The following is a 72,089-nucleotide window of genomic DNA, read 5'->3' as shown; positions in this document are numbered from 1 at the left end:
TGTTTAGACTTTTTCCAGTCAGGTTCAAAATGATTGAATTAGACTCAAACTTAACATAAGATGAAATGAACCTTAACAGAATTACTGGACTGGACTGAAATAGAGAAAACTTGAGTTAATTGAAACAAACTCTTGAACTAAATACAAAGCTGACTGAAACTGTATGTTGTATCTATAAAACTGGGTAAAACAAACTAAGATTATAAGATATAATATGCCCTTCATTTTTTGTGTTCATCAGTGAGTGAGTTTTTATTTTTAATAAGAACTAAACCAAGCATTATTTATAATAATAGCAACTACCAAAAATATTGATCTCATTTTTAAATGTAATAAGGACTTACTTTATAAAATATGATAAAAAAGAATAATAAGAATTTGGAAAAACAGAGGCTTTAAACCTCTGCAGGAACAGCACTGACACTGTCAAAGGTAGATCCTAATACAGGAATCTGGAAGCTCACTCTAGGGTGGACAGTCAAAGTCCATCCAAGGACACATTTAGATGAGGCAGAGGGACAAATACAGGGCTTAGCTGAGAGCAAAGAGAGCAACATGCATCCTGCCCTAGCTGCTGTCCCACCTGAACTGTGGTCCCAATCATCAACTGATGTAGGACTTATAAAGGGGTTCCCACCATACAAGGTTAAACTAATATCTGAAAAAAGGCCATTAGTCTGCCAATACCCCTTCAAGCCAGAAGCTGAAGAAGGTATTAAGTCAGTAATACAAGATATGTTGAAGTCAGGGATATTAAGAGAAGCACCTGACGCTACATGCAAGGCATATCACACTGACATCGCTATTATTATCACAGCCAAACACAACTCTAAAAAGATGTGCCCTTTAAATCCAAGTACTCTAATACCTACTGCAGAAGATGGAAAACCACATTCTTATAAAGCAAAAGTTGAAGAAGACACCAAACCCAGACAAGACATTTCTCAAACCCTTATACCAGATTCATGTGTTGTGTTTGTAGATGGCTCAGCATCTAAAGATGAATATGGAAAGAATAGAGTTGGTTATGCAGTAACAACCATCGATAGGATAATAGAAGCTAAATCTCTACCCAATACATGCTCAGCCCAAACAGCAGAATTATATGCTGTCGTAAGAGCATGCGAATTACATGAGGGACAAATACTTACTATATACACGGACAGCCAATACGTTTTCGGATCAGTACATCACCATGCTAAGATTTGGCAAAATAGAGGTTTTAAAACATCATCAGGGACAGAACTAACTCATTTCAACCTATTAAAGAGAAAATGTCAGATCTGCTATTTATAGACACAGATGTGCTGAAAGACGCCCAACAGTCAGCACCCGAGACAGAAATAAAGGCCTGGCTAAAGAGAGGAGCACAGAGAAAAGATGACATCTATCAGATAGAAGATAAACCAATCCACCCAAAAAATTTATACAACACAGCAGCTACAGTGACACATTGGGAAGACCCACGTGTCAAGGGGGGAATATGTCACATCTGGTAAAGCATTAATGCTACACTATAAATTTTTCTGACTATGCAAAGAATTTTTGCAGATCATGCATAATTTGTTGCAAACACGGGGGAAGAAATATTGCCTAGTTGTTATAGATGAACCTAGTGACACATTTCTTCCCCACATATGGTATCCCACAGATTATAAGGTCAGATAATGGAACTCATTTTGTAAATAAATTAATAGAACTAAGTTCTAATGCATTAGGGTTTCAGTTAAAGATAAAGGAAAACAATGGAAGAAACAGGGAGGCCATGACCCGAATGCCTATCCCTGGTTAAATTATGGATGAGAATAACTCCAAATCAAACTGGTTTTACTCCATTTGCCACCTACTGTACATCATTGTATAACTCCACCCACTATATTCTGAGCCTGAGATCACGTGGCACCAAGTTGCTGATGTGAATTTGTATTCTCAAAGAAATAGTACATGGCAGACCGTTTTCTCTGCCCTCTGACATGAATGAAATAGAGAAAGCACAACAGGAAACTTCATTAGCTGAGTGGATGAATAAAATGTTGCAGACAAAAGAAGAACAAATGTCTAGTGGTCTGCCGATAATCTCTGCTCCTATCCCACAGAATGACCTGAGGCCTGGAGACCTGGTCCTGATTAAGACACTCCACCGGAAGGATTGGAGCACTCCTCGGTGGAAAGGGCCGTTTCAAGTACTCCTGACAACGCCCACAGCTCTGAAAATAGCAGAGAGGCCTTCCTGGATCCATAAAAGCCACTGTAAGCCAGTTTTGCCGTTACAGGAGCCAAACCAACCGACGGGGTAAGCAGAAGGAAGTCCGGGTTCAAAGGAGTTGGAGGACCCCTATGGCCCAGCGTCTCAAACCGGTGAAGAAAACAGCTGATTTGCGCCCAATTATAAAATGGCTCTCTGTAACATGTGGACAGGACTGATAAGCCTGAGCTTAATTCTGGTAGCAGGACTCTTTCTCTATCTAAAGCAGGATCCACAGGAGGTGATACCGAACCAGAAGAGATGGACATCAGACGGGACCCATCTCAGAACACTGACGGAAGAACATGACGCACATCCATTCCTACAGAATTTCTGGTATTGTTCATGGTGGCATATGCAACACTGAACTAGGTAGAAATGCACAAAAATGAAGGAGACGATTATGATGACATGTTGTAAATAAATCACATCAAAAGCCTGAGTGTACTCATACATTGTATTTCATAAAATGACCTTACAGCAGAAAATCGGAAGAAGTTGTTGCTTAAGTGAAATGAGAAAAAGTACAATGATGACATAAACAGGGCAGATTTTTTAATTCTTTTATTTTTATGATTTCAAGTATTATTCTTTTATTTTTATGATTTCAAGTATTATTCTTTTATTTTTATGATTTCAAGTATCATTCTTTTATTTTTATGATTTCAAGTATCATTCTTTTATTTTTATGATTTCAAGTATTAATCAACATTTAACTTTTAATGGTCGCCGAGGGCGGCGGGGCCGTATGAGTATTTCCCACAAAATATAATCTGTTTACCGTCCGTGGGTTTTCGCTCATACAAAGTATTTTTCTTACTCGTTTTTATATTAAATGTTTTTACTTGTGATAAAAGGAGGGACTGTTGGATGGGTGCAAAAACTTGTTATCACTCATGTAAAAACTTTGTGTTGCAAGGCACCTGCACTATGCCTTCCTCCCTGTGTGTGTGAGATCATTGTTATCTTTGTGAGAACCAGCCTCCTTTCCGTCTCACACACACACACACCCTGTCTGAACTGTCTGTTGAACTGTGCATATAAATAAAGAGATAGGGTGTCAAAAACTTTGTAGTTTCACTGCAAAGTGGGCTACCCTTGCTGCAAGTAACTCTGACTGTATCGTTCTTACCTCTGAGTTGACTAAATAATACCTAACAGATAATATGTATGCCACACTGTTAAGATTACATCTAGGACAACAGGTCTCATGAGAGTCACCTTGAAAACTGTTGTAGCTTATAGGATAACTTTTACTTTGTCTGGTTAGAATGATTTGGCAGCACTACTGAGCACATCTCCAATGCTGGAAAATCCTTCTCTCTTGCAAGATTAAAATAAAACTGATTCTGAGTGACAATCATCAGTCTCTGGATGCGAATTTTTCTACAACACACCTGACTGAAGAGGAACACTGATCATAGCCAAGAATAAGGAACCACAAATAAGAACTAAAACCTAACACTCAACAATAATGAGGGGGGCGTGCTGCGGGCAGGATCGCACGCCTGGCACAGTTATGCGCCATGCGTTTTTCCTTTGCAACACACTTCATGTTTGATGTAACATTTTAAGTCTTTTCAAGTCAAATTGGTCAAGTTAAAGTGAAAGTCACTAGTAATTGGTGTGAAAATCTGAGTCAAGTCGAAAGTCTTTTAGGATTTTGTCAAGTTGAGTCTCATGTCATTAAATTTGTGACTTGAGTCCACACCTCTGCAAAGTGGGTACAAAACATCCCGAGGATGGGTACAAATTCACCCCTGAAGCATGACAAATGTAAGGTTCTGTGGCGATTGCTGCTTTTTTACCTTACAAAAAAGAGAGGCACCAGATTTTTAAATGTGGAAAAAGTTGAAGGGCCGGGGAATATATAAAACCCCTGGCTGGCATCTATTCATCCTCCTCAAAGGCCAACCCAAAAATAGAATAGATTCACTACCTTGAAGTTTGTGGTGAACATTTGCCCTGCTTTATACAGAGAATGACTTTTTTGTTTTAATAACATGTCTTTTGCTTATCCTCTATCAGTACTCCTTCAGTAATATCACATGTTAGCGCCATCCAATTCAGCACATTCCCTGGAGTGAAATTCAGATTATCCACATAGCGCTGGATCTCACAGGGAGAAAGGACGTAGTCCCACAACAACTCCCCTAACACAGATGTTCTGAGGAGTGAGGTAACCTAAAGGTCATACACTTTGGAACACTTAATAAAATAATTTCCATTACAACTCCTTTCTTCTAATACTGAAAGCAAACAGTTTTTTTCCTCAAAGAAAACAAATTATAAACACAACTTAAAAAAACAAACACTCTCCTGAGTGGCTTCAAGCTGCCCTGTTACCAGTCTGGTACAGGTGGGCGGTCGTAGGAAGCTCCTCCAGAAATATATTTAGAAACAGGAACTCTAACCTGCTGGAAGTTAGGCTTCCATAGTCCAACTAAACAACAGTGGAAATGAACACATTCAAATTTGTAATAATACCATAATGATAGATATCAAGCAATAACCATGAAAGTTAGATAATAAGCATCATGGCGCCTGTTTGACTGTCTCTCTGTTGCAGACGTCGCCAGTCCATCATCCAGAGAAAGGTTATGTGCAAATGTGTAGAGGTCTTCCCTGTATGTTTCCTATGTGTCTCTCACTGTGGTGTGTGTGCAGTGAGGCAAATGACCTTATGATTTCTAACTTTCAGGCAATGCGATGGCCTTAAGTAGATTCTGAAATAACGTTGCACTGCCCAAGGGATTATTGTGTCCTTGTAAGAACAATGTTCTTCAACCACCTCTTCAATCACTCGCCAGTGATCAGCTTACTGTTCTTTGTCTTGTGGTGGTCCGCTGTCATCACACCTTTCAGGCCGTGAATGATCCAGTTGGAAGATGACTTGTGTCCTGGAAGCCAGATAAAGCTGGAACTTTCCTGCAGCTTTCCTGAGTGACTAGTAGGATCTGATATGGGCCTTTCCAGTGCCTGGACTTCCAGTGTTTTCTCCTAGATTCTCTGGGCAGAATCCAGTCCCCAGGAATAAAGGACTGGAGGGTGGAACTGGCTGTTTCTGGTAATGCAGCCTTCACCGTCTGTGAAACTTGAGAAAACACAGTGGACAGGTTTTGACAGTAAAACAACATCCTATCTTCACATAAAGATGTGAAAAATATATATATATATCTTGGAAATATCCCCACGTTACTTTATTCTGACATTCCCCCCTTCTGACGCAGGGTCCAACCCATGCGACAATTCAGCAAAAGGTTTAAACAAAAATGTTCTAGTAACCAAGATCACATTACATAGAACCAAAGAAATGAATTCTGACATAACTATGTGTCACTATGAATTTAACGAAAGCAACATAAAGAAAATCCAGATGTTTTTAACTGTAACTCAGTTCCATTAACAACAAAACACAAACTTTAGTTATTCAGTTCATCAATGTCTCACTTAGAAATTAGTCACATATCATCCTGATTTGTCTTGTATGAAGATGAGTATTAGATTAATAGACATCTAATGTAATTCAGATGCATAATCCCTACAAATTCGAATCTAATAAATAATTCCCACCAAGTATAAAGTCATGACTCAGATTCTTTATCAAAAATATATTCCTTACTTTTGCATATCTTGAACTGTCAGCTAGCTTAATGGCACCAGGGAAACTATTTCACTAACCTTTTAATAGTAAAACACATAAATCTAAAAGTCATGCTACATCCAAAAAAAAAATAGTCAGGCAGAACTAACCTTTGATGGACAGCCTATGGGCGGACCCACAGTTTCTTCATTCCAACCCATATTAGTGAACCTTAAACTACAAAACTGTTAACATGCACCTACCTCAGAAACAAGCTGCTTCTTAACTCTCCTGAAAACTCAAAGTTTAATCAATCTTGGATTTAGAAACATTATTCTAAACATGGATTATTGTTTCATGCAACATATAAACAAACTTTCATTCTAACAAACACAAAGACAAAACATCAAAGACAGACAAATGGCCAAATTTGAAGCTTCAAGAATTCAAATATATTTTTAACAATCTCTTTTCAGAATATGTTTTCTCAACCATATCTTTTAATGCTGTAATTCATCAATTTTGTTATGACAATCTTCAGGATCCTTTTTTTTAAAAATGAGTGCACATAGTCCAAAAAGATCTCAAACTATTTAGAAGCACAGCAACAGTTTTCTCTAAAATGAATCCAAATTCACTGATGCTGAAACCTTTTGCTAATTCTTTGTACTGTAACTCTATAATAATAACTACAATCCTGAGAGTTATTGTTATAGTTCTCTTTTTGTTTGGCTCAATTTGATCGCAGCTATATTGCAGAATTTCAGGTTAAATGCAAAGAAGTATTTTAATTCAATTAAATTCAAATTCAAAGATACTTTATTGATCCCCGAGGGGAAATTAGAAAAGTCGGCATTGACATTTTTATGGTATACACAAACTAAACAAAAACTGCAGTGTTTGACTTAATCAGAAATTAAGATAAGAAGTTTGTCTCCAAACTGGACTTTTTCCCACATAGTGTTTCAAAAAGAACAAACATCATTTTCTTTAATTTGGCCTATTTAAATTTTTAGAGTTGGGGAGAAACATTAGAAAAATTACTAGAACCCCTCTTTAATAATCCAAATGCTGATAAATGTTCCAATATTTTATCTCTTAGTAATCTGAAATCAGCTTGTGTACCTTTCTACTACTATGTATTTTTTTAATCTTTAAACCCTAAGAAATCAAACAAGGAGACTGGAGTTTGAGCCGATCATCCTCTTTAGTGTTGAGAGAGCCTTTATTTCTTTTCTTTTCCTAAAATGAAGGATTTTACTTGTCTTGATTCCGTTATAAAAATCCTAACCTTGGTTCCAAAACAAAACTCTTCAACCCCAATCTGTGTCCCCAGAGTAGAAATTTTGAGTATTATTGCATTTCAAAGCCACCAAATGACTGGAACTCATCATTGGCTTAGAGCTATTTTAATAGGTAATCGGTCTACCTTTAATTAAATATTATAATTTTATGGACCCAAAATCTATGGCTCACGGACTTCAGGAGTCCAGGAACCACAAGTTGAGTACTACTGCATTGAACAATGGTGTTAACTTTCTGCAGAGATTGAAAAGAGGATTGGCTAAATATATTATTTCTGCTTGAACAATAATCAGATTTAAAATTATTAGTTCACAGCTCCTAATTTACCTCAGATCATATTTGCTCCTAACCCAGTTCATAAGAAGCGTCAGACAAACATTATGCTAAAAAGCCAAAACCAAAACAAAAACACATATCTGTTTTAAAAAGAAAAAGCATGCTTAAAAAACTTGGTACTGTGGTGGAAAATAACTCCATGGTTCTGAAGGCTTTTCTATGCAGAGTCTTTTAGGAAACATGAGATTAGTTTAATTTTTGTGTGGTACCACTGTCCAATCAGATTCTTTCTTACCTTCAAAAATAACCCAATTTTCCCCATTCTCATTTTAAAGGTTTGTTTTACCAAGGAAAATGTGTTTAACAAAACCAATTACTCTCCAAAGTTTTAAACGTTTTAGCTGGTTATATCTTAGAAAACAACAAGTGTTTTAATATTCCTATGCAACACAGAACTGATCAGGTTTCCTTTCCTTCCCCAAAGGGAGAAAAAAGAAACTGCAGAACCAAGGCTTTCATAGTTTTTGTCAGGATCTGATATAAGGTACAGTGTAAATCAACACGCTGCATGAATCAGAAGAGGGAAGAAAAACCTAATATAACCTCTTCCCAGCAGCTGCTGTGAAAAACAATGAATTTGTACCTTCCATAAGCGTCAGTTAACACTTGCGGACAAAAACTGCACCAAACTGTAAGTACTGTGTCAGAGACTGTATGAAGACCATCTGCAGTAGAACTAAGCCTGTTTTAATGAGGTCTCTACCCATTAGATTTATGGAATACAAAATCTGACAACAGAAAATAATGCCTGAAGGAGAAACCCATCAGGTTTTACGCATGCGCTGGGTTTTAAAAATGCTCCTTCATGAGATCTGTCCTGAGAATAACATAGAAACACTTGGTTACTGCTGAGTTTTGGAGATGTTGTAACTTCCTCTGCTTTTAATAACTTTTAATAACTAGAATAATTCACCCTAAATATTCCACGACAAAAGAGAACTTGCTTCTCTGAAAGAATTAACCGGAAAGTATCAAATGAGCTAAGTTATCACCTTTTTAAAGATACTTTTCTAACCCTAAAATAATATTTTAACCCGCTATATCTGTCAACGTCAAGCAAGCGTCACATGAGCAGCGGTTAATAAGCGTTCTTCGTTGCAGAAAATAGGAAAAGATTTATGCAAATGTGTGTGTGTTTGTACGTTACCCCCATCAGTTTCTAAATCGCTCCAGAGTCAGACTGTCATGGCACACAGTTCTCTATCAGTCCAAAAAACAACCAGACCCTTCCCAGGTCTTTTGGTGAGACATTCAATCATTCTTTGTCCACTTTAACTTCTTTCAGGAGGGAGAAAGAAGAAACCTTGCTCCGGCCTATTTCTCTTCTGCCCGCATAAGATGCTTTCAATATAAATCCAGTGCATGCACTCTTCTGGCTCTTGCAAACAGCATGGATCGTTGTCCATCTCAGTGGGTCCAGACTACTTGTGAGTTTCGTTCTGGAAACTCACACTGCGATTTGCAACAAGCAGGCAGACAGAAAGGCAAATCTCTCTCTTTCAGGCCGTGCTGGAGAAGCGTCTCTGTCGGAGTAGCCATGGAGAAGGGCAGGTTTCTAAAATCCAGACTCAAAAACGCAGATGTTGAACTCAAATCCCATATATGTGTGTATTTGTGTGTGAGAGAGGCAGAAGAAAAGTTTAGTATAGGTTCAGATTTTGCACAAAGAAATATTATCAGTCAGTCATTCAGTTGTCCACCAGCCTGTCACTTCCTTCCACAACATGCATTATACTCCTTTCTAAAACAACTTTCTTTTCGACTCTCTAATGTCCCTTTTCACTTTTTACCTTCTTTTCCGACTGATCGCAATATTTAAGACAAACGAAACTTCCTTCAGGAAAGTTTTAACTTCTTTTTTGTTTTTTTCTACTTATTTACACTGAAACTTCCACACTGTAAAAAACCAATGTTATCTTCCAAATTAAAGCACATTTAACACAATCATTCCCACTTTTTCCTTTCATTATTTTATAAATCAGAGTCTGAAGAAGGAGACACCCCTGATGCCTCAAGGTTCCGGAACCATTTTTTTTACCCGTTCAGTGGCACGTCTGCCGTCTGGATTTTCTCCTTTATGAGGTGTAGAAAATTGCTAAAAACCACCCGCAAAACCCTGTGTTCTGCTTTATCCCATTGTTACCAATGAGAACCTCCCTGCAATTCCTTTACAGGGTGACCGGGCCCTCAGCTGATGTCCTCCCTCTCGCAACTCTGGAACCTAATTAATTAATTAGGAGATGATGGTTAATGTGTAATAAAAATAATAATATACATTATATCATACAGAGCAACTTCTCACCCAGATATATTTGAAGACAAATAGTTTGGATCCAATCGGCCAGAAGCCGCAGGCGGGCACCCAGACTCCCCTCCCGTAACATGGAAGTGGACTGAGAACAACTCTCAGGCTGGCCAGGCGTCCGTGTCCCATCCTGCGGTCTCCTCTGGCACGTTAGATCCTGTTCGTGATGCTAAAATTGTTGTGGAATTTTCTTATCAAAGTGGGTAGAAGTTGACTCATAACAAGAGAAAATCCGGACTTTGTCTTTATAAGTTTTATTCAAAGGCATTCAGCGTTTGAATGACTCTGTCACTGAGGTTAGTCAGTTAAGCAGAGCCCCGATCAACATTTACACACAGTATTTATACCAAAACATGACAGTGTTATCTCAACTTCAAAGAGTCTGTGTTTTATGAACCCAGACCCTTCTCGGGTTCAGAGGTGACAAAGTTATCTAGGAACTCATCTGTCCTTCCCAACACATCATCCTAACTGTGGGTTTTAACCATTAAACTTCTGATAATGGCTTTTACAGCTTCCTCCTCTAACACAGATGTTCTGAGGAGTGAGGTAACCTAAAGGTCATACACTATGGAATGCTTAATAAAATAATTTCCATTACAAAGGGCAACGTGTAATCTGGGTGTGCCAAATGTGCAGCTTGCGAGAGGCTGGTTTTTAAGTTAATGAACGCTTCTTCTGCTTCTCTGGTCCATTCAAGCGGGGCAGTGAGGTTTCTCATGCCCTGTTTTTTGTGTTACCTGAGGGCGAGTAAAAAAGGTTGGGGGTTGCCAAAGGCTGCCAATCCTGTAGGTTCAGAGAGCGTTTTAACACACCTCCAAGTTCATGTGCTTCCTGACCTGGGTGCAGAGCCAAAGAGGCATGAGGCACGCCATCAGACCACATCCTAAACCACACTTCCTGCTCTTCAGCCAACTGAACCTCGGCCACCACTCCTTCTGGTGCTACATAAATGTCTGTGGTGACAATGTCCCAGTGCGTATCCTCTAACTCGTCAGCAAAGCTTTCCTGGTAGCATTCACTATTGTTTCTATCATAAAACAAGGTGACATGCGGGGGGTCAGGAGGAGGAGGTACATAGGGCGCCAGAGTGGAGACCCAGGATTTACTCCGATGGAAAGCCGAGAGAATGCCTCTGTGCGCGGTGGTTTCAGGTTGCAGCAAAACCCAGTATATGTCAGCCATAGAGTCCTGCAGTGGCTGGAGGAGGTATTGTCCATGTGAAAAAGAGGTGTTATTGCCCCAAAATAACTGGGTGCCATTGGGCAGGTGAACCTGCAGTCCATCACTCCCGCATAAAATGGTTGCTCCCATTTTCATCAACATGTCTCTACCTAGTAAAGTTACCGGTGTGTCAGTGGAGACTAGATAACTGTGATTCTGCTATGAATCAGAAAAAGGCGGACCCAAGATTCAGCCAGACACAGTACTGAAAGTTTAAAAGGTTTATTCAGCCACAGGAAAACGTCACACAGGTAACACTCCTCACAGCTTCCAGGAATCACTGAGGCAGAAAGAGGGATTATTGACTTGTAGTCTCTCCAGATTTTGCAGGTATCAGAAAAGCCACTAACCTGCTTTTGTCTTGAGTGGAACTTGAAACCCAGAGGGGAAACCTCAGTGGGCGGCAGGCGGTGATCTCCACAGCACAGGTAAGAAGTGACTCCAGGCTGAATAATCCGAGGGCTAGGCTGGCTCAATAATCCAAGGACAGAAACAGGGTCACCGATCGGAACAAGAGGCGTCAGGCAAGGGGCAGGCAGAGGCATAAACCAGATGCAGGAAACAAGGTCGACAACCAAAATCCAAATAGTCTGACAGGGAGCAGGCAGAGGCATAAATCCAAAAGGCAAGGCAAGGTCAAGAGCAATGATCAGACAGGAAGGAACGCTGGATATCTATTCACACGAATGGCTTTCAAAAATCTGGCACCGTCTGCTTGTCAGAGTCAGTATATATCAGGGAAGACACAGGTGCTTGGCATGCCACAGATTGCACTGCACTGCAGCAGTCACCAGGTGCATCTCATCTGCTGATTGCAGCCAGGGAGACAGGGTAGAGCAGATGTGCCAATCATAACAGATTCAGTGTCTGTCCACCAATTTCAGTCTTTAAGGGCTTGGTATATGGCAGGACCTGTTTTGCCCCCGAGAACCCCATGACAGTTGTAGTCCTGGTGGAGAGTGTGTTTGGAGGAGCCTGTTTGATGGTTGAACATGTGGCCCCAGTGTCCACCAGAAAAGGAAGGCTATTTCTGGACACAGTCACAGACAGCAGGGGGTCCGCAGTCCCGCTGTCTTCTGGGGTCGGCGGGGACCTTCAGTGGTGCTCAGGCCAGAGACTAGTCTCGTCCCAGGCCGATAATTGGAGTTGTGGTCCGTGTGCGCCATGTGCGGGGCCACCTCTGCCTCTGTATGGACGGGCCGGAGGAGCCATGGCGGGACCATAACACCCATACCCTCCGGGTGGACCATTCTTATGGGGGCAATCTCGGGCACAATGTCCAGGGTCATTGCAGTAGTAACACACATCAGCACCACCCAGTCTCCTCTGTGGTCCTCTCTGGAATCCCCTTCCCCTCGGCCCTCTCCGTCCCCCAAAACGACCAGCATGTCCCTGACATGGGACCGGGGCCTGATGCCACTGTCCTGCTGTTTCTCGATTTCCGGGAAATGGAGGAGCCTGAGGGGGCTGAGACACTGCACCTTCATACATAATTTTAGTTGTTTTGCCCTCCTTTTTCTTTTCCCCCACCTTCTGTTTAGCTTCTGCTAATTGCATTTTCAGGAGCTGAATTTGTAACGTTTTTAATTCACTCTCCTCATTTTGTTTTGCCTCCTTGACTTTAGATAAATGATGCATCAGATGGCGCTCTCATACTCCAGTCTCTGTCCCAGGTAGGTCGGGATTATCTTCCATATTAGTTTTAACCTGCAACGATAACCCTCTTAAGACAGCATCCCGGAACCAGTCCCTTTGGGGACCAGCTCTGTCTGGATTAGTTCCTGTCTGTGTTTGCCACATGGATTTGCACTGATCTAAGTATTCTCTAGGATTTGTGTTTGTGTTCCACTCAAATTTTGGAATGGTACGTCCTCTGGTTACTGGATACATTTGTCTAAGAGCTATGCCTATGAGAGTGGAATAGAAGGTAAATGGGTCCCCATCTGGTGCTGTTGTTATACCCGCAACAAGCTCTATGTCCCTTCATGCATCGTCCATGCATCGTCCAACAATGGCCCTGTAATCACCTAGAGCTAAAGTGGTGCCTGCTGTCAGGGAGTCCAGTGTCTGTAGCCATATAGAGGCACCTTCTGTGATAGGGGGAAGTTTCTCACACAAAGTGGTGAGATCTCCCAGTGTGAATGGTTTGTATCTGTTTCCTCCAAATTGTTGTTGGAACAGTGGACCCATATAAGAAGGTTTGGGCTGGGTTCGGGTTCTCATGTTATAGCCATGTCCAGCAGGGGGAGGAGTAGCCTCAGGTACTGGTGGCGATGGGTTTGAGGGAGATGACATAGCTTCCTCATTTTCAATTGGTAACTGATTCTGTACTGTAATAGGTGGTGCCTGCATAGCAGCGTCATAATAAGTTACCGCAGTCAGTGGTTCTTCTTTTACCTATTTCCCTGACACTGACATAATAACTGAGCCCTCAGTTACATCTGGTTTCAGAGGTGTGACCAACTCCATATCACTAGGTGAATGGGAAGTATACGGGGTGGAACATCTTATTGGGCCAGAGGCTGCCTGCAATTTGTCCCGTAGTACCCAGTCAGCAAATGGGTCAGTTAGTGGAACCTGTGAAATGAATGAACCTCCAGAGGACAGTTCAGACCCAGCAGTGGAATGTGAGCTGAGAGAGGCGGGGGCTGAGGGGGAGGGAGCAGGCGGTGATAGGCCAGGAGGAGACTGGCTATTTATTGGCAGCAGATCACACATGCTCACGTGTCCCCCAGTAATTTGCAACGTGGGGTATAAGCCTGCGGGGGGAGGAGTGGGGGGAGTGGTGTGTGCGCGAAGTGTATAAGGTGGCAGCATTTCAACTGTACTGCTATCTTTAATCTGTCTGCTTTTCCTGTCTCTTTTCTCAGTCATAGCATGGTCACTACTTTGCCACAGCAAACCCATCTGTGACCAAAATGTTTCATCCTTTTCTGCCTTGTCTTTAAGTTCCTTCCACTTTCCTCTTCCCAACCACCTGCTATCTCTACACTGTTTGTCAACTCTTTCTCCTGTTTTGACTTTTTCATCTTCAACCAGAACCACTTGCCAACATTCTCTCTATCTGTCTTGCTTTTTCCATCTTTTGACAATTCTTCATTTATTTTATCATCCATCCATTTAACCAACTTCTGCTCCTCTTTATGTTCATGTGATTTTTTAATAGCAGCTTTCATTATTAGCAGCTTGTTCTCTATGCTCTTCCATGGACCATTCTGTCCCCATCCACTATTATCTATTTCTCTATAAAATTCACCTTCCATCTTATGACATCTACTATCCTTTTTTCTAAAAGATATATTTAATGCGTTATCTCCGTCACTCACTCATTCAGTTCTGCCCGACCGGGACGTAATGCACGCTATGTCCTGAGTTCCCGGTCCAATTGAAGGTTCTCTAATCGACCCTCAAGACACCAGAACACATCCTCACAGTCCTCAATGACTATAGACCTGTTGCCCTGACATCCCACATCATGAAGGTCCTAAACAGACTCCTGTTGGCCCACCTGAGTAAGCAAACAGTAAACCATCAGGACCCCCTTCAGTTTGCTTATCGCTGTGGAGTTGGAGTTAAAGATGGATAAAGCCAGTAGCAATGTGAGGATCATGTTCTTTGATTTCTCCAGTGCATTTAATACAATCCAACCTGATTTGCTTTGTCAGAAACTCCAGAAGACTCAGGTGGAGGTCTCAACAATCTCCTGGATCAAAGACTACCTGACAAACAGTCCACAGTTTGTGAGACTGAAGGGTTATGAATCTAGCCAGGTAGTTAGCAGCACAGGAAAACCACAGGGGACTGTACTCTCACCATTCCGTTTCACTCTGTACACCTCAGACTTCCAGTACAAGACAGACTCCTGTCATCTTCAGAAATACGATTCTGCAGTTGTGGGGTGGATCAGAGATGGACAAGAAGCTGAGTACAGGACGGTGGTGGACCGCTTTGTGGCATGGTGTGAAAACAATCATCTCATTTTGAACGTGACTAAAACAAAGGAGATGATTGTAGATTTTAAGAGAAACAAGAATAAGTCAAAAACTATTTCTATCATGGGAGAAGAAGTGGAGGTGGTGGAGGAGTATAAATACCTCGGTGTTCACCTGGACAGACTAGAGTGGAGATGCAACTGTGAAGCCATCTACAAGAAGGGACTGAGCAGACTGTACTTCTTGAGGAAGCTTAGGTCCTTTGGTGTTTGCAGCAAGATGCTGCATATCTTCTATAAGTCTGTTGTGGAGAGTGTGATCTCTTCTGCCATCATCTGCTGGGGAAGCAGCATCAGAGCCAGGGACTAAAGACGGCTGGCTCTGTTCTGGGGACTCTTCTGGAACCTCTGGAGATCATTGTGGAAAGACGAATTCTTTATAAAATGAAGAACATTATGGAGAACCTTGAGCATCCTCTTCATCAGACTGTCCTACAACAACAGAGTGTCTTCAGTCAGAGGCTTCTTCAGATCTGCTTTAAGACGGAGCGCTACAGGAGATCCTTCCTGCCCACAGCCATCAGCATCTACAACGGCTCTTTGAAGAAACCTTCAAAATGAGCTACAACAACATTTAATTTCCCAGTATTTTTGAATTGAATTGAATTGAATAAGAAGCCGCATCCACTTAAAAAGTGCAAAAGTTTCAGAGCAAAACCCATAGATGAGCGCAAGTCATTTTTAAAAGAAAACAGAATCTGTTTTAAATGCTGTGGTTCTACTCAACATCTAGCAAGGGACTGCAAAGTACAAATACAGTGCACGGAGTGTGGCAGCGACAGACATTTAGCTGTACTACATCCAGGTCCTCCTCCTGTTCCAGCTGACTGCTCTGAAGCTGATAAAGATGATGGCGGGGAGACGCAGGATAGTACAAATGTTTCAGTGGTGTCCAAATGCACAGAATTCTGTGGTGATGTAGATATCCCACATTCATGTTCAAAAATAAGCCCTGTGTTAGTCTATCCAGATGGAAAAAGAGAACAGGCAAGAAAGATGTATGCAGTGCTTGACGAACAAAGTAACAAGTCACTAGCCAAATCTCAGTTTTTTGAGCTCTTTAATATTAAGACATGCTCAGACACTTACAGGCTCAGGACATGCTCAGGACTGTCAGATAATGTTGGCAGAACAGCATTGAACTTTACGATTGAGTCAATAGATGGTAGAGTAAAGCTCCCACTCCCAAACTTGATTGAGTGCGACATGATTCCAGATGACAGAAGAGAGATTCCATCTCCACAAGTTGCTATGAAGTTCCCACACTCACAGAAGATAGCTGAAAAGTTACCTCCTGTTGAAGAAAAAGTACCTATTCTTTTGCTCTTGGGAAGAGACATTATTCAGGTCCATAAAGTCAGAGAATCAATGGGCCACACAGTATGCCCTATGCACAACGTTTAAATTTAGGCTGGGTTATAGTCGGGGACGCCTGCATGGGGAAGACACATAAACCCCCTAATGTGAATGTACTCAAAACACATGTTCTTCAGAATGGTCGTGCTTCTTACCTCTGCCCATGTCCTAACATATTTTAAATCAAAGAGCCATGTGGTTGTAACTATTGGCTTAGCACCACACGTGCCTCCCAAAAGGATAGGGGAAACATGAATACCAGTCAGCTGAGAGAAACAGTGTTTGACAGAACAAAAGATGATGACAAACCAGCACTGTCATTAGAGGATATAGACTTTCTTGACATTATGGAAAAGGAAGTGTATCAAAATGAAGGTAACAGCTGGGTGGCACCTTTGCCATTCCGCACTCCTAGACCAGAACTTCCAAGTAACAAAGAGCAAGCGCTAAAACGCTTCCAGTCCCTCAGAAAAACCCTGGACCGGAACCCTGAAATGAAAAGACAATACACAGGGTTCATTCAAAACATGCTGGACAATGACCACGCAGAGGTCGCTCCACCTTTAGACTCAGATAAAGAACAGTGGTACTTACCATCCTTCAGTGTTTACCACCCGCAAAAACCCGACCAGCTAAGAGTAGTTTTTGACTCAAGTGTGGAGTTTGAAGGACTGTACCTTAACAAAGTCTTATTAAGTGGACCTGACCTAAACAACACTCTACTACGTGTCCTTATGCGTTTTAGAAAAGAGCTTGTAGCATTTTCAGCTGATGTGCAACAAATGTTTTATTGTTTTGAGGTGAGAGAGGATCATAGGGATTATTTGAGATTCCTTTTGGTATGTGGACAATGATACCAGCAAAGGCACTTGTGACTACCGATTGAAGGTTCACGTCTTCAGGAACAGTCCATCCCTGGACACAGCTGGAACAGTCCAGCTGTGGCTATTCACTGTATGAGGCGCGCTGCAGTTGAGGGAGAAGAGGGGTATGGACATGACCCAATTCAGTTCATATTGAGACATTTTTATGTTGATGACGGCCTTGCATCCACAGCAACAACAGAAGAAGCTGTTAAGATACTCACAAATGCACACAACATGCTGGCTCAGTCGAATTTAAAGCTACATAAAATAGCCTCTAATAATCACAAGGTATTGGAAACGTTTCCTGCTGTTGAAAGAGCCAAAGATCTAAAAGACTTGGATTTGTAGCTGGATAACATACCCCTGCAAAGGAGTTTAGGGGTGCTGTGGAATCTTAAAAGTGATTGTTTTACTTTTCATGTGACTACTGAGCAAAAGCCATTCACCAGGAGAGATGTCTTGGCAATTGTTAACAGTTTATATGACCCACTAGGTTTTGTTTCACCCATTACAATGTAGGGAAAAGCTTTTCTCCGTGACCTGTCCACAGAGCAAAATAATTGGGATGAACCTATTCCTGCAGAAAAAGAAGACGAATGGGACAAATGGAGAAATTAATTAAAGGATCTTGAGCAGCTACAAATACCAAGGTGCTATCTCCTGTTTTCACGGGCTATTGCTGTGAAGAAAGAACTGTGCATATTTTCGGATGCATCCACTATGGCCATAGGAGCAGTGGCATATCTGAGAGCTCTCGACAGTGAAGGTCAGTGGCATGCAGGTTTTATCATGGGCAAGTCCAAATTAGCCCCCCGACCCGCTCACACTGTTCCTAGATTGGAGTTAAGTGCAGCAGTTTTAGCTGTAGAGATGTACAAACTCATTAGAGATGAGATGGACATTGAAGTAGAAAATGTCAGATTTTTTACAGATAGTAAAATTGTCCTTGGTTACATTCACAACAGCACAAAGAGATTATACACTTATGTGGCTAACCACATGGCTATTCAACTCCCCACACTCTTCACACATGGGTGGATCGTGGTAGTGACTCATTGGAGTTGCGAGGCGCATCCTGGATGGAATTCTTTTGAAAGCCGCACATATCCCACTCACACATGAAGTGTTAAGTACATTCATGGCAGAAGTAATGGCAATAATGAATGCAAGACCACTTATACCAGTCTCAACAGATCCAGACAAACCAAACCTTCTTACTACAGCAATGATCCTCACCCAAAAGACCAATGCGGTATCTGCGCCAACAGGAAACTTTGCTCCTCCAGAACTCTATTTGAAGCAATGGAAGCAAGTACAGTGTCTGGCAGACTCATTTTGGAAACAGTGGAAAAGTGAATACTTATCAACATTACAGAAATGGAGAAAATGGACTGATGATAAACCGATCATTAAAATTGGTGACATTGTGTTATTGAAAGACGCTCTCGCACAGAGAAACAACTGGCCGATGGGAAAAGTTGTGAGAACATTTGAGAGTAAGGACAAAAAGGTTCGAAAAGCAGAAGTAAAAACTGTAAAAGATGGAAAAGAAAAAGTGTTTTTGAGACCCATTACTGAAATGGTTTTGCTTTCATTAGATGGTAATTAAAATGCTATGGCCCTTTACAGTTAAAAAAAAATGTGTATTAGAAAAGTTAGTTGTAGTGGCACAATTGTATTGTACCAGGCGGGGAGGGGAGTGTTCTGCCTTTCTAAGTTACATTATATAAGAAGGTTTTGTAAATTGCCCTAGAACTCCCTCTGGTGGTTGTTTATGATATTGTTTTGGGTATTCTGGGATAAAGAAAATAAGGTAGCAGACAGAACCAAGATGGCGGAACGTAATGTCGGAGAGTCGATAAAGAAAGCTGATATCAACCTTAATACGATGTTGTTTTGGACAAGATTTGTCCGCAAGTATTGGTTAATGTCGAACATAGTAATTGTCGTTGTTTGTGTAACAGTGGTGTTATAATTTGTACATTTATTTGTGAAAATCTTTATTTTAGCTTCCAGTAAACATGTAACCAACTAATTTGCAATGTTAGTTAACTAATGCCATGTTTTGTATATTTCAGTTTTACGATGGACAAAGAGAAGGCAATGGTCAGAGGCCATTCTTCAATAAAACAGCAAAAAGAACGAGAAGTCTGTTTATTGGAGCATCGTTATCTTGCTGTCTAGCTGGTGAAAATTAGAGAACTCGGGAAGAGGACAGCATACTATCCTTAGTAAATGGATATGTACCACAGACTTTTAAGGTAGCTGTAATTAAACCTTTACTTAAGAAACCTTCGCTTGATCGAGATTACTTGAAAAATTACAGACCTATATCCAATCTTCCATTCTTATCTAAAATTCTTGAGAAAATAGTTGCTAATCAAATGTGTGAGCATTTACACAGCAATGACCTGTTTGAAGAGTTTCAGTCAGGCTTCAGAGCTCATCATAGCACTGAAACAGCTCTGCTGAAAGTCACTAACAATATTCTTATGGCCTCAGATAATGGACTTCTGTCTGTACTGGTCCTGTTAGATCTCAGTGCTGCATTTGATACAGTCGATCACAATATTCTGTTAGGCTGGAATATGCTGTAGGGATCAGGGGAACAGCGCTAGGCTGGTTTAAATCTTATTTGTCTGACAGATTCCAGTTTGTTCATGTAAATGATAAATCATCTTCAAACTCCAGATTTAATTGTGGAGTACCACAGGGTTCAGTACTTGGGCCAATTCTCTTTACTATATATATGCTTCCAATAGGTCAAATTGTCAGGCAGCATAGGATACATTTTCAATGTTACGCTGATGATACTCAGCTTTACTTATCCATAAATCTTGATGAGCCCAACCAGTTAGATAGACTACAAGCATGTTTTGAAGACATAAAACTTGGATGACTACATATTTTGCTTCTAAATTCAGATAAGACAGAAATTGTTGTCTTTGGACCGGAGGCTTTCAAAAAGAAACTGCTTAGTCAATCACTTAACCCGGATGACTTTAAATTGACCTCTGGTAATAAAGTAAAAAACCTTGGTGTTATTTTTGACCAGGACATGTCATTTAAATCCCATATTAAACAGGTTTCTAGGATTTCCTTCTTTTACCAAAATTAGAAATACCCTATCCAGGAGTGACGCTGAAAAACTAGTCCATGCATTTGTTACTTCAAGGCTGGACTATTGTAATTCTTTACTATCAGGATGTCCACAAAATTCAGTTAAAAGCATTCAGCTGATTCAAAATGCTGCAGCAAGAGTTCTGATTAAAATTAAAAGGATAGATCATATTTCTCCTATTTTAGCTTCCCTTCATTGGCTCCCTGTTAAATCCAGAATAGAATTTAAAATGCTCCTCCTCACATATAAAGCCCTTAATGATCTAGCTCCATCACAAATCAGAGATCTGATTGTTCCATATGTTCCTAACAGAACACTTTGTTCTCAGACTGCAGGTTTACTGGTGGTTTCTAGAGTCTCTAGAAGTAGAATGGGAGGCAGATCCTTTAGTTATCGAGCTCCTCTCCTGTGGAACCAGCTCCCGGTTTTGGTCCGTGAGGCAGACAAACTGTCTACTTCTAAGGCTAGGCTTAAAACTTTCCTTTTAATAAAGCTTATAGTTAGAGTGGCTTAGGCTATCTTCCTTATTTTTTACCTCCACTTTCCTCCCTCCATGTTGGATGGAGTAAGGGGGAGTCAGGTTTAGCCTAAACCGGCTCAGTTATGGTTGAGGTGCAATCACACCCTCCATTTCTGCTACCTGTATGACCCCTTCTCTTTTCCAATGGTTATAATCAGTCTGACAGAGAGAGGTGTCCCGGTCCTTGTGGTTTTTAGTATAACAATGGCCATCTGTGGGCTCTAGATGGACAAACTTTATCAGTTTATTATTTTACTTAGTGCCCCTACACATGGCTTGTTCTGGGGTGGCTGGGCTCTGGCACTTGGTGGTTTGGTCTGGCCTCCCCGGCGGTCCTGCACCGTTCCAGACCCTTTGTGGGGTGCCTTGAGATGACATTGTTGTAAATAAGCGCTACATAAATAAATAAACTGAAACTGAAACTATCTCTGTAGTTATGCTGCTGGAGGACATAATGACCACTTTCAGCCTCTTCGCTACATTCTCACACTACTCTCCAATTTTGCATTATTTGCTGTTGTTTCAGTTTTTAACTTTATGTTGTCTCTCTTTTGTCTTCCTAGAAACTACACCTGGCCTGACTCTGTGTCTATCTGTGACACCTTTCTGGAGAGGGGCATCGTCCAAGCTTCTGCTGGCAACAACTTAATGCTCACCTTCTACAGATGATCCACTTGGCCCTGTCCTTCAGTGTTTAACCCTTTCTCTCTCCTAGATATAGCAAATGGATGAGCTTTTACTGTAACTAATTATATGTGCTCTCTTTCAGACTCTATCCTTGAAAACTGGCTCAAACTGTATCTGTTCTTTCTTTCTAGATGAAACGACTAAAGGAGCAACATCCACTAACATTTACTTTTCCTTCCCATAGAAAGTACTCCTGGATCAGTGCTTCTGTATTCTTTGTGTGTCTCTGCTCTTTTCTCTCAAACCCCCAGGCAGTCGTGGCAGATGGCCGCTCACACTGAGCCTGGTTCTGCTGGAGGTTTCTTCCTGCTAAAAGGGAGTTTTTCCTCTCCACTGTCGCTACATGCATGCTCAGTATGAGGATTGCTGCAAAGACAACGCCAGTGACTGTCCACTGTCGCTACATGCACATCCAGGAGGAGTGAATGCTACAAATCTCTGAGTTGATGCAATCTGCTGGGTTTCCTTAGATAGAAAAACGTTTTATCCAATTTGAATAAATAACTGAATCTGACTGCATTTTTCAATGGTTAGGATTAATTGGAATGTATGTACCTGACTTTTGTGAAGTGCCTTGAGACAACATGTGTTGTGAATTGGTGCTATATAAATAAACTGAATTGAATTGAATTAAATTAAATCTTTCTCACTGTAGAATAATGGACATCATTGTTTTTTAAATGCCTTAAAAGCCTTTCAAGATTCATGGGCAAAAACCTTTGATTTTAAAAGGGCATTGTTGATGTCTTTCCACTCTGCCATGGTTCGTTCGTTCGTTCGTCGTCTTCCGCTTATCCAGGACCGGGTCGCGGGGGCAGCAGACTCAGCAGAGACGCCCAGACGTCCCTCTCTCCAGACACCTCCTCCAGCTCCTCCAGGGGGAGCCCAAGGCGTTCCCAGGCCAGCCGAGAGACATAGTCCCTCCAGCGTGTCCTGGGCCGTCCCCTGGGCCTCCTCCCGGTGGGACGTGCCTGGAACACCTCCCGAGGAAGGCGTCCAGGAGGCATCCGGTATAGATGCCCGAGCCACCTCAACTGGCTCCTCTCAATGTGGAGGAGCAGCGGCTCTACTCCGAGCTCCTCCCGGATGGCCGAGCTCCTCACCCTATCTCTAAGGAGTGCCCGGCCACCCTACGGAGGAAGCTCATTTCAGCCGCTTGTATCCGTGATGGGACCGGTGCAAAGAGGATTGGGTGGCGGACGAAGGTGGAGACCTCAACGGCCAGATCCCCGGATGCTTAGGCTGGCTCTAGGGACGTGGAATGTCACCTCGCTGGGGGGGAAGGAGCCTGAGCTTGTGCGGGAGGTCGAGAGATATCGACTAGAAATAGTCGGGCTCGCCTCCACGCACAGCGTGGGCTCTGGAACCCATCTCCTTGAGAGGGGTTGGACTCTCTTCTACTCTGGAGTGGCCCACGGGGAGAGGCGGCGGGCTGGTGTGGGTTTGCTTGTTGCCCCCCAGCTCAGCCGTCTCGTGTTGGGGTTTACCCCAGTGGATGAGAGGGTTGTATCCCTGTGCCTTCGGGTTGGGGAGAGGTCTCTGACTATCATTTCAGCCTACGGGCCGAGTGGTAGTGCAGAGTACCCTGCCTTCTTGGCGTCCCTGTCGGGGGTGCTGGATAGTGCCCCTCCCGGGGACTCCATTATTCTGCTGGGGGACTTCAACGCCCACGTGGGGAACGACAGTGACACCTGGAGAGGCGTGATCGGGAGGAATGGCCTCACCGATCTGAATCCGAGTGGTGTTTTGTTATTGGACTTCTGTGCTAGTCACGGATTGTCCATAACGAATACCATGTTCAAACATAAGGGTGTCCATCAGTGCACTTGGCACCAGGACACCCTAGGCAGGAGGTCGATGATCGACTTTGTTGTCGTATCATCAGACCTTCGTCCGCATGTTTTGGACACTTGGGTGAAGAGAGGGGCTGAGCTGTCCACTGATCATCACCTGGTGGTGAGTTGGATCCGCTGGAGGAGGAGAAAGCCGGACAGACTCGGCAGGCCCAAGCGCATAGTGAGGGTCTGCAGGGAACGCCTGGCGGAGCCCTCGGCCAGGGATGTATTCAACTCCCACCTCCGGGAGAGCTTCGACCAGATCCCGGGGGATGTTGGAGACATAGAGTCCGAGTGGACCATGTTCTCTGCATCTATTGTCGATGCTGCTGCCCATAGCTGCGGCCGTAAGGTCTGCGGTGCCTGTCGTGGCGGCAATCCCAGAACCCGGTGGTGGACACCGGCAGTAAGGGATGCTGTTAAGCTGAAGAAGGAGTCCTATCGGCTGTGGTTGGCTTGTGGGACTCCTGAGGCGGCTGACGGGTACCGTGAGGCCAAGTGTGCTGCGGCCCGGGCTGTGGCAGAGGCAAAAACTCGGGCCTGGGAAGAGTTCGGTGAGGCCATGGAGAAGGACTACCGGTTGGCCTCGAAGCGATTCTGGCAAACCGTCCGGCGCCTCAGGAGGGGGAAGCAGTGCTTTGCCAACACTGTTTATAGTGGGGGCGGGAGACTGCTGACCTCGACTGAGGACATTATCGGGCGGTGGAAGGAGTACTTCGAGGATCTCCTCAATCCTGCCATCACGCATTCCGTGGTGGAAACAGAGGCTGGGGACTCGGGGTTGGATTCTTTCATCACCCAGGCTGAAGTCACCGAGGTGGTTAAAAAGCTCCGCGGTGGCAAGGCTTCGGGGGTGGATGAGATCCACCCTGAGTACCTCAAGTGTCTGGAAGTTGTAGGGCTGTCATGGTTGACACGCCTCTTCAACATTGCGTGGCGGTCGGGGACAGTGCCTCTGGACTGGCAGACTGGGGTGGTGGTCCCCCTTTATAAGAAGTGGGACCGGAGGGTGTGTTCCAACTACAGGGGGATCACACTCCTCAGCCTCCCTGGTAAGGCCTACGCCAGGGTATTGGAGAAGAGAGTCCGACCGATAGTCGAACCTCGGCTTCAGGAGGAACAGTGTGGTTTTCGTCCCAGCCGTGGAACACTGGACCAGTTCTATACCCTCTACAGGGTGCTCGAGGGTTCATGGGAGTTTGCCCAACCGGTTCACATGTGTTTTGTGGACCTGGAGAAGGCATTCGACTGTGTCCCTCGTGATGCCCTGTGGGGGGTGCTCCAGGAGTATGGAATCGGGGGCCCTTTATTAGGGGCCATCCGGTCCCTGTACGAGCGGAGCAGGAGTTTGGTCCGCATTGCCGGCACTAAGTCGGACCTGTTCCCAGTGCATGTTGGACTCCGGCTGGGCTGCCCTTTGTCGCCGGTCCTGTTCATAACTTTTATGGACAGGATTTCTAGACGCAGCCAAGGGCCGGAGGGGGTCTGGTTTGGGGACCAGTGGATTTCGTCTCTTCTTTTTGCGGACGACGTGGTCCTGCTGGCCCCCTCTGGCCAAGACCTACAGCATGCGCTGTGGCGGTTCGCAGCCGAGTGTGAAGCGGCTGGGATGAGGATCAGCTCCTCCAAGTCCGAGGCCGTGGTACTCGACCGGAAAAGGGTGGCTTGTCCTCTTCAGGTTGGAGGGGAGTTCCTGCCTTAAGTGGAGGAGTTTAAGTATCTCGGGGTCTTGTTCACGAGTGAGGGAAGAATGGAGCGGGAGATCGACAGACGGATCGGTGCAGCTGCCACAGTAATGGGGGCGCTGTGCCGGTCCATTGTGGTGAAGAGAGAGCTGAGCCGAAAAGCAAAGCTCTCAATTTACTGGTCGGTCTACGTTCCTACCCTCACCTATGGCCATGAACTCTGCCATGGTGTTAAGATAAATTTGTATGCACAAGAATGCCAAATTCTTTTTGTTTTCTATGTTTCTTTTCCCTGCTAAATGCTATGGAAACAGAAAGCAGCTTTTCATTGTTTTGCTCTTTTGTTTTGTTTTGTTTAATAAATGATTAACCCTCATACAAATCAGGTCCTTTTTGTTTTTTTACTGGCAAGCCGTATTTTCTTTTTACCATGTCTCTATCACATTTCTTTTAACCACCAGTAAATCCTTGGTTCTACTGAACAAACTTTTCACTTTTAATGCAAACCCTTCTGTTTGCATTAAAAAGAGAAAAAAAATAATTGAATTAAATGAAAAGAAAACAGATGCAGAGTAAGTAAGACAAGTTATGAACACACTTATCTGAATTTTATTTTCTGAGATAAGAAGAAAATCATGATTACACCCCATGCCATTGCACTAGAAAATGATAACCCTGCAATTGATTTACTGTGTTTAACAATATTTCAAAATAAATTATTACCAGACACAATAAACATAGTAGCACGTGCATATTGAAATCAGGACACTGTAATCAAACGGGTCCAAGGACTCTCCCATATTGTGCTGTTTATGGCTTCTGTCACCTATGCTTTACTATCAGATGGTAACAATAGCTCACTTTTTAACTTCTCCTTTTGATCCAGTTTTGGTATAGGATCATTTGTAACACCCATGTTTTTAAATCATTACATTCCAAACTGTCCCTTTGCAACTAGTTATGTATTTCTATGTCTTTTATATAACCATTGAACATCTCACTACATCTAGAGTTATAGACTCTAGCAAACAACTCCTTTATTGAATCTGCACCATTCCATGAAGGCAACCAAACTCACCACTCTCTCTTCCTGTGCAGCTGATCCCCGCCACTTTCGAGCCCTGATCCTGACGACCTGTTCCTCATCAAATAAACAAACTTAAGAACTGTTTTTCATTCTCCTGAGTTTTTCTGCATGTGGGTCAGAGCTATTAATGTTAAGCTGACAGAACCCTCAGGCCAAACTGACCCAGCAGATCCTCTCAGGAGAACGTTATCTGATCACGCACTCCAGATCCAGTCCCACGAAAACCTCCTTTGCTCTGTTCTCGAACAACAGAAACAAACAAACCAGCAGATTGACCAAATGGCTTCCGTGTTACAGCATGCCCTCGGCAATACCTCCTCCTCCCCTTTAGAGGGCCATGCTAGCTCCGCAGCAACCCAACAACTTCCTCACTCACGTGACGTCATTTCCCCAAATCCAGATACATTGTCCAGTGAGGGAAATAGATATGGTTGTTTTTTGTCACATTGTGCTTTAGTTTTTAACCGTTCACCCAGTTCATTTCCCCATGATGACATTAAAATCTCCTTTATTCTTGGCCACCTCACAGGTAAAGCCTGAAGATGGACCAAGGCACGTTTCACCAATTATAACCAGTTCGGATGCACCTTTGACCAATTTATTCAGGAGTTTTGCCAAACCTTCTCCACAGAATTAGATCAGACTAACGTTTCCAGAAAAATCTGGACTCTGAAACAGAGAAATCAGCCCTTGCCTGAGCACGACATAGAATTTCGCACTTTAGCCGCTGCCTCTGGCTGGAACGAAGAAGCCCTTAAGGCAGCATTCTTCCAGTCCCTGGACGAATCTTTAAAGGACGAATTAGCTGTTCTTGAGGAAGCCAAAACATTAAACGCCTATATTGCTTTGTCGGCAAGAACAGATGGAAGAATCAGGGAGAGACACAGGTCTAGAGCTGTGCTAAGACCTGCCCAGTCAGCCAGGGTCCAATCTGCAGGACGACCTGCTGATGTTCTTCCCCATTCTGAACCTGAACCCATGCAGATGGGGGGAACCAGATTGACTCCGGAGGAACGTTTAAAGAGGAGACAGTTAAATTTATGTCTCTATTGTATGGAGTTAAATTTGTCTCAATATTATTCAATCAAACAAAAAAATAATCTCAATCAAAAAAATAATATTCAATCAAAAAAAACTAATCTCAATCAAAAAATATTAAGTTGTGATCAAAGCTTTCAGAGTTTTTTCTCACAAAGAGAAAAAAGTTATTTGCAAAACATAAACTTTTATTTGCGCATGTCAAAAATCTTTGGTTACGGGTCTTGCTCTTTTGGTTTTGACGCTCTCTGTTTTTGGTTGAACTCAACGAATTTTGAGTTCTGGAAACATGAACATCCTGGGCAGGGCCTAAAGACGAACGCTGTAAGACATTTCCCTATTGGTTAGCGCTGACTAAAGCCGCAGACTCTGATCCCCCGCATCTCTGAACTTCTGCTCGAACTGCAGGGCTTGCAGCGTCGCTTCAGTGAGGAGACATCAACTCTACAGAAGAAAACTGCGGTCATGTGAGCCGAAAGTCAGAAATACGCGGTCACGCCAGCTGACACTAGCGCTCTCTTAAAGATTATCGTCGGGCATACAAGGTGCATTACGGTAATGGAGCAGAAAGGACCCGATCCTGGCAACGGTTGAGAAAATAAGAGGAAAACAGAAAACTAAGCTTCAGGACATTTATATTAATTACATTTTTACAACTTTCACATTCATGTTTTATGTAAAAAAATAAATATTTTATATTTTACTGTACAGTTTTGGAGAAATATCTTGTCAAAATACCTCAAAATGTTCAACCATTATATGCATTGTCCCACTTTCAGGAATTTATTTCTCCAAAACCAAGAGAGTTGACAACACAATCTCTTCAGATTAAACATAAACATAAACTTTTATTTGCGCATGTCAAAAATCTTTGGTTACAAGTCTCGCTTTTTTGGTTTTGACGCTCTCTGTTTTTGGTTGAACTCAAAGAATTTTGAGTGCTGGAAACATGAACATCCTGGGCGGAGCCTAAAAACGAATGCTGTAAGACGTTTCCCTATTGGTTAGCACTGACTAAAGCTGCAGACTCTGATCCCCCGCATCTCTGAACTTCTGCTCGAACTGCAGGGCTTGCAGCGTCGCTTCAGTGAGGAGACATCAACTCTACAGAAGAAAACTGCGGTCAAGTGAGCCGAATGTCAGAAATACACGGTCACGCCAGCCGACACTAGCTCTCTCTTAAAGATTAGCGTCGCACATACAAGGTTCATTACGGTAATGGAGCAGAAAGGATCCGATCCTGGCAACGGTTGAGAAAATAAGAGGAAAACAGAAAAGTAACCTTCAGAACATTTATATTAATTACATTTTTACAACTTTCACATTCATGTTTTATGTAAAAGAATAAATATTTTACTGTACAGTTTTGGAGAAATATCTTGTCAAAATACCTCAAAATGCTCAACCATGATATGCATTTGTCCCACTTTCAGGAATTTATTTCTCCAAAACCATGAGAGGTGACAACACAATCTCTTCAGATTATATTAGAGGGTTATCTACGCTATAACCAGAATTAGTATTTCATAATTTCACTGTAGGTTTCTGGAGAAATACACAACTACCCCAACAAAGTACCACAAACGCTTCTTTTTGGTGAGGTCGATGAGGTCCTGGGAAGTGGTCTGGACAGCTTAAAGTGCAAGAACATCCAGATCTCCTCTGACCTCTCCTGGACCGGAAACGCACCCGCCTGTTGAAGAAGGTACAACAACAGCTCTTCTTCATCTCCTCAGCTGCTTACAGATATCTACAGGGCCACGGTGGAAAGCACTCTGTGTCTCAGCATGACAGTGTGGTGAGGAGCTGCACAAGAGAGGAAGTATCACGGGTTGTGAGGACAACACACAGGATTATGGGATGCCATCTGCCCGACATGGACTCTGTTTTATACTACACTTGGGGTAGTTGTGTATTTCTCTAGAAACCTACAGTGAAATTATGAAATACTAATTCTGGTTATAATATAGATGACCGTCTAATATAATCTGAAGAGATTGTGTTGTCACCACTCTTGGTTTTGGATAAATAAATTCCTGAAAGTGGGACAAATGCATATAATGGTTGAGCATTTTGAGGTATTTTGACAAGATATTTCTCCAAAACTGTACAGTAAAATATAAAATATTTATTTTTTTACATAAAACATGAATGTGAAAGTTGTAAAAATGTAATTAATATAAATGTCCTGAAGGTTAGTTTTCTGTTTTCCTCTTATTTTCTCAACCGTTGCCAGGATCGGGTCCTTTCTGCTCCATTACCGTAATGCACCTTGTATGCCCGACGCTAATCTTTAAGAGAGAGCTAGTGTCAGCTGGCGTGACCGCGTATTTCTGACTTTCGGCTCACATGACCGCAGTTTTCTTCTGTAGAGTTGATGTCTCCTCACTGAAGCGACGCTGCAAGCCCTGCAGTTCGAGCAGAAGTTCAGAGATGCGGGGGATCAGAGTCTGCGGCTTTAGTCAGCGCTAACCAATAGGGAAATGTCTTACAGCGTTCGTCTTTAGGTCCTGCCCAGGATGTTCATGTTTCCAGAACTCAAAATTCGTTGAGTTCAACCAAAAACAGAGAGCGTTAAAACCAAAAGAGCAAGACCCGTGAACAAAGATTTTTGACATGCGCAAATAAAAGTTTATGTTTTGCAAATAACTTTTTTCTCTTTGTGAGAAAAAACTCTGAAAGTTTTGATCACATCTTAATATTTTTTGATTGAGATTAGTTTTTTTTTATTGAATATTATTTTTTTGATTGAGATTAGTTTTTTGTTTGATTGAATAATATTGAGACAAATTCAACTCCATACTATTGTGGTTCATCTGAACATTTCATCACCACCTGTGATGTGCGCCCAAAAGGCAGAGTCCGCCGGCTCTAGTGGGAGAGCCGGTGGACCAAAACATACCCACTCAGACGCATCGACTAGTTCTTCCAGCCACCCTGCTCTTCAATCTGGAAGCCTTGGAGATTTCTGCATTAATAGACTCTGGTTCTGAGCAAAATTTAATCAATCAATCACTAGTTAAACAAGCAAGCATTGAGACTGAACCACTCACTTCTCCCCAACAAGTTGTGGCCCTAGACGGGAGAGTGCTTCATAAAATAACTCATCGCACCAAACCTCTCGAACTGATTCTCTCTGGGAACCATCGTGAAAGTATTGGTTTTTTTTGTTTTTCCAGTAACACATACAGGGGTTGGACAATGAAAATGAAACACCTGGTTTTAGACCACAATAATGTATTAGTATGGTGTAGGGCCTCCTTTTGCGGCCAATACAGTGTCAATTTGTTTTGGGAATGACATATGCAAGTCCTGCACAGTGGTCAGAGGGATTTTAAGCCATTCTTCTTGCAGGATAGTGGCCAGGTCACTACGTGATACTGGTGGAGGAAAACGTTTCCTGACTCGCTCTTCCAAAACACCCCAAAGTGGCTCAATAATATTTAGATCTGGCGACTGTGCAGGCCATGGGAGATGTTCAACTTCACTTTCATGTTCATCAAACCAATCTTTCACCAGTCTTACTGTGTGTATTGGTACATTGTCATCCTGATACATGGCACCGCCTTCAGGATACAATGTTTGAACCATTGGATGCACATGGTCCTCAGGAATGGTTCGGTAGTCCTTGGCAGTGACGCGCCCATCTAGCACAAGTATTGGGCCAAGGGAATGCCATGATATGATAGCCCAAACCATCACTGATCCACCCCTGATGCTTCACTGTGGGCATGCAATTGATTTACTGTGTTTAACAATATTTCAAAATAAATGATTACCAGACACAATAAACATAGTAGCACGTGCATATTGAAATCAGGACACTGTAATCAAACGGGTCCAAGGACTCTCCCATATTGTGCTGTTTATGGCTTCTGTCACCTATGCTTTACTATCAGATGGTAACAATAGCTCACTTTTTAACTTCTCCTTTTGATCCAGTTTTGGTATAGGATCATTTGTAACACCCATGTTTTTAAATCATTACATTCCAAACTGTCCCTTTGCAACTAGTTATGTATTTCTATGTCTTTTATATAACCATTGAACATCTCACTACATCTAGAGTTATAGACTCTAGCAAACAACTCCTTTATTGAATCTGCACCATTCCATGAAGGCAACCAAACTCACCACTCTCTCTTCCTGTGCAGCTGATCCCCGCCACTTTCGAGCCCTGATCCTGACGACCTGTTCCTCATCAAATAAACAAACTTAAGAACTGTTTTTCATTCTCCTGAGTTTTTCTGCATGTGGGTCAGAGCCATTAATGTTAAGCTGACAGAACCCTCAGGCCAAACTGACCCAGCAGATCCTCTCAGGAGAACGTTATCTGATCACGCACTCCAGATCCAGTCCCACGAAAACCTCCTTTGCTCTGTTCTCGAACAACAGAAACAAACAAACCAGCAGATTGACCAAATGGCTTCCGTGTTACAGCATGCCCTCGGCAATACCTCCTCCTCCCCTTTAGAGGGCCATGCTAGCTCCGCAGCAACCCAACAACTTCCTCACTCACGTGACGTCATTTCCCCAAATCCAGATACATTGTCCAGTGAGGGAAATAGATATGGTTGTTTTTTGTCACATTGTGCTTTAGTTTTTAACCGTTCACCCAGTTCATTTCCCCATGATGACATTAAAATCTCCTTTATTCTTGGCCACCTCACAGGTAAAGCCTGAAGATGGACCAAGGCACGTTTCACCAATTATAACCAGTTCGGATGCACCTTTGACCAATTTATTCAGGAGTTTTGCCAAACCTTCTCCACAGAATTAGATCAGACTAACGTTTCCAGAAAAATCTGGACTCTGAAACAGAGAAATCAGCCCTTGCCTGAACACGACATAGAATTTCGCACTTTAGCCGCTGCCTCTGGCTGGAACGAAGAAGCCCTTAAGGCAGCATTCTTCCAGTCCCTGGACGAATCTTTAAAGGACGAATTAGCTGTTCTTGAGGAAGCCAAAACATTAAACGCCTATATTGCTTTGTCGGCAAGAACAGATGGAAGAATCAGGGAGAGACACAGGTCTAGAGCTGTGCTAAGACCTGCCCAGTCAGCCAGGGTCCAATCTGCAGGACGACCTGCTGATGTTCTTCCCCATTCTGAACCTGAACCCATGCAGATGGGGGGAACCAGATTGACTCCGGAGGAACGTTTAAAGAGGAGACAGTTACATTTATGTCTCTATTGTATGGAGTTAAATTTGTCTCAATATTATTCAATCAAACAAAAAACTAATCTCAATCAAAAAAATAATATTCAATCAAAAAAAACTAATCTCAATCAAAAAATATTAAGTTGTGATCAAAGCTTTCAGAGTTTTTTCTCACAAAGAGAAAAAAGTTATTTGCAAAACATAAACTTTTATTTGCGCATGTCAAAAATCTTTGGTTACGGGTCTTGCTCTTTTGGTTTTGACGCTCTCTGTTTTTGGTTGAACTCAACGAATTTTGAGTTCTGGAAACATGAACATCCTGGGCAGGGCCTAAAGACGAACGCTGTAAGACATTTCCCTATTGGTTAGCGCTGACTAAAGCCGCAGACTCTGATCCCCCGCATCTCTGAACTTCTGCTCGAACTGCAGGGCTTGCAGCGTCGCTTCAGTGAGGAGACATCAACTTTACAGAAGAAAACTGCGGTCATGTGAGCCGAAAGTCAGAAATACGCGGTCACGCCAGCTGACACTAGCGCTCTCTTAAAGATTAGCGTCGGGCATACAAGGTGCATTACGGTAATGGAGCAGAAAGGACCCGATCCTGGCAACGGTTGAGAAAATAAGAGGGAAACAGAAAACTAAGCTTCAGGACATTTATATTAATTACATTTTTACAACTTTCACATTCATGTTTTATGTAAAAAAATAAATATTTTATATTTTACTGTACAGTTTTGGAGAAATGTCTTGTCAAAATACCTCAAAATGCTCAACCATTATATGCATTGTCCCACTTTCAGGAATTTATTTCTCCAAAACCAAGAGAGGTGACAACACAATCTCTTCAGATTAAACATAAACATAAACTTTTATTTGCGCATGTCAAAAATCTTTGGTTACAAGTCTCGCTTTTTTGGTTTTGACGCTCTCTGTTTTTGGTTGAACTCAAAGAATTTTGAGTGCTGGAAACATGAACATCCTGGGCGGAGCCTAAAAACGAATGCTGCAAGACGTTTCCCTATTGGTTAGCACTGACTAAAGCTGCAGACTCTGATCCCCCGCATCTCTGAACTTCTGCTCGAACTGCAGGGCTTGCAGCGTCGCTTCAGTGAGGAGACATCAACTCTACAGAAGAAAACTGCGGTCAAGTGAGCCGAATGTCAGAAATACGCGGTCACGCCAGCCGACACTAGCTCTCTCTTAAAGATTAGCGTCGCACATACAAGGTTCATTACGGTAATGGAGCAGAAAGGATCCGATCCTGGCAACGGTTGAGAAAATAAGAGGAAAACAGAAAAGTAACCTTCAGAACATTTATATTAATTACATTTTTACAACTTTCACATTTATGTTTTATGTAAAAGAATAAATATTTTACTGTACAGTTTTGGAGAAATATCTTGTCAAAATACCTCAAAATGCTCAACCATTATATGCATTTGTCCCACTTTCAGGAATTTATTTCTCCAAAACCATGAGAGGTGACAACACAATCTCTTCAGATTATATTAGAGGGTTATCTACGCTATAACCAGAATTAGTATTTCATAATTTCACTGTAGGTTTCTGGAGAAATACACAACTACCCCAACAAAGTACCACAAACGCTTCATTTTGGTGAGGTCGATGAGGTCCTGGAAAGTGGTCTGGACAGCTTAAAGTGCAAGAACATCCAGATCTCCTCTGACCTCTCCTGGACCGGAAACGCACCCGCCTGTTGAAGAAGGTACAACAACAGCTCTTCTTCATCTCCTCAGCTGCTTACAGATATCTACAGGGCCACGGTGGAAAGCACTCTGTGTCTCAGCATGACAGTGTGGTGAGGGAACTGCACAAGAGAGGAAGTATCACGGGTTGTGAGGACAACACACAGGATTATGGGATGCCATCTGCCCGACATGGACTCTGTTTTATACTACACTTGGGGTAGTTGTGTATTTCTCTAGAAACCTACAGTGAAATTATGAAATACTAATTCTGGTTATAATATAGATGACCGTCTAATATAATCTGAAGAGATTGTGTTGTCACCTCTCTTGGTTTTGGATAAATAAATTCCTGAAAGTGGGACAAATGCATATAATGGTTGAGCATTTTGAGGTATTTTGACAAGATATTTCTCCAAAACTGTACAGTAAAATATAAAATATTTATTTTTTTACATAAAACATGAATGTGAAAGTTGTAAAAATGTAATTAATATAAATGTCCTGAAGGTTAGTTTTCTGTTTTCCTCTTATTTTCTCAACCGTTGCCAGGATCGGGTCCTTTCTGCTCCATTACCGTAATGCACCTTGTATGCCCGACGCTAATCTTTAAGAGAGAGCTAGTGTCAGCTGGCGTGACCGCGTATTTCTGACTTTCGGCTCACATGACCGCAGTTTTCTTCTGTAGAGTTGATGTCTCCTCACTGAAGCGACGCTGCAAGCCCTGCAGTTCGAGCAGAAGTTCAGAGATGCGGGGGATCAGAGTCTGCGGCTTTAGTCAGCGCTAACCAATAGGGAAATGTCTTACAGCGTTCGTCTTTAGGTCCTGCCCAGGATGTTCATGTTTCCAGAACTCAAAATTCGTTGAGTTCAACCAAAAACAGAGAGCGTTAAAACCAAAAGAGCAAGACCCGTAACCAAAGATTTTTGACATGCGCAAATAAAAGTTTATGTTTTGCAAAAAACTTTTTTCTCTTTGTGAGAAAAAACTCTGAAAGTTTTGATCACATCTTAATATTTTTTGATTGAGATTAGTTTTTTTTTATTGAATATTATTTTTTTGATTGAGATTAGTTTTTTGTTTGATTGAATAATATTGAGACAAATTTAACTCCATACTATTGTGGTTCATCTGAACATTTCATCACCACCTGTGATGTGCGCCCAAAAGGCAGAGTCCGCCGGCTCTAGTGGGAGAGCCGGTGGACCAAAACATACCCACTCAGACGCATCGACTAGTTCTTCCAGCCACCCTGCTCTTCAATCTGGAAGCCTTGGAGATTTCTGCATTAATAGACTCTGGTTCTGAGCAAAATTTAATCAATCAATCACTAGTTAAACAAGCAAGCATTGAGACTGAACCACTCACTTCTCCCCAACAAGTTGTGGCCCTAGACGGGAGAGTGCTTCATAAAATAACTCATCGCACCAAACCTCTCGAACTGATTCTCTCTGGGAACCATCGTGAAAGTATTGGTTTTTTTTGTTTTTCCAGTAACACATACAGGGGTTGGACAATGAAAATGAAACACCTGGTTTTAGACCACAATAATGTATTAGTATGGTGTAGGGCCTCCTTTTGCGGCCAATACAGTGTCAATTTGTTTTGGGAATGACATATGCAAGTCCTGCACAGTGGTCAGAGGGATTTTAAGCCATTCTTCTTGCAGGATAGTGGCCAGGTCACTACGTGATACTGGTGGAGGAAAACGTTTCCTGACTCGCTCTTCCAAAACACCCCAAAGTGGCTCAATAATATTTAGATCTGGTGACTGTGCAGGCCATGGGAGATGTTCAACTTCACTTTCATGTTCATCAAACCAATCTTTCACCAGTCTTGCTGTGTGTATTGGTACATTGTCATCCTGATACATGGCACCGCCTTCAGGATACAATGTTTGAACCATTGGATGCACATGGTCCTCAAGAATGGTTTGGTAGTCCTTGGCAGTGACGCGCCCATCTAGCACAAGTATTGGGCCAAGGGATTGCCATGATATGATAGCCCAAACCATCACTGATCCACCCCTGATGCTTCACTGTGGGCATGCAAAAGTTTGGGTGATACACTTCTTTGGGGCTTATCCACACCGTAACTCTCCCGGATGTGGGGAAAACAGTAAAGGTGGACTCTTCAGTGAATAATACATGTTTCACATTGTCCACAGCCCAAGATTTGTGCTCCTTGCACCATTGAAATCGACGTTTGGCATTGGCATGAGTGACCAAAGGTTTGGCTATAGCAGCCCGGCCGTGTATATTGACCCTGTGGAGCTCCCGACGGACAGTCACAGATGCGCCAGCAAGACGTGCACCAACAATTTGTCCTCTTTTGTCCTCTTATTTTCCCTGCTAAATGCTATGGAAGCAGAAAGCAGCTTTTAAATTGTTTGCTCTTTTTTTGTTTAATAAATGATGAACCTGATACAAATCAGCTCTTTTTTTTTTTTACTGGCAAGCCGTAATTTCTTTTTATCATGTCTCTATCACATTTCTTTTAACCACCAGTAAATCCTTGATTCTACTGAACAAACCTTTCACTTTTTAATGCAAATCCTTCTGTTTGCATTAAAAAGAGAAAAAAAGACAAATAAATTGAATAAAATGAAAAGAAAACAGATGCACAGTAAGACAAGTTATGAACACTCTTATCTGAATTTTATTTTCTGAGATAAGAAGAAAATCATGATTACACCCACTGCCATAAACACAATAAACATAGTAGCACGTGCATATTGAAATCAGGACACTGTAATCAAACAGGTCCAAGGACTCTCCCACATTGTGCTGTTTATGGCTTCTGTCACCTATGCTTTACTATCAGATGGTAACAATAGCTCACTTCTTAACGTCTCCTTTTGATCCTGTTTTGGTATAGGACCATTTGTAACACCCATGTTTTCATTACATTCTAGACAAACTGTACCTTTGCAACTAGTTATGTATTTCTTTGTCTTTTATATGGCCATTGAACTTCTTTCTACATCTAGAATTATATACTAAATTTAACCAAAGATATTTTTATAAGTCGATTCAGCTAATTATTCAGCTAATAATTAGCTAAAATTATTGTAGTTCCACTTTTCAAATGATCTGTCGAAAATAAATGCCGCAGGTCCTAACCTTGTATAGGCCTACTATATTTGTTTGTGAGTTGCCAAAAAAGCCAAAACAAAGTTTGTTGTCTGACTTAAGATTAGCTGAATGAATGAAAAGATTTTTGACCAAGATTAGTTGTATGAATGAAAAGATTTTTGACCAAAAAAGAAGAAAAAGAAAAAGAAATACAATTTAAAATGTTCAGTGCCATTATTAAAATAGTAATTTGAGATGTATTCAGTGTTAGTCCATGAGCAACAGTCTTTAAAATTGTGTTTAATAAAATAGATGTTTGTTAGGTCATTCTGAATGAATGCACTTGTATCCTGTCAACTTCAGGTAGTCGGGAGGGACTCCCAGGGAACCAATGAAATACAGTCATTCTACCAACAGCTGAAGTATAAAAGGGACAATCCAATAACATTGCACACAACATCCAGAAATGACATCCAAGGTAAGACATGACATACATTACATAGCAGGACCGTTTTGCAGTAATATTTCACAAACAACAAGCTCACGCTCTAAGCTTTTTACTGTACACAGTGAAAAGCTTGAACAAGTCATTATTTTTTGCTAAATATTGAAACTATCAGTGATATTTGTGGTCTATGTGGTGTGTTTTTATCTATGTTTCAGATGCTGCTCTTACTGCTGTTAGTGACATCATGTTCTGCCATTCCTAACGGTAACCCCCCCCCCCCTGATTTTTTATGATAAAACAATTGTCATTAAAGGATTATAGTGAAGGCAAGACACACACAAAAGCCTTTTCCACAAAACCGGTGGTAGTGCCCTGGCCCCCAGAGTAGCCAATCATAACAACAGCAAATCTCTTATCTTCCTGCAGTTTATTTTGATATTACCTGTCACAGAGTTTAAGTAGGTCACTGTATTGCTGGGGACTGCACTGACGATTGATTATTTCCCACTGAATCTTTTAACATTATCAGGCGATGTTAAAAAATATTCCTCTACAAGTTATTAAGTAATTAAGCAAATTAGGACTTTGAAGTGTTCAGACATGCCTATTTTTGTTTAAAACAATATTATGAAATGAAGGTGCTACTATTAAGACATCTGGTTGCAGAGATTTTGGCAGCAAAAACGATTTGTCAAGTTAGATCATTTCCATGCCCATCTATACCATCTAATATACAGATGGAGAGAAGGATTAACCATTTACTGGATGAGACCAAGCAAACAGTTTCTTTTGCAGATTCAGTTAAGAACTGGCTCTACACCAAACGTGGTATAGCATTAAAAACTTATTTGAAAATCCCTATTAGACTCAGTTTAACAGCATAGCAGATATGGGGAGATAGTGTCAGATACATAACTGTGAGCTTGAGGTCCAATTTCCATGTAGAAAACAGTTTAATTTTACCTCTAAAATATTTTAGTAAGTATTCGTTATTGTAGAGGCTTTTTAATTTTAGTTTTATTTTTTTAAAATGATTTAATAACTTCTTTCTTTTAAAGATCTTTCGAATAAGATGTTTACCTTCCCACAAGAAACCAACACAGCACACGTTAGGTTGACGACATCAAGACAAAACTTAAGGGCGGTAACTGTCTGTTTCAGGTGAGTATTAAATTTTTGAAATTATTCTAACAAACAAAAAACTATTTACAACATATATGTCTGGCTAAACATAAATATATTAATGTATTTTGCCTCAATACAGATTCTTTACAGACCTCAAAAGAGATCACGCCCTTTTTTCTTTGGCCCTACCCTCTTTTGATAATGCCTTTTTGTTTTACAATTTGGCTAAATTGGATTCTTTTCAAATATGGGTAAACAACATGGTCACAAACTTTGAAGGACTGGACTTCAAGCTGAACAAGTGGCACTCAATTTGTGCAACATGGGATTCTACCTCTGGTTTGGTACAACTGTGGTTGGATGGAGAGCCTTCAAACAGAAAATTCACCAGCTCTGGATCCAATATAAATGGACCAATTATAGTTGCTTTAGGACAGGTGCGTTTTTTTAAACACTGTGATTCAAGAAATGTTAGGTCGTCAAAAAAAAAAAAAAAGAAAAAAAAATAGAACTGTGCATTAAGCTATTTAGATATTAAATTAAATTGGTGGTGAGATGGCTTAACACACACACTCACACACACACACACACACACACACACACACACACACACACACACACATATATATGTATATATATATATATATTAAATGAAAACAAACATTTTACTAATGAGGCTAGTGAGGTCTTATTTGTTCATTTTATATTACATATTAAGATTTATTTGCATTATAAAAAATAAAGAAAATACAATCAGATAGATACAAATTAAACTATCAAAGATACAAGTCAAAACAATCACAACAACCCAGCATTATTCATAACTGACCACTTTAAAGTTTAAGAGACTGCTGCTGTAAGTGTTTTTGTGGTTCCAACTCCTCCAGAAGTACATTATGCTAATTATCAAAGATGATCAAAACTATGTTAATTTTACCAATATTCTCTGACTTTAAGGTTATTATATTTCTGTTTCACAGTGTAAATTCTGTGACATAATAAGAAATTATAGATGTATAACACAAGGTTGTAAACCCATCCACAGCTACTTTCCTTTCAGTTACTTTGATGTGTTCTGGTCCAAAGGCAGAAAAGCAATTAATGTTGGTGAAATTTATTCAAAGTTTATGAGGATTTCACATTGACATGAAATTAATTGAGACTTGCCAAAAGTTGTAAAGTGTAATCTCTTCAATAGAATCATTGGTTACGGTTTTAATCCTGAGGACCACATGTTTTATTTTCAAGATGAGAGCCTCTTTCCCAAACAGTTGGTGGCAGAACAAAACATTAGTCAACACTCCTGCAACTGGAGTTGTCATCTGCTTACCTTCAGCAGACTAATGTTTATTACTGGCCTGGTTTGGTACCCCACAGTGAGAACGCACCCAAAATATATGTGTGAAAAATATAATGTACGCCCATACCAAGGCTATTCTTAGCACAGCAGTTTGGGGTCTATTTCTGAGCCTTGGGATCTTTACTAGAGTTATTCTCACTTCTCTCTCTGTCTGTTTTCTGTCTGGTTACTGTGAGTAAAAAAACCAAAAAGAAAAAACAAAGTTTTCTTTGGAAAAAAGCTGCTGGTAGTTGAAATGCACTTACAAACAGAAAACAACTCTTAATTAATCCTCGTCGTACTCCTCGTCTTCCGCTTTACCTGGGACCGGGTTGTGGGGGCAGCAGACTCAACAGAGACACCCAAATGTCCCTCTACCCAGACACCTCCTCCAGCTCCTCCGGGGGGAGCGCAAGGCGTTCCCAGGCTAGCCGAGAGACATAGAACCTCCAGCGTGTCCTGGGCCGTCCCCTGGGCCTCCTCCCAGTGGGACGTGCCTGGAACACCTCCCAAGGAAGGCGTACAGGAGGCATCCGGTATAGATGCCTGAGCCATCTCAACTGGCTCCTCTCAATGTGGAGGAGCAGCGGCTCTACTCCAAGCCCCTCCCGGATGGCCGAGCTCCTCACCCTATCTCTAAGTGAGTGCCAGCCCACCCTACAGGGGAAGCTCATTTCACCCGCTTGTATCAGGGATCTCGTTCTTTCGGTCATGACCCAAAGTTCATGGCCATAGGTGAGGGTAGGAACATAGACCGACCAGTAAATTGAGAGCTTCGCATTCGGCTCAGCTCTCTCATCACCACAATGGACTGGCACAGTGCTCCCATTACTGCGGCAGCCGCACCGATTTGTCTGTCGATCTCCCGCTCCATTCTTCCCTCACTCGTGAGCAAGACCCCGAGATACTTAAACTCATCCACTTGAGGCAGGAACTCCCCTCCAACCTGAAGAGGACAATCCACCCTTTTCCGGTCGAGAACCATGGCCTCGGACATGGAGGAGCTGATCTTCATCCCAGCCGCTTCACACTCGGCTGCGAACCGCTCCAGCACATGCTGTAGCTCTTTGCTAGAGGGGGCCAGCACGACCACGTCATCTGCAAAAAGAAGAAATGAAATCCACTGGTCCCCGAACCAGACCCCCTCCGGCCCTTGGCTGCGCCTAGAAATTTAGATATTTAAGACTAAAATTTAATGCAGTTTATTTTGCCAAATAACAAAGAATGCCTCTATTCCTTTTGATTAATATTTTGGTTAATATTCCATTCATTGGAAACACAAGGATTACAATGTTCATCTTTAAACTTCAATAAAAAACCAAAACTTTTTGGTAAGGGTACAAAGTATTGGTAGGCATGTCAACATGTCTAATAAAACGTCTGCATCAGTATAAATCTTTCAAAATGTATGTTTATAGAATACCGACTTCTGCAGCTTCTGATGGTTTAATGGTTGTGATTGTGCTGTGTGATTATTGCATCTCAGCCTTCTTTTTTGCTTACAGGAGCAGGATACACATGGTGGTGGTTTTGATGCCAAACAATCATTTGTTGGCATGATGTCAGATGTCCATATGTGGGATTACAAGCTTTCTTCCTGTGAGATCCATAGATATGTGGATGAGTTCGGTTTTACAGAAGGAAATGTGTTGAACTGGAATGCACTGGAATTCCAAATTATAGGAAGAGTGCTGACAGAGAATAAACTGGATGTTTGTCAGTAAAGCGCATCTGTTGTATATTTTATATAATGCATAATAATTGGTAAACTATTTGTTAGGAACAAAAAATATTTCTTATACAAAGTACAAAATTAGTTTAACTGTGTCATTTTCATTCTAAGATCAAACATTTTTTATTCATTACACTAATTCAGACCTTTCTGACCATTCTGTCATGTTTGCAATTTAAATGTTGTACCATTTTATTTCACAAAATTTTTTTTTTATTAAATTTGTTACCCTGAATCTTTTAAATCACTATATGCTGTTTGATGTATTTGCTTTGCTGTTACATTTACAACTTAACTTAAAACTTAAACTTAAAAATCTGAAAATTATGGTAAAAACATTAAATCTTTATAATTTCTTGAAGAATTAAGATTTTTAAAGTAGTAGTTATTTCCTTGATTGAAAAAAGTAAAAGTAAAACCACTTTTATGGTGACTAAATAGATTCATATAGCTCAAGGTTAAGATACCATCAAATTGTATTTTCTTTTTCTTTTTAAATTTTTTTATCATGACCATTGGGTAGATCGAGTAACAGGTGCTGAATTATCTTTCTAAGCAATCAAAAATTTGTATTTTTTTTAATTAAAATGTTCTATCCAGGGTTAAACATTTTTTTAAAATGTGCACTTTTGTCCAAAAATAATTTTAATTGGAAGTATAAAAATATTTTAGCCAGTTCCTTTGCAAAAACTGGAGAGTGGTCTACAGGTCTTTATATCCACCTCATTAAAAACGAGGGCTCATGGTTCTGAACCTCAAATTATATTACTGGATTACCTTAATAAGATTGTTTTATTACCATTTCCTGTGTTGGCATTTTAGGCATAACATTCGCAGAAGCTAGTTGCCTACATGTGCCTGAGCCAGAGTATTCTAGTTCTCTTCAAGAACCAATTATGTATTGCTATGGTCTAAAGTACACTGCTCAAAAAATCTAAAGGGAACGCTCAAATAACACACCCTAGATCTGAATAAATGAAATATTCTCACTGAATTCTTTGTTCTGTACAAACTTGAATGTGCTGACAACAAAATCACACAAAAATCATCAATGGAAATCAAATTTATTAACCAATGGAGGCCTGGATTTGGAGTCACACACAAGATTAAAGTGGAAAAACACACTACAGGCTGATCCAACTTTGATATAATGTCCTTAAAACAAGTCAAAATGAGGCTCAGTATTGTGTGTGGCCTCCACGTGCCTGTATGACCTCCCTACAACGCCTGGGCATGCTCCTGATGAGACGGCGGATGGTCTCCTGAGGGATCTCCTCTCAGACCTGGACTAAAGCATCCACCAACTCCTGGACAGTCTGTGGTGCAACGTGACATTTGTGGATGGAGCGAGACATGATGTCTCAGATGTGCTCAATCAGATTCAGGTATGGGGAACGGGCGGGCCAGTCCATAGCTTCAATGTCATCATGTAGGAACTGCTGACACACTCCAACCACATGAGGTCTAGCATTTTCCTGCATTAGGAGGAACCCAGGGTCAACCGCACCAGCATATGGTATCACAAGGGGTCTGAGGATCTCATCTCGGTACCTAATGGCAGTCAGGCTACCTCTGGCGAGCACATGGAGGACCATGCGGCCCTCCAAAGAAATGCCACCCCACACCATTACTGACCCACTGCCAAACCAGTCATGCTGAAGGATGCTGCAGGCAGCAGATCGCTCTCCACGGTGTTTCCAGGGTCTGTCACATCTGTCACATGTGCTCAGTGTGAACCTGCTTTCATCTGTGAAGAGCACAGGGTGCCAGTGGCGAATTTGTCAATCCTGGTGTTCTCTGTCAAATGCCAAGCGTCCTGCACGGTGTTGGGCTGTGAGCACAACCCCCATTTGTGGACGTCGGGCCATCATACCATCCTCATGGAGTCGGTTTCTAACCATTTGTGCAGACCCATGCACATCTGTAGCCTGCTGGAGGTCATTTTGCAGGGCTCTGGCAGTGCTCCTCCTGTTCCTCCTTGCACAAAGGCGGAGGTAGCGGTCCTGCTGCTGGGTTGTTGCCCTCCTACGGCCTCCTCCATGTCTCCTGGTGTACTGGCCTGTCTCCTGGTAGCGCCTCCAGGCTCTGGACACTACGCTGACAGACACAGCAAACCTTGTTGCCACAGCTCACATTGATGTGCCATCCTGGATGAGCTGCACTACCTGAGCCGCTTGTGTGGGTTTTAGAGTCTGTCTCATGCTACCACGAGTGTGAAAGCACCACCAACATTCAAATGTGACCAAAACATCAGCCAGAAAGCATAGGTACTGAGAAGTGGTCTGTGGTCCCCACCTGCAGAACCTTTCCTTTATTGAGAGTGTCTTGCTAATTGCCAAAGATTTCCCCCTGTTGTCTATTCCATTTGCACAACAGCATGTGAAATTGATTGTCAATCAGTGTTGCTTCCTAAGTGGACAGTTTGATTTCACAGAAGTTTGATTTATTTGGAGTTATATTGTGTTGTTTAAGTGTTCCCTTTATTTTTTTGAGCAGTGTACAAACTTGACAGCAAAATAACAACAATAACCCAGTCAGAGTTACCAGAGTTTTGAATTATACTCAGGACAGGAATCAAGATAGTTAAGAAAAGTTACCCTAGGAACATATTTCTTAATTCCGAACAACTTCATAAAAGGTAGGTTCCACCCAAATATATATTCTTAGAAATGTTATATTTAAAAAGCTTTCTTACATTTAAGCCAATGTTACTTTTTACATAAACAGTCAATAATGTTTAATAATAATATCTGCCAGAACTAATGTCAGATTAGACAGAATGTTCAAAGAACCATAACAAGGCCTAAGGCAGGAATAACATAAAAAAACAAGTTCATAGCAAACCTACCAGAGGCAGACTTTTTTGCACCCAAAGGCTACAAAAATTCTATGTTGATTGCTACAGTACTGTTAAAATGTAAAAAATTCTGAAATAAACGAAGAAAGAACTATTTGTAGCAGTCAGAAAGAGGTTTTGAGCAAAAAACACATTTTCCATGACTCAAAGTGCTAATAATCTTATCTATATATCAACATTTCATTTATCTAAAATATAATTCTCGTCGTTGTCTCGTCATCTTCGGTTTCATCCGGGACTGGGTTGCGATGGACACCCAGACGTCCCTCTCCCCATACACCTCCTCCAGCTCCTCCAGGGGGAGCCCAAGGCGTTCCCAGGCCAGCCGAGAGACATAGTCCCTCCGGCACTTCCTGGGATGTCCCCTAGGCCTTCTCCCGGTGGCATGCACATGGAGTCCAAAGTTCACCGGGAACAGCTCCAACTTAGTGCCGACTTAGAGCTGGTCCAGTGTTCCACGGCCGGGACGAAAACCACACTGCTCCTCCTCTCCAATACCCTGGCATAAGCCTTACCAGGAAGGCTGAGGAGTGTGATCCCACTATAGCTGGAACACACCCTCTGGTAACCCTTCTTATGGGGGACCACCACCCGGTCTGCCAGTCAAGAGATACTGTCCCCGACCACCACGCAATGTTGAAGAGGTGTGTCAACCATGACAGCCCCACAACATCCACAGACCTGAGGTACTCAGGGTGGATCTCATCCACCCCCGAAGCCTTGCCACCGTGGAGCTTTTTAACCATCTCGGTGACTTCAGCCTGGGTGATGAAAGAGTCCAAACCCGAGTCCCCCCCCTCTGATTCCACCAGAGAATGCGTGGCGGCAGGATTGACGAGATCCGCGAATGACTCTTTCCATCGCTTGATAATGTCCCCAGGTTTTCAAAAAGGTAGTGCAGGGAAACGTTAACTAAAAGCTACAAGAAAAATGACACATCGGGCTTTAATAGCATTATACTGAAGGTGAATTTTGTGGCGCCTATCGGAGGCCATTGTGCCCTTACCATTTGCCTGTATCGCCTAATAGGCCAGTCTGATTTGGTTGCAATTCCCATGTTATGGAATGCTTTGCCGCTGTAAATTAGAAGAGCCTCTTCACTAACCATATGTAAATCTGCTCTTAAGACCCACCTCTTCTCATCAGCTTTTGACATTGTTAGGGTTTTTAATATTTTTATATTGTTTATCACTTGTGTCTGCTCTAAGTGCTTTATTCCCCCACATGCCATAGACAAAGAGATAAGAGAGAAGGGTGAGTTATGCTATTATCAGCAACATCTAGGGACTGGCACCTTAAAATCAAGACACATGAACCCTAACCTTACACACACACACACACACACCCACCTTGAATGTTGTTTGAATTGTGTGTGACCAAGCATGTATAAATAAAGAGAGAGGGGGCTAATACTTCGTAGTCTGTAGTGCACAGCTACCCTTGCCGCAAGTAAAACTGACTCTGTGTCGTTCCTTACCTCTGAGTTGATTAAATAATACCTATCATTAATTTGGTCCTTCGAGCCGGAGATTGTAAGAACTAAACTGATTTTATCTTTCTTGTAGTGACTGGCGGATCTCCGGAGACAGCCTGACGTCGAGTTAAGCGCTGCCGCACAGCCGCACCTAGGCCTCGTGGCTGAAAGTCCTGGTGTGTGACGTTCGCATCTGGCCGGTGGCTTATTGTCTTGCTCGATGCCGGGCGGTCCGGGAGATCCAACAGAGTCACCTGAAAGTCAACTCAGAGGTGAGACGGTTTTAAAATACAGTACATGAGATAAGAGTAAGCGCTATAGAAATAAATGAAGAAAAGTACTTCAAAGTCATTTGGTAGTGTGTCGCCGCAAGGACACTGCATTGGATAGGTTTTATTTTGCCGCAAGGAAATAGTGATAAATTTAGGTAGGATCTCGCCACAAGGAGATCAGAGACGACTAGGTGGTTCCGCCGTAAAGTGAACTGGACAATTTGGTTGGTAACATTCCGCCGGAAGGGAATGAAATTAAGTGTTGAATAATGAAGAGAGCTCATAAACTAAGCTAGGTCGACCATACATATTGCTGAAGGGACATAAATATGTTAAAATACTAACTGTGTGAGTGCTATATTATTGTTCTTCCTATTTTTATTACACATTAACCATCATCTCCTAAACATCAAGGTGGGGATGATTGTGTTAATTGTGCTTTAATTTGGGGAGATAAGTTTGGTTTTTCACAAAGTGGAAGTTTGAGTGTAAATAAGTTAAATAGTTTCAAGTAAAACAGTTGATGGATGGAGATGAGAAAAATAAAAAACATAAGAAAAAGATTAAAAAGCACAGAGTGCATCGATTAAGGTGTTAAAGAGTTAAAACTTTCCTGCAGGAAGTTTCATTTGTCTTAAATATTGCGATCAGTTGGAAAAGAAAGGAGTATAGTGCATGTTATGGTGGACAACTGACTGACTGACTGATAATATTTCTGTGTGCAAAATCTGAACCTATATTAAACTTTTTCTTTTGCCTCTCTCACACACATACACACATATATGGGATTTGAGTGCAACATCTGCGTTTTTGAGTCTGGAGTTTAGAAACCTGCCCTTCATGGCTACTCCACCAGAGACGCTTCTTCAGCACGTCCTGAAAGAGAGAGATCTGTCTGTCTGTCTGTCTGCCTGCTTGTTGCAAATCGCAGTGTGAGTTTCCAGAACGAAACTCACAAGTAGTCTGGCCCCACTGAGATGGACAATGATCCATGCTGTTTGCAAGACCCAGAAGAGCGATACACTGGATTTATATTGAAAGCATCTTATGCGGGCAGAAGAGAAACAGGCCGGAGCAAAGTTTCTTCTTTCTCCTCCTGAAATAAGTTAAAGTGGACAAAGAATGATTGAATGTCTCACCAACAGACCTGGGAAGGGCCTGGTGTTTTTTGGACTGATAGAGAACTGTGTGCCATGACAGTCTGACTCTGGAGCGATTAAGAAACTGATGGGGGTAACGTACAAACACACGCACATTTGCATAAATCTTTTCCTATTTTCTGCAACGAAGAACGCTTATTAACTGCTGCTCATGTGACGCTTGCTTGACGTTGACAGATATAGCGGGTTAAAATATTATTTTAGGGTTAGAAAAGTATCTTTAAAAAGGTGATAACTTAGCTCATTTGATACTTTCCGGTTAATTCTTTTAGAGAAACAAGTTGTCTTTCATCGTGGAATATTCAGGGTCAATTATTATAGTTATTAAAAGTTATTAAAATGCAGTGAAAGTTACAACTGCAAAACTCAGCAGTAACCAAGTGTTTCTATGTTATTCTCAGGACAGATCTCATGAAGGAGTATTTTTAAAATCCTTTGCATGCGTAAAACCTGATGGGGTCTCTTTCAGCCATTATTTTCTGTTGTCAGAATTTGTATTCCATAAATCTAATGGGTAGAGACCTCATTAAAACCGGCTTAGTTCTCCTGCAGATGGTCTTCATACAGTCTCTGACACAGTACTTACAGTTTGGTGCAGTTTTTGTCCGCAAGTGCTAACTGACGCTTATGGAAAGTACAAATTCATTGTTTTTCACAGCAGCTGCTGGGAAGAGGTTATATTAATTTTTTTCCTTCCCTCTTCTGATTCATGTAGCGTGTTGATTTACACTGTACCTTATATCAGATCCTGACAAAAACTATGAAAGGCTTGGTTCTGCAGTTTCTTTCCCTTTGGGGAAGGAAAGGAAACTTAATCAGTTCTGTGTTGCACAGAAATATTAAAACACTTGTTGTTTTCTAAGATATCACCACCTAAAACTTTTAAAACTTTTGAGAGTAATTGGTTTTGTTAAACACATTTTCCTTGGTAAAACAAACCTTTAAAATGAGAATGAAAAATTGGGTTATTTAGAAAGATTCTGATTGGACAGTGGTACCACACAAAAATTAAACTAATCTCATGTTTCTTAAAAGACTCTGCATGAAAAGGCCTTCAGAACCATGGAGTTATTTTCCACCACAGTACCAAGTTTTTTGAGCATGCTTTTTCTTTTTAAAACAGATCTGTGTTTTTGTTTTATTTTTGGCTTTTTAGCATAATGTTTGTCTGACGCTTCTTATGAACTGTGTTAGAAGCAAATATGATCTGAGGTAAATTAGGAGCTGTGAACTAATAATTTTAAATCTGATTATTGTTCAAGCAGAAATAATATATTTAGCCAATCCTCTCTTCAATCTCTGCAGAAAGTTAACACCAATGTTCAATGCAGTAGTACTCAACTTGTGGTTCCTTGAAATGCTTTTTCATTTTCAAATTTTACATTTCAAATTGCATTTTGGTATCTATTGGCTGGGGTACATTTTGAAAAATAAATCTCAAATGTCTTTTTCATTTTCATTTTAATTAGGTGAAAGAATGAGCAGTCTTGAAGAAGAAAATTAAAATGCAAATAGGATTATTGATTACTAACTTCATGTATGAGTCAAACAATGCAGCCACATTCTTAAAATGAAAAAGCATTTCTGAAAATGCTTTTTCATTTAAAATAAGGTAACAATTTGCTTCCATAATATAAGTTCAAGTAAATCAAACTCCTGTGAAATCAAATTGTCCACTTAGGGAGCAACACTGATTGACAATCAATTTCACATGCTGTTGTGCAAATGGAATAGACAACAGGGGGAAATCTTTGGCGATTAGCAAGACACACTCAATAAAGGAGTGGTTCTGCAGGTGGGGACCACAGACCACTTCTCAGTACCTATGCTTTCTGGCTGATGTTTTAGTCACTTTTGAATGTTGGTGGTGCTTTCACACTCGTGGTAGCATGAGATAGACTCTACAACCCACACAAGTGGCTCAGGTAGTGCAGCTCATCCAGGATGGCACATCAATGCGAGCTGTGGCAACAAGGTTTGCTGTGTCTGTCAGCGTAGTATCCAGAGCCTGGAGGCGCTACCAGGAGACAGGCCAGTACACCAGGAGACGTGGAGGAGGGCAACAACCCAGCAGCAGGACCGCTACCTCCGCCTTTGTGCAAGGAGGAACAGGAGGAGCACTGCCAGAGCCCTGCAAAATGACCTCCAGCCGTCCACAAATGTGCATGTGTCTGCACAAACGGTTAGAAACACACTCCGTGAGGATGGTATGAGGGCCCGACATCCACAAATGGGGATTGTGCTCACAGCCCATCACCGTGCAGGACGCTTGGCATTTGCCAGGGAACACCAGGATTGGCAAATTCGCCACTGGCGCCCTGTGCTCTTCACAGATGAAAGCAGGTTCACACTGAGCACATGTGACAGACGTGACAGAGTCTGGAGACACCGTGGAGAGCAATCTGCTGCCTGCAACATCCTTCAGCATGACCGGTTTGGCAGTGGGTCAGTAATGGTGTGGGGTGGAATTTCTTTGGAGTCCTCCATCAGAGGTAGCCTGACTGCCATTAGGTACCGAGATAAATTCCTCAGACCCCTTGTGAGACCTTATGCTGGTGCGGTTGGCCCTGGGTTCCTTCTAAAGCAGGACAATGCTAGACCTCATGTGGCTGGAGTGTGTCAGCAGTTCCTGCAAGATGAAGACATTGAAGCTATGGACTGGCCCGCCCGTTCCCCAGACCTGAATCCCATTGAGCACATCTGGGACATCATGTCTCGCACCATCCACCAACGTCACGTTGCATCACAGACTGTCCAGAAGTTGGCGGATGCTTTAGTCCAGGTCTGGAAGGCGATACCTCAGGAGACCATCTGCCATGGAGGCCACACACAATACTGAGCCTCATTTTGACTTGTTTTAAGGACATTACATCAAAGTTGGATCAGCCTCTAGTGTGTTTTCCACTTTCATTTTGTGTGTGACTCCAAATCCAGGCCTCCATTGGTTAATAAATTTGATTTCCATTGATGATTTTTGTGTGATTTTGTTGTCAGCACATTCAACTTTGTACAGAACAAAGTATTCAATGAGAAAATTTCATTCATTCAAATCTAGGATGTGTTATTTGAGTCTTCCCTTTATTTTTTTGAGCAGTGTATATAGTTTGTTGCTCTAATGGCTAAAAAAGCAAGACTAAAGCAGATTTCTGCAAGGTTAAAACAGCTGGATTTAAAAGAAAGAGGTAAATTGCCATCACTTTTTTTTTGGATAATTATTTATTGGAAGTTTGTGGTTATTTTCTCATCTGTCAATTCAAGTCATGATACATGTTTGATTAGATTAAATATTTAGTAATCATTAGTTTGCAAATAAAAAGACATAGAAGTTGACACAAAATAAAATGTATTATTTTATTCAGATAACTCAAATGTAAAATAATATAGTATACAAAGGCATTTTCTTTTTTAAGTATTAGTGAAAGATACCTAATGTCTGTCATTTGAAAAACTAGTACCACCCAGTTCAGTTCACACCTCAGGCAATCACAAAGATACAGTTAAATAAATAATCCAAAAATAATGATTCAGCAATGGTGACTGAAAATATATGAGCTTCTGTAGTAATCAGTTTGTTCTAACAAACGGTTACTTTATGTTCTAGCAGGACTTTGTCAATAATCTCGTAATCCAGGGCCCTCCAGTTAAGCACATTTCCTGGAGTGAAGTTTTGTTCATTCACATAATTCTGGATCTCACAGGGAGAAAGGACGTAGTCCCACATGTAGACATCCGACATCATGCCAACAAAAGACTGCTTAATGTCAAACCCGCCACCATGACTGTCCTGTTCCTGTTGGGAATGCAGAGTTTTAATGTACAGTTGTTAAAAAAGTAAAAACAAAGGAATTAATGATTTGAATAAAATGTTATGCCAAAATGATGACTGTCAAATGATCAGTTTTTCTCTCAATGCATTTTCAGTTCTCTATTGTATTTAAAATAACCCTTCTATGTCTCATAGCCCATGACTTTTCAAAAATGGTTCTGTTAAAACATATTCAATATACAATATCTGTGATACAAATCTATAGAAAAAAACATAACCATCTAAATCGGAATTCATTTTAGAAAGTAATTTTTACCCCTACAGAAGTAATGCAGCATTATTTGCTTCATTCATTTAATAAAGGCTTTTTGTACACTGATTTATTAACTTTACTGGTTTGTTGGGTTTAGTTACTGTAGACATTTGAATTTTAACATTATGTGCTGTGTACTGCAGTAGTCTGTGTTGGGGCCCAATTATGTATATTAATGATGCTGCGGATAAAAAAGTCACCACACCCTTGTTAAAATGCCAGCTTATTGTGATTCACATAATTTTGCTTGCCATATCCAAAACCTGTTTACTGCCTGACCTGTACAATTAAGAAATTAATTAAATAGAACCTGTCTGCAAGATTAAGTTGTCTGTTAATGTTAGACTTGTTCCCCTTTGTGTCTCAGTTCAGCTAGCTTTGTGTTAATTAGTATCCATTCCTACGTGTACCTGCTCTCACTCTGCCACAGCTGTTCCACATTCTGTCTGATTAGCTCACCTGGTCCCTGTGTCCTTTTTCACCCCTACCTCAGTATTTTAGTCCTTTGTTTTTCATTTCTCCTTGCTGGATTCTTCTGTTATGCTCATGCCAGTTTCATGTTCTCTATTTGCAAATTTGCAAATTCTTGGGAATTTTGGCAAGAATTGCAAATCTTTTCTTCTTATCATTAAAAGTTTTCACTTGACCCTTTTTCTGACTGAAATGCATTATTTTATATCTCCATTTATCAATTTGCTACTACATGTTGGATTCATTTTAATTTGTGTTTAAAGACATAATTTGACATTTTGAAAAACGTATAAAAAAAGTTTTGATTAACCAAAAATCTCACGGCCCCTCTGCAATACCTCCATGGACCCACTAAGGGCCGTGAGGCCATTGTTCAAGACCTCTGATCTAAAAAATTTCAAGAACAACTGTAGATGTGAAAGATTGCTTGCAAGTTATTTCAAACACTTGATGGCAGTTATCAAGTTAGAGTGAAATTACTTTTACCTAGGGCCATTGGATTGGCTATTTTTTTCCCTTTAGTTGAGCCAAAAAACAGAAAGAGCAAGAAATATTTAAGTGGGCAAATTCTTATTAATAACACTCCAGCCAACATGGACAGTTTATCTGTCATTTGGAGATCTTCTCAACCCAAAAAGTTTCAGTGACACGTTAGTATTCCAGGAATTACACGTTAGTATTCCAGGAATATTGCAATGGGCAAGGCCAGCAGTGGAAATACTTTTAATCTGAGGAAGCACCTGCAGCGTTTCCCCTACCACAAGGATATCTGCGTTTTTAAAAGCGTTAAATGTAGTTTTGGTGGCAGCACTTCCTCTCCTGTGAGCAGCAGCAAGGCTAACTCTCCTACTCCTGGTACATATGGCGAAGTTAGAAGTACACAAAATAACCCGACTGTTTCATGCCCTGTTTTTAACTTGGCTTGGCTGTCAGAGGTGAAATGATCCACCTGGATCTATGAGTGTGCTTGGTAATCTTTCTTTCTTTCTTTCTTTCTTTCTTTCTTTCTCTAACCCCTGCTCTCCTCCCCTTATCTCTGTATCACTGCATCATTTCCAACAGTAATGAGTGCACCCGGAGGAAGGATGGAGCAAAAGGAGAGAGAAAGAAAGAAAGATGGAAAGAAAGAAAGATGGAAAGAGACAGAAACAGATACAAGATGTAATAAAGAGACAGAAAATGCAGAAATAAGAGAGATGGAGAGACAGTTCAAGATAAAGAAAAGATATAGATACAGACATAATGTATAACTAGAAACCTGCAAGCAGCTTTGAAGGCCCTCGCACCCCTCAGCGCAACTCGGGCTGTCGAGCGACCGCAGGAGCCTGGCATCGCCTCCTACACGCCACATACGATGTCACTTCAACACGTCGTCACTAAGTGGTACTGTGAGCAACATGTCATACGATCTTCGGTCATGCAGAGTTTCAGTCTGGCAAAGAGCATTCCAAATTTCGAGTAAATCTGACCTTCCAGATGGAAGCTGCACTCACTTGTTTGTTTGTGGGCGGTGCTAAAACGACATCATCAATTGACTGTGTAAAAATGTCCATCATTAACTCATGATCATGTATACTACATTTCAAGTGGATCCGATGATGTGTGAGGGAGATATAGCCCTTGAAGTGTCCTAGGGGGCGCTATTGATCCAAATTTAAATGTAATCCAATAGAGCTGTTTGGGGGATGACAAAGATCAAGCATATTCAGTTTGGCCGTGGCGTAACATCAGAATTCGCCACGCCATCATATTCACACCCTCCAGCTAAAGCAGTAAGTACTGTCGACTGTCTAAGAGCATCATGTTATCTGTTACTTGGGACATTTTCACATTGATTAGGTGAAGAACATCAAACATTGACTCTGTAAAGGAAAACTTGCTACTTCCTGTTCTCAGGGGGCGGGGCTTCGATGATGTCAGCATCTGATCAGTGAATATTGTTGAGGCCTAGAGGCAGATCAATCCCAGAAGGTTTCATTTATCTGTGACTTTCCTTGTAGGAGCTATATAAATTTAGTGTTTTATGGCGAGAAGTCATATTTTGAGGCGTGGCCACGCCCACACGCTTTAATGTATCAAAAAGCTTTTGATAACTTTTGATCCCCAATCCCTTAAGAGTATACTGAGTGATTTTCAAGTCTCTAAGTAAAAAGCTGTAGGAGGAGTTCGCTCAGATATGCGGTTTAGAAACGGCCAAAAAAGGGTCAAAATGGCAACTTACATCCAAAATGGCCGACTTTCTGTGGGGTTTGGACCAATGCTCCAAGATACTTTTTTGTAGGTCCTAAGAAGTGACATATGTGTACCGAATTTCACAATCCTCGGTCAAAGCATGTCTTGGGGTTGATTTTTTGAAATATTGTAGGGGGCGCTGTGGACGAATTAGGCCACGCCCACCGAATATGTCATCAGATCTTTGTGGGGGACTGGACAAGGATCAATCACATTGAATGTGATGCAGATCAGATGATCTATGTGGAAATTAGAAGCAAACGTATGGCCATGGCGTGACGTCTGAATTTGCGGCGCCGCCACGGCCACGCCCTTTTATGAAAAGACACTGTGCCTCAAACGAAGTTAGACCCACTAGTTATCTGTCTTCTGACACACTTTCAAGTTGATTGGGTCAAGAGGGTCAGAGAGGCAACTTTCCAAGTGAAAAAAGTAACTTCCTGTTCTGAGGGGGCGTGGCTTTGATGATGTCAGCATATGACCCCATAGGATTGTCGGGAACCCGAAGGTCCTCCTTGCTGGCAACTTTGGTGTGATTTTGAATTTTTTTGGGAAAGTTATTGCAATTTTTCACTTTGGGCGCGAACGCCAAGGTCGTGCCCCGGCCACGCCCCCTAAACATGGCCAAAAAGTCACGATTTTGATAACTTTTAATCCCCCATCCCTTGACTGCATGTAGACCAAATATGAACCCGATAGGTCAAAATCCCTAGGAGGAGTTCGTTAAAGTTTGAGGTGAGTAAAAGTGAAAAACGGGCAAAAATCGGCCTTTAATCCAAAATGGCCGACTTCCTGTGCATTTTAGGACATACCCCCAAGAGACTTTTTTTCTTGGTTTTAGGAGTTCTAGCATTGTGCCGAATTTCAGATCTGTACGACGTACGGTTCGGCCTATCTCACGTTTGGCTTGTAGGAGCTTATATCAATTTCGTCTTTTATGGCGAGAATTTATATTTTGAGGCTTAGCCACGCCCACACGCTTTCATATATCAAAAAGCTTTTGATAACTTTTGATCCCCAATGCCTTAAGAGTATACTGATTGATTTTCAAGTCTCTAATTCAAAAGCTGTAGGAGGAGTTCGCTTAAATATGTGGGCTAGAAAGGGCAAAACCGGTGTCAAAATGACAAAATCAATCCAAGATGGCCGACTTCCTGTGGGGTTTAGACCAATACTCCAAGAGACTTTTTTGTTGGTCCTGAGAAGATATATATGTGTACCAAATTTCAGATTCCTCGGTCAAAGCATGGCTTGGGGCTGATTTTTTTTTATTTTCTAGGGGGCGCTGTGGACACATTAGGCCACGTCCACCAAATATGTCATCGGATATCTGTTGGGGACTGGACTAGGATCAATCACATTGAATTTGGTGCAGATCAGATGATATATGTGGAATTTAGAGACAAACGTATGGCCACGCCGCCATGGCCACGCCGCCACGGCCACGCCGCCACGGCCACGCCGCCACGGCCACGCCGCCACGGCCACGCCGCCATGGCCACGCCCTTTTATGAAACATCACTGTGCTTCAAACGAAGTTAGACCCACTAGTTATCTGTCTTCTGACACACTTTCAAGTTGATTGGGTCAAGAGGGTCAGAGAGGCACCTTTCCAAGTGAAAAAAGTGACTTCCGGTTCTCAGGGGGCCTGGCTTTAATGATGTCAGCATATGACCCCATAGGATCATCGGGAACCCGAAGGTCCTCCTTCATGCCAACTTTGGTGTGATATGCCGTTGTTTTGGGAAAGTTATTGCATTTTTTTAGTTTGGGCGCGAACGGCAAGTTTGCGTCCCGGCCACGCCCCCTAAACATGGCCAAAAACTCAGGACCTTGATAACTTTTAATCCCCCATGCCTTATCTGCATATTGACCAAATATGAAGCCGATAGCTCAAAATCCCTAGGAGGAGTTTGTTAAAGTTCGAGGTGAGTAAAAGTGAAAAACGGCCAAAAATCGTTTTGACCCAAAATGGACTTCTTCCTGTGCGTTTTAGGGCATACACCCAAGAGACATTTTTTCTTGGTTTGAGGAGCTCTAGCAGTGTGCCAAATTTCAGATCTCTACGACTTACGGTTCGGCCTAACTCACGTTTGGGGACGTGGCTAAGTGGTTTGGCCAAGCCCACTGACATCGACATTAAGGAACAAGAATTTTACACGGCGGACAATTTTGGCTAAAATCTTACTCGTTTTGGTGCATGGCAAAGTCCCCAAATTGCACCGCAAAGACGCAACGGAAAAAACAAACAAAAAGAAAGAATAAGAATTATTTCAATTACAATAGGCCCTTGCAGGCTTCCTGCTCGGGCCTAATTACAATAGGCCCTTGCAGGCTTCCTGCTCGGGCCTAAGTACAGTAGGTAGAAGATAAATAAACATTTAAATAAACACATTCTGTCAAATATGTAGACAGCTTACCAGGCTGCAGTCAGAGAAAACCATGGGCCCAGCCATTCATATATTCTTCTGAGTGTGTGTGTACATACACTGACCTGGTTAAGGACAAGATTTTTCTCATGGCTGAAGAGACAATTTTCGTCAGTCTCAGATCTACGGCTACAACTCCTGCATTCATCAACGTTAGCACGCCTGTAATCGTTAGCGACTTGTTGTCTACGGCCAGCAACATGGCTGGGTTTTAATTTGTGCAATACCCAGCGTAGTCAGTTAAGAATTTTAATGTTGGAGAAATGTTTCAAACAACTCAGATGTTACAATACAAACAGCTGGATGTTGTTTTGATATATTCATTAAAGTTTATATATTGAGAAACAAATATGTTAAATCAAAAATATCTGAGATTTTATTATTAAACTAATTAACATTTATTACCACATAAACACACACAAAAGTACCGAAAACTGGTACCGTTGAGTACTAGTATTGATTCCCGGGTACTGAGTATCGGTACCGTATCTGTTCAGAAGTGAAAGGTACCCATCCCTATTTCCAGCCCCCCCAAGAAGAAATGTTTGATTTTATGCTAAGAAAATATGGGCCCAGGACCATTGCATGCATAAATGATTGGATTAAACTCACAAATTTTTCTGCAGGAGGTTCATTTAGGTATTCCATTTTATTCTCTTTAAATTATTTGTGTCCATTAATTATTTAATTACTTTTATGCCATTGTAATGTACTTTTCCTGTTATGTCTTTATTCTTTTTTTCATGTACAGCACTTTGAATTGTCTTGCTACTGAAATGTGCTATATGAATAAACTTGCCTTGCCTTGCCTAGAATTGACCCTGTCATTTATTTTCTGTTTAATCATCACCAACATTTTTTGTTCTCAACTCCTGCTTTGTTTTGAGGTTCTTTTATGTTTATCAACCTGTGAAGAAACAGGATAGGTAAATAATAGATTACACAGAGGCCTCAGGTACTACAAATAAAGCAGCAACTGAGCCTGCTTCAACAAGGGATAAAAGGACCTCTCTGTTCTAGGTGGTATTGGAAAGTTAATGGTTCCATTGTTAAGTGTATAAAATTAACGTTACCTGTCCTACAATAATTATGACAGGTCCGCCAATGTTTGATCCAGAGCTTGTGAATTTCCTAATCGAAGGTTGTCCATCAAACCACAGTTGCACCAATCCAGACGTAGCATCCCATGTGGTACAGACAGAGTGCCACATGTTTAGTTTGTAGTCACGCCCTCCAAACTTGGCATTTTTATTCCTGATATGTGGCTCCATTACTTTATTGGTGTCATCCCAGAAAATCAAAAGGTCATTGGCATGAGAGGGTGTGGCTAAGGAGAAGAGGGTATGATCTCTTTTGAGGTCCGTAAAGGATCTGTTAAAACGACAGATACAGTATGCATTGCACAACGTAGCTGAAACACAGAAATAATGAACATTCTTCTGTATAATTCTCACATTTAAAACTACAGTACCTGTGACAAACAGTTAAGGCCTTAAAATCCCTTCTTGATGTGTTGAACATCACACGAGCTCTGTTGCTTTCCAGCGGGAAGGTAAACATTTTACCTGAAAGATCTGAAAAAAATATATATTTTCCTTTTTTTAGTTCTATTAATAATTCCCTTTGCATTAACTGATTTGCGCACATCAAATACAGTGTATATCTTTTGAAAGTACCGTATTTTCCGCACTATAAGGCGCACCGGATTATAAGGCGCACCTTCAATGAATGGTCTATTTTAGAACTTTTTTCATATATAGGGCGCACCGGATTATAAGGCGCATAGAATAGAAGCTACTGCAGTCAAACGTTTGACTGGGGTTGCGTTATGCATCCACTAGATGGAGCTGTGCTAAAGAGAATGTCAACAAAACAGTCAGTCAAACTTTATTAATACACTACAAACCAGCGTTCTGATAACTCCATTCACTCTCATGGTAAGGTCTCCTCTACATAGAAATCTATTGAATAGAGCCAACCGCACGTTAGGAATGCATTGGAGTCTATGAAGTTGAAATCAAACGTTAGTCAAAACGTGAAAGGGAACTTTTCCCTGATTCAGTAAACACGTAAAAGAAACAGTTTGATGCACTAAATCAAACGTTAGTACTGTTAACCTTTCCTGTTTCTGTCCCCTGACCGTAGTCTGATGACACAGGGGAGACGCTTTCTCCAGGGCCGAAGTTACTAGTTTCCTCGGGGTTAACTCCTTCACTCATACGTTGCTGAGTTGAGCATGAAGAAACAGCATCAAAACACTGAGTTGTTGACGAGATTCGGGGTTCTTTTTAATGACTTTGCAGCACGTAAAAACACAGGGCTTACAGACTCATACATCGCTGCTCCGGTCGCCGTCTCTACCCACCCCACACACACAATAATACCGACGTCACTCCTTCACTCTTGATTCTCAGCTACGGCAGCACACAGCGCCACCTCTGTCCGGAGGAGTAATGTCAACATCTTCCATACACACACACCAAACATACACCCCACACACTGAGCTTCTAATCACATATAGTTCAGGCAATTCCTGCAACAGTACATTCAAACCTTATACACACACAAGTGGTGTTGGACTAGGAGTAAGCTCAGTACAGGTGTTTACCGCTATTACTTCGGCGACGCCCCTGACTACGGTAGCCGTAATGCTGCAAGCGGTGCGGCTACCAGTCGTACTGAAACATTTTGACAGAGCGCCGTGTACAACCAGTATGGATCAACCAATTAACCAATTGATCCATATATAAGGCGCTCCGGATTACAAGGCGCACTGTCATTTTTTGAGAAAATTAATGGTTTTTAAGTGCGCCTTATAGTGCGGAAAATACGGTAATCAGAAACAGAAAGAACAGTTTGTGACATGTTTCTGGTTCCTACATTATTTAAAATTTTAAATATAACTTCAAAGCAAATCACATGTATTATGCGTAATGCAAACAACAGATGCTGTTTACAAATGATAAAAGTAATTTAATTCTTCTTTGTTGGTTTAATTATTTTTTGAATATTTAATTGTCTTTTTTAGGATTAGTATAGAGAACAGGTTGAAGCAGCGCTGTTGTTTTCTCTGTCCAGAAAGTGCAAAATGATTACTTAAATTCCCATTTTGTTAAGGTTGTTGTAGGCTAAGCTCCAACTTTCAGTAAAATCTCTAGTTTCTCAGTTTATTAAAAAAGAAACTGAAGGTTATCACACAAACACACTTAAAGTCAATCATTTCAAGTTTTTTCCCACCATTTTCTATTCAGTCTGTTAATGTGCTCTAAACATGATGCTGTTTTTCTTCCTTTTAATTAGAAAATAAAGTCAAAGAACATTTGACTGGCTCATGTAATCCGTTGCAAATTACATACAACTTCTTTTCTGTGATACATTATGTTTTTTACACTTAAAATAAATACCTTGTGTTATGGCAGCACAAGCCTTCATCATCACAAGCAGAAGCAGCACCTTCATCTAATGAAAAATAAAATAGACACCACAGACAAGTTTTAGGTGTCATCACGTGAATCTAAAAGACTAAGTTTTCTTTACATTTCTGCAATAAACAACAGAAGTGGAAATTGTGAACAAGGCATGTTGAACAGTGGTTCATTTTCTGCTGAATTTTCTGCTGAATTTATAGCCATGATCTTACCTTGAAAACTTGTGTAAAGTAATTCCTCTGAAGAGAATTGATGTTTCTCCTCTCTCCTTCCTCATTTGTTTAAACTTCTTCAAAGCAGTTCTTCTTTTTTGTGCAACATAGAGCTCTTTGACCTTTGTTTATTAGACAAAAACGATGGGCTGGTCATGTTGATGTTGAAACAGTTCTTACTCATCCAGGATATATCTGAAATGTGGCAAAAAGACCTGCTGTTCACATTTCATTTTCTAACCTCACAGTACAAATATTAACTGGTTCACTGATAGACGGCCAAAGGTTATCACAGTCATCACAGCAAAGGGCGGCTGCTTGTAATCTAAAATATAGCTAAAACATATTTAAAGTTCTATTACAATTTTTTGTTTGCTACACAATTCCATATGTGTTCATTTACTGTTTTGATGCCTTCAGTGAGAATCTATGTACAAAGTAAATAGTCATAACCATAAAAAAAACCATTAAATGAGAAAGAAGTTCTAAAACTTTTGACCCTGTATGCCCCTTTTCTACTGGCTCTACTTAGGTCAGCTCAACTCCACTCAGCCCACTTTGCGAACGATTCTATTACTGGTCTTTCCGACCCAGTTCTTGCTTTTCTAGGACCTACTCAGTAGCAAGTATGATCGGGGCTCAGTAGGGACTACATGTGACATGAACAGATGGTTGTTCACTGATTGGCCTATAGGACCAGGAGAAATGATAAGGTTTTGCGGGGGTAGTGCAGGGAAAAGTTAACATAACTCAACTACAATAATATTAAGGACCACAATGGCCAGAGTGGGTCCAATCAAAATATAATTTTACTATTTACAAATCATAAACCATACCTGAAAGTAGAAAGGAAAGAAACATCAGCTTTCTGAATTACAGGCAGGCAGGGTGCTGCATTTAATAATAACAGGAACCAGCTGATCACACATAAAATCAGCTGCAAGCTGTAAGTTCAAACACACAAAAATTTTCCCCAAAACACACAAAACAATACCCCTATAAAAAAGTATGTCTGGTTTGGACATTTTTTGATGAACCAGAGTCTGCAGGAGGAGGGAGCAGGCAGAGAACAGCTGCCTGTATTCAGACTGCCTGGATCATGTCGAACAGGAGGAAGACCCCGCTGAATCCGCACACCATGAATATCCAAAATCCAAACCAAGACTAGACTTCACCGCAGTCAAAAGTCAGCAGTTTTGCACTCTAAAGTCCTTGTCTTCATTATTGCCATTGCTGAGACAAAAACGTCATCATAAAGTCCATAATTGTAAGTTCTTCAGGCAAACTCTGGAGCTTCACCATTCCAGACAGCAGCTTCTCTCCTGCCACCCATCTCACATCAGAACCCCTTCTGGCTGGGCTGTGTTCCAGATAGTTATCCCAGTGGATTATTTTATACATGAAAACATACACAAGACATTCTTGCAAATTCAATACCACAAAAATTGTTTTGTGTTCTGTTTATTTATGTTTTTATTTTTGATTTTACTTTTTGATTTTTTTTTTTCCATTTCACACAGATTACTAGTAATCTGTGTGTTAATGTGACAATGTCACACAGTAACGTTAATAGCAGCACAGCAAACCACACTGACGGCTGGAGGTGGGGTTTAAGCCATAACTCCAGCTGTCAGTGAGTCAATGGGAATGCAACAGGTTCCGCGTAGAGTGAAACCAAGTGGAGTGGAGACGTCCGGCCTAAGTAGTGCCAAGGGAAAAATGTAATACAGTACCTCAAAGGAGTGCATGGGCAAAACAGGCATCTGGTGTAGCACAGTCTATCTGCCTCATATCTTTGTTTGCTCTGAAATGACAAAACATACAAAAAAAAAAACAAAGTATTCAAATCAAAAGGTTTAGACTTTACTTGCCCTCTGTTTCCCAACAAGCTCAGGCAAAGTAAGTTGCACAACTAAAGGTTTCAAAACAGTGTCACAAATATATAAGTAACTCAATGAGAAGTTGTGTAATATATTTTGCGGGAAACTATTTGTAGACTTCAGGGAATGATCTGCAATAAACTCCAGTAGCAAAAGTCAGATTGTTCCATGTGTTTGTTTTTTCTAATAAAATATGTGTTTAATTCCTTTTTGTCCTGTATTTCTTTTAAAAGGGACATATCATGTAAAATCACTTTAAAAAAAAAACATTTTTATGTGTAGTTGATGTCAGTAGGAGTGCAGAAAAGTTGAATTCAGTCTCTGTATGTGCTACGTTGATATCTTTATATTCTGTTTGTGTCCTATTTTTCAATCCGTTCAGAGGAGGTGAGTGATATCACAGATTTGAGGTTATCTGCTCCTGGTATCTCCTTACTCAAAGAAGTCATGACTAATCATAAAGCCTTTGTCGTTCATTTTTGCATCATAAATGGAAACTGGCATAATACCTTCTGAACTGAAGGTTGCTAAAATGATTCCACTTTTTAAATCAGGAGATCACGAGACTTTACAAACTATCATCCTATTTCAATGTTACTTAGCTTCTCCAAGCTTTTAGAGCAACTAGAATATGAAAGAATCCTGAATCACTTGCACTCCTGTAATATCCTTTATAATCATCAGAATGGTTTTCAGAGAAGGCATTCAACATACATGGCATTATTAGAACTTACTGCTAGAATTCATTAAGCTGTAAATAAAAACAAATTTTCAGCAGGTATATTTTTAGGTCGAAGGCATTCTATATGATTAATTATTTGTTTTCTAAATAGTATAGATATTGTTTTAACAGAAATGTTCACAACCGGCTCACCAGTTGTTTTTTTTATTGAGAGAATTATTTTCCTTGGAATGGCTTTCAGTCATGCAAAAAATATAATACACAATGGTGTGGACCTTTATTGTTTCTTATTTACATAAATGATCTTGCTACATTGTCCAACTGTAGTTTTTTTTTTACTGCCATTTGCAGGTGATACCTGCCTTTTTGCTTCCAGTAGAGTTTTAGTTAATTTCATTAAAGAAATAAATCAAGACTTATGTATTTATTCCAGATGGTTATAAGCAAATAGGCCATAATTAAATGTCAAAAAGTCTAATTTTGTGTTTTTATGCTGGTAACAAAAATTGTAATAGAGAACACTGTAATGTGTACTTATTTGCATAAGAACACTATTTTTACATACAGTGCATATTATATTATAATACTACAACAAATGTTCTAGAACATTGTTTACACAACAGTATATCTCCCTAAAAACAAAACACCAGCCCCACATCATTCCAAATAAATACAATGTGACACTAAAAACATCTCATGACTCAAAGTCATGAGATAGTACAATAATAAGACATAGTACAATAATGACAATGTTTAGGGGGAAAAAATTAAAATCACATAACCCTATGCCCATAATAAATTAGGATAACCAAAAACTGGGGTAAGAGGAAAAAAAAAAAAATTAAAAACTCTTCCTCCTTGCTTCTCTCATCAAGGGGTGCATGCATTGTCCTAAAATACTCTCCAGGTCACTGAGATTTGTCATGTAGTTCATTTTAGTATATTTCTAAACTTTTCTAATTTTAGTAAATACATGATGTCCCTTATCATTTGGTAAAACTAGGTGAAGATTCATTCATTCATTATTTCTTTTAACATTGCTATGTTGTTGTTTTTTACTTTTGGCATTTTTATGTTATATTATATGTAAACTAATAAACTGAACAAAACCAGACTAAGTGAAGTGCCTTGCCCAGGGGCACACTGACATGTGAAGCAGTGTGGAAAGCTGAAATCTTACCCACAATCCAATTCCAAGACGGCTACCTCTACCCACTCTATCCACACACACACACACACACACACACACACACACACACGCACACGCACACACACACACACACATACATACATACAGTTCTGTGCAAAAGTTTTAGGCGGGTGTGTAAAAATGTTGTAAACAAAGAATGCTTTAAAAAATGGAAGTGTTAATCATTTATTTTCATGTAATGACAATAAATGTAATCCCAGACACACTCCATGATGTTGAGATCAGGGCTCCGTGGGGACCATACCATCACTTTCAGTAAGTCTTGTTCTTCTTTACGCTGAAGATAGTTCTTATCGGCTTTGGCTGTATGTTTGGGTTCACTCATTTATCATTTTGTAAATTGATAAAAATTAACAATCATCATTTATATTTCTGAAAGCATTCTTTGTTAAGTTTGATTTTTCACACTTCAAAAATTAAGACAAGATTCAGTTTAGTAAGCAATCTGTTTAGATGTGTTTGATTGTCTTACATTTTTACAAACTGAGTTAAGCTGACTCATTAGGATGGCATGGTGTGACCCAAATATTGGGACAGATATATCTAACAAAACTGCAATACTGAAAACAACCATCTACAGGTCCTTGACAAGTTCATTTAACTGCTGGTCCTAGACCAGATTATCCAAGGTAACTATTACAGTCTTATTATTTTATGAAAATAATATTTTAAGAACCCCTCATGAAGAACACAATATCGAGGCACGTGACGTCGCCCGGTACGGCGGAGCAAGGGTCCCACCCTGGAGCCAGGCCTGGGGTCGGGACTCGTCGGAGAGCGCCTGGTGGCCGGGTTGCTCCTCGCGGGACCCGGCCGGGCCAAGCCCGAATGAGAGACGCGAGGCCATCCCCCAGTGGGCCCACCACCTGCAGGGGGAACCGTGAGGGACCGGTGCAAAGAGGATTGGGTGGCGGACGAAGGTGGAGACCTCAACGGCCCGATCCCCAGATGCTTAGGCTGGCTCTAGGGACGTGGAATGTCACCTCGCTGGGGGGGAAGGAGCCTGAGCTTGTGCGGGAGGTCGAGAGATATCGACTAGAAATAGTCGGGCTCGCCTCCACGCACAGCGTGGGCTCTGGAACCCATCGCCTTGAGAGGGGTTGGACTCTCTTCTACTCTGGAGTGGCCCACGGGGAGAGGCGGCGGGCTGGTGTGGGTTTGCTTGTTGCTCCCCAGCTCAGCCGTCTCGTGTTGGGGTTTACCCCAGTGGATGAGAGGGTTGTATCCCTCCGCCTTCGGGTTGGGGAGAGGTCTCTGACTATCATTTCAGCCTACGGGCCGAGTGGTAGTGCAGAGTACCCTGCCTTCTTGGCGTCCCTGTCGGGGGTGCTGGATAGTGCCCCTCCCGGGGACTCCATTATTCTGCTGGGGGACTTCAACGCCCACGTGGGGAACGACAGTGACACCTGGAGAGGCGTGATCGGGAGGAATGGCCTCCCCGATCTGAATCCGAGTGGTGTTTTGTTATTGGACTTCTGTGCTAGTCACGGATTGTCCATAACGAACACCATGTTCAAACATAAGGGTGTCCATCAGTGCACTTGGCACCAGGACACCCTAGGCAGGAGGTCGATGATCGACTTTGTTGTCGTATCATCAGACCTTCGGCCGCATGTTTTGGACACTCGGGTGAAGAGAGGGGCTGAGCTGTCCACTGATCATCACCTGGTGGTGAGTTGGATCCGCTGGAGGAGGAGAAAGCCGGACAGACTCGGCAGGCCCAAGCGCATAGTGAGGGTCTGCTGGGAACGCCTGGCGGAGCCCTCGGCCAGGGATGTATTCAACTCCCACCTCCGGGAGAGCTTCGACCAGATCCCGGGGGATGTTGGAGACATAGAGTCCGAGTGGACCATGTTCTCTGCATCTATTGTCGATGCTGCTGCCCATAGCTGCGGCCGTAAGGTCTGCGGTGCCTGTCGTGGCGGCAATCCCAGAACCCGGTGGTGGACACCGGCAGTAAGGGATGCTGTTAAGCTGAAGAAGGAGTCCTATCGGCTGTGGTTGGCTTGTGGGACTCCTGAGGCGGCTGACGGGTACCGTGAGGCCAAGCGTGCTGCGGCCCGGGCTGTGGCAGAGGCAAAAACCCGGGCCAGGGAAGAGTTCGGTGAGGCCATGGAGAAGGACTACCGGTTGGCCTCGAAGCGATTCTGGCAAACCGTCCGGCGCCTCAGGAGGGGGAAGCAGTGCTTTGCCAACACTGTTTATAGTGGGGGCGGGAGACTGCTGACCTCGACTGAGGACATTATCGGGCGGTGGAAGGAGTACTTCGAGGATCTCCTCAATCCTGCCATCACGCATTCCGTGGTGGAAACAGAGGCTGGGGACTCGGGGTTGGATTCTTTCATCACCCAGGCTGAAGTCACCGAGGTGGTTAAAAAGCTCCGCGGTGGCAAGGCTTCGGGGGTGGATGAGATCCGCCCTGAGTACCTCAAGTGTCTGGATGTTGTAGGGCTGTCATGGTTGACAAGCCTCTTCAACATTGCGTGGCGGTCGGGGACAGTGCCTCTGGACTGGCAGACTGGGGTGGTAGTCCCCCTTTATAAGAAGGGGGACCGGAGGGTGTGTTCCAACTACAGGGGGATCACACTCCTCAGCCTCCCTGGTAAGGCCTACGCCAGGGTATTGGAGAGGAGAGTCCGACCGATAGTCGAACCTCGGCTTCAGGAGGAACAGTGTGGTTTTCGTCCCAGCCGTGGAACACTGGACCAACTCTATACCCTCTACAGGGTGCTCGAGGGTTCATGGGAGTTTGCCCAACCGGTTCACATGTGTTTTGTGGACCTGGAGAAGGCATTCGACTGTGTCCCTCGTGATGCCCTGTGGGGGGTGCTCCGGGAGTATGGAATCGGGGGCCCTTTATTAGGGGCCATCCGGTCCCTGTACGAGCGGAGCAGGAGTTTGGTCCGCATTGCCGGCACTAAGTCGGACCTGTTCCCAGTGCATGTTGGACTCCGGCAGGGCTGCCCTTTGTCGCCGGTCCTGTTCATAACTTTTATGGACAGGATTTCTAGACGCAGCCAAGGGCCGGAGGGGGTCTGGTTTGGGGACCAGTGGATTTCGTCTCTTCTTTTTGCGGATGACGTGGTCCTGCTGGCCCCCTCTAGCCAAGACCTACAGCATGCGCTGTGGCGGTTCGCAGCCGGGTGTGAAGCGGCTGGGATGAGGATCAGCTCCTCCAAGTCCGAGGCCATGGTACTCGACCGGAAAAGGGTGGCTTGTCCTCTTCAGGTTGGAGGGGAGTTCCTGCCTCAAGTGGAGGAGTTTAAGTATCTCGGGGTCTTGTTCACAAGTGAGGGAAGAATGGAGCGGGAGATCGACAGACGGATCGGTGCAGCTGCCACAGTAATGGGGGCGCTGTGCCGGTCCATTGTGGTGAAGAGAGAGCTGAGCCGAAAAGCAAAGCTCTCAATTTACTGGTCGGTCTACGTTCCTACCCTCACCTATGGCCATGAACTTTGGGTCATGACCGAAAGAACGAGATCACGGATACAAGCGGCTGAAATGAGCTTCCTCCGTAGGGTGGCCGGGCACTCCCTTAGAGATAGGGTGAGGAGCTCGGCCATCCGGGAGGAGCCCGGAGTAGAGCCGCTGCTCCTCCACATTGAGAGGAGCCAGTTGAGGTGGCTCGGGCATCTATACCGGATGCCTCCTGGACGCCTTCCTCGGGAGGTGTTCCAGGCACGTCCCACCGGGAGGAGGCCCAGGGGACGGCCCAGGACACGCTGGAGGGACTATGTCTCTCGGCTGGCCTGGGAACGCCTTGGGCTCCCCCTGGAGGAGCTGGAGGCAGTGTCTGGAGAGAGGGACATCTGGGCGTCTCTGCTGAGTCTGCTGCCCCCGCGACCCGGTCCTGGATAAGCGGAAGACGACGAACGAACGAATATTTTATCTGATTATTCATTGTGAATGGTTGTTTGAAAGTATACTAATTATTGTTTAAGTTCCAAGACTAACTCAACCTCATTTCCAGATTCTTCAAGATGATCATTGGTTCCCAAAAATAAATAACTTTGCATGGTAATTCAAATTCAATTCAAATTCAAAAATACTTTATTATTCCCAAAGGGAAATTAAATGTTGTTATAGCTCATATTATGAAGGTTTCCTCAAAGAGCCGTTGTAGATGCTGATGGCTGTGGGCAGGAAGGATCTCCTGTAGCGCTCCGTCTTACAGCCGATCTGAAGAAGCCTCTGACTGAAGACACTATGTTGCTGTAGGACAGTCTCATGAAGAGGATGCTCAGAGTTCTCCATAATGTTCTTCATTTTATGAAGAATCCGTCTTTCCACAATGATCTCCAGAGGTTCCAGAGGAGTCCCCAGAACAGAGCCAGCCTTTTTTATCAGCTTTTTGAGCTTTTTTAAGTCCCTGGTTCTGATGCTGCTTCCCCAGCAGATGATGGTAGAAGAGATCACACTTTCCACAACAGACTTATAGAAGATATGCAGCATCTGGCTGCAAACACCAAAGGACCTAAGCTTCCTCAAGAAGTACAGTCTGCTCTTTCCCTTCTTGTAGATGGCTTCACAGTTGCATCTCCACTTTAGTCTGTTGTCCAGGTGAACACCGAGGTATTTATACTCCTCCACCACCTCCACTTCTTCTCCCATGATAGAAATAGTTTTTGACTTATTCCTGTTTCTCTTAAAATCTACAATCATCTCCTTTGTTTTAGTCACGTTCAAAATGAGATGATTGTTTCCACACCATGCCACAAAGCATTGCATCATTTATTAGTCATGGTATTTAACCATCTTTGATTCACTTGTTTATTTCGGGGTCTGAGAGATCCTGTCTTCTGTTTTTTGCCTGTTATTAACTGTGGTTTTCCACTAGATGCCGCTTGAACTCCTGGGGTGAGAGGGTGGCAGGTATAGCTCATTACCATCATCAGGAGGAGTATATGAGGAGCAGGTTGCCAGCACTACAGTGCCTGAATGTGCCTGGAACTATCTTGATATCTTCCTAGAGATCATAGTTTTTTACCTTGCTGTCTTTGTTCCTTCCCAGGTAAACGTCCTTGTCCTGGTTCCTATTCCAGTCACTCATAAGTCATGAAAAGATTTAAGATCTCCAACAATCACTCCCGGATCACTCCCAGATCAAGCTCCAGCTGGCAGCCGCTCAAGCTCCTCGTTTCTCCTCCGGCCTCAGGCAAAGCGAACCTTGCTCACCCTCCAGCGTGTCTCACCACCGAGCTGCAAGCACAGGCATCTAGATCTCACCAATCTGCTGTTTGGAAACAGCCCTGACCCAAACGGTGTGGAAATAACCCTCCTTGGATTACGGAAAGGATCAACTTCAGACAAGCTGTCTGCCGAACTCCCAGGCTGTGCTTCACTTCCCTGGCAGATCTTCACCTATAAGCCTGTAAGCGAACCTGCTCTTCCTAATTACTAATATCACCCAGATCAATACCAACTTACCTGATCTCCCTTCTCTGTGCAGTGGCGTGCCTTAGTCCCAGGTCCAACATAATAACCTGTTAGGGTTTGAATACTTTTGTATTGTTTATCACTCATGTCTGCTCTAAGTGCTTTTCCCTCCTACATGCCATAGAAAGGGATATATGGGAGGCAGTGAGTTATGACTACCAAGTCCTCACTCACTCCCTCTCTCTGTTTAAAATCAAGACACATGAACCCTAACCTTTCTGACTCCACACACACAGACACCCTGAATGTTTGTTGAACTGTGTGTGAACCAGCATGTATAAATAAAGAGACAGGGGTGCCAACACTTTGTAGTAGTCTGTACTGCAGAGCTACCCTTGCAAGTAAATTGACTGTATCGTTCTTGCCTCTGAGTTGACTAAATAATACCTAACATTAACTTGGTCCTTCGAAGCCGGATATTATAAGAACTAAACTGATCTTATTTTTCTTTGCAGTGACTGGCAGATCTCTGGGAACAGCCTGACGTCGAGTTAAGCGCTGCCGCACAGCCGCACCTAGGCCTGGTGGCTGAAAGTCCCGGTGTGTGACATTCGCATCTGGCCGGTGGGTTATCGTCTTGCTCGACACCGGGTGACCTTGGGGGATCCGACAGAGTCACCTAGAAGTCAACTCCGAGGTGAGATAGTTTTAAAATACAGTACATGAGATAAGAGTAAGCGCTATATAAATAAAAGAAGAAAAGTACTTAAAAGTCATTGGTAGTGTGTCGCCGGTAAGGACACTGCATTGGATAGGTTTTATTTCGCCGCAAGGAAATAGCGATACATTTAGGTAGGATCTCGCCGCATAGAGATCAGAAACGACTAGGTAATTCCACCGTAAGGGAACTGGATAATTTGGTTGGTAACATTTCGCCGGAAGGAAATGAAATTTAATGTTGCATAATAAGGGAGCTCATAAACTAAGCTACATCGACCATACATATTGCTGAAGGGACATACATATGTCAAAATACTAACTGTGTGAGTGCTGCTGTGTGTGTTTGGAGGACTAAGCATTTTTGGAAGAATCATATCAAGATTCTGTTGGTCCTGTGTTTTCTTTTGCCCAGATTAAAAATACCTTTTATGTGGGACATTCATACTATAATTGATCTACCGTGCCAGAGGAACCGCAGGAGGGGACACGGACGCCTGGCCAGCCTGAGACGTTGTCCACAGTCGACCTCCATTTTACGGAGGGGAGTCCTAGTGCCTCTTTATGTTCATGTGATTTTTTAATAGCAGCTTTCATTATTAGCAGCTGGTTCTCTATGCTCTTCCATGGACCATTCTGTTCCTCTCCACTATTATCTATTTCTTTATAAAATTCCCCCTTCATCTTATGACAACTACTATCCATTTTTCTAAAATATATATTTTTAATGCGTTATCTCAGTCACTCACTCATTCAGTTCTGGCCGACCGGGACGTATGGCACGCTATGTCCCGAGTTCCCGGTGTAATTGAAGGTTCTCTAATCGACCCTCAAGACACCAGAACACATCCACCCCCCAGGAGCTTGTTTTCAGTGGCCGGTCCTTGTTATCACCGTCAGGTTACCAGACCAAACACTTATCCAGTCCCCGGGCCTTTCACACCGTTTTTTTTTACCCGCAATGGGAGCCGCTCGCTGCTTGGCGTTCTTCCCCACTCACACAACAGCTTTCATTCACTCGTGTTTTCCTAATTAGTCTGTTCTTGCCGGGGTGTGTGTCCAGCTCACAGCTCATTCATTTAAACTGTAAATCTTGTCTGGTCTTGCTGGGGTGTGTGTCTAGCTCACAGCTCATGGCCGGTCTTACAGTTGTAATAACATCTGTTCGTGGCTCTTAAGAAAAACGTCTCGAAGTCACAGGACTTCCTATTCTTACGGTGTTATTTTTCACCGTCTATAATGTTTTATGTGCTTTAGTACTTATCAACGTCTGTAATCTGATTTTCACAGAGAAATATCTCCATTACTCATCAGCATTCATACACAGTGTATTTGCCTGGTCTTGTTCTCAGTTATATGTAGAATTTGAGGTTTCTCAGTCCCCCAGGCCTCTAACCCAACTTAATTATACTCCCCCGTCGAGGACACATGCTGAACCGTCACGTCCGAGACACTACTATATTTTTTCACACAACACCACCACTAAGTCTTGTGTTAGGTATTATTTAGTCAACTCAGAGGTAAGAACGATACAGTCATAGTTACTTGTGACAAGGGTAGCCCACTTTGCAGTGAAACTACAAAGTTTTGACACCCTATCTCTTTATTTATATACACAGTTCAACAGACAGTTCAGACAGGGTGTATGTGTGTGAGACGGAAAGGAGGCTGGTTCACACAGAGATAACAATGATCTCACACACACAGGGAGGAAGGCATAGTGCAGGTGCCTTGCAACCCAAGGTTTTTACATGAGTGATAACAAGTCCTCACACCCATCCAACAGTCCCTCCTTTTATCACAAGTAAAAACATTTAATATAAAAACGAGTAAGAAAAATA

At 42.0% G+C, this 72,089-nt stretch overlaps 2 protein-coding genes across 2 annotated transcripts; one reads left to right on the top strand and one right to left on the bottom strand.

Moving 5' to 3' along the window:
• Nucleotides 1-37,779: 37,779 nt before the first annotated feature.
• LOC124866075 (mucosal pentraxin-like) lies at nt 37,780-41,994 on the top strand. The gene is made up of 4 exons (XM_047361725.1): nt 37,780-37,837; nt 38,632-38,734; nt 38,838-39,135; nt 41,543-41,994. The coding sequence occupies exons 1-4, from the start codon at nt 37,780-37,782 to the stop codon at nt 41,759-41,761; spliced, it is 678 nt and encodes a 225-aa protein (XP_047217681.1). The 3' UTR covers nt 41,762-41,994.
• An 8,875-nt stretch (nt 41,995-50,869) lies between these two features.
• Nucleotides 50,870-62,266, bottom strand: LOC124862589 (C-reactive protein-like). The gene is made up of 6 exons (XM_047356590.1): nt 62,117-62,266; nt 60,384-60,578; nt 60,148-60,202; nt 58,215-58,317; nt 57,817-58,114; nt 50,870-51,322 (listed from the first exon to the last, which is right to left on the bottom strand). The coding sequence occupies exons 3-6, from the start codon at nt 60,200-60,202 to the stop codon at nt 51,107-51,109; spliced, it is 672 nt and encodes a 223-aa protein (XP_047212546.1). The 5' UTR covers nt 60,384-60,578; nt 62,117-62,266; the 3' UTR covers nt 50,870-51,106.
• Between the last annotated feature and the right edge of the window lie 9,823 nt (nt 62,267-72,089).

Source organism: Girardinichthys multiradiatus, chromosome 3 (genome assembly GCF_021462225.1).
Source record: "Girardinichthys multiradiatus isolate DD_20200921_A chromosome 3, DD_fGirMul_XY1, whole genome shotgun sequence".
NCBI classification, from domain to species: Eukaryota; Metazoa; Chordata; class Actinopteri; order Cyprinodontiformes; family Goodeidae; genus Girardinichthys; species Girardinichthys multiradiatus.
This window is presented reverse-complemented; position numbering and strand designations above follow the sequence as displayed.

What these genes read in the sequence shown, in the direction of transcription:
- LOC124866075 (XM_047361725.1), top strand. Translation starts at nt 37,780, where the DNA reads ATGTTTCAGATGCTGCTCTTACTGCTGTTAGTGACATCATGTTCTGCC. An exon ending in ATGTTCTGCCATTCCTAACG is followed by an intron (nt 37,838 to 38,631) that starts GTAACCCCCCCC and finishes TTTCTTTTAAAG; the next exon opens with ATCTTTCGAATAAGATGTTT. An exon ending in GCGGTAACTGTCTGTTTCAG is followed by an intron (nt 38,735 to 38,837) that starts GTGAGTATTAAA and finishes GCCTCAATACAG; the next exon opens with ATTCTTTACAGACCTCAAAA.
- LOC124862589 (XM_047356590.1), bottom strand. Translation starts at nt 60,202, where the DNA reads ATGAAGGTGCTGCTTCTGCTTGTGATGATGAAGGCTTGTGCTGCCATA. An exon ending in TTGTGCTGCCATAACACAAG is followed by an intron (nt 58,318 to 60,147) that starts GTATTTATTTTA and finishes TATTTTTTTCAG; the next exon opens with ATCTTTCAGGTAAAATGTTT. An exon ending in TCATAATTATTGTAGGACAG is followed by an intron (nt 51,323 to 57,816) that starts GTAACGTTAATT and finishes CATTCCCAACAG; the next exon opens with GAACAGGACAGTCATGGTGG.